At 37.1% G+C, this 55,680-nt stretch overlaps 1 protein-coding gene across 1 annotated transcript; it reads left to right on the forward strand.

Moving 5' to 3' along the window:
* Positions 1-2,415: 2,415 nt before the first annotated feature.
* On the forward strand, positions 2,416-53,289 carry HSD17B4 (hydroxysteroid (17-beta) dehydrogenase 4; the record flags this gene model as incomplete). Its single annotated transcript, XM_009583059.1, has 22 exons — positions 2,416-2,443; positions 2,708-2,761; positions 6,796-6,903; positions 7,432-7,491; positions 8,515-8,536; positions 8,658-8,704; positions 9,487-9,571; positions 11,249-11,436; positions 13,874-13,965; positions 14,575-14,599; positions 16,220-16,348; positions 25,064-25,170; positions 25,851-26,084; positions 27,029-27,080; positions 28,355-28,426; positions 29,937-30,040; positions 33,874-33,939; positions 45,251-45,320; positions 48,174-48,280; positions 48,590-48,676; positions 51,122-51,211; positions 53,151-53,289. Coding segments are annotated over exons 1-22 (1,966 nt in total), but the record flags the coding sequence as incomplete, so codon positions are not given.
* Positions 53,290-55,680: the final 2,391 nt, after the last annotated feature.

Below are 55,680 nucleotides of genomic sequence, written 5' to 3' on the forward strand. Positions count from 1 at the left end.
GGCCCTCGCCCGTCAGGGCCGCCGCAGCAGTGCCAAGGCTGTACAGGGGTTACCGCCGTGTTTCTTGCAGGACTTTGGAGCTACTGCAGTTTGATCTGAGCCCCAGTGCTGCTGAAAATTAGCACGTTAGTACTGCCTCCCAATGCGTTCCACTCTTTAAATACACGGGAGGAGTAACGCTACTTCACACCAGTCAGTAATGGAAGTCCTGCTCCCTGTACTGTTTTGGTATCCGAATTCTTCCCAGTTTTGCCTTGGACGTAGTGATTGACGCTTGTAACCTGTGTGGTCTGACAGAGTGTTTTTCCAGCGGGAGTTTGACGTGTGCCAGCGCTGCTGCAGAAAGCAGCCTCCGACCTGCTGCTGCCTCCCTGACCTCCTCCTGGGTGGCAGTCTGAAGGCACAGGGGAGAGGGCAGCAGAGAGGTGCAAGGGTGGGGAGAGATTTCTTTCAGCAGCAGGGCTGGCCTGTGCTGTTGGTGGGCTGCGGGCCTGGCCTCTCCAGGGGTGGTGGTTCTGCAGTGGAATGCTTGGTTTTGCCAGGAAGTGTTTTTGTATTTGTTATTGTGGTGTGGGATTGGTTGTTGTTAATTTTTTTTCTTTTTTTTTTTCGTTTTTCTTGTTCTTCTGAATGCATACTTTGACCTTTGCCTACTTTGGTAGTTCCAGTGAAAATACGAGCTGTGAGTGTGGATGAGAGAGGCAAAGTTTGTAGTTGCAATGAGCTGCTAAAGGAGCTTGTTCTGCCTTCCCACAGTGAAGTTCTGCTCTTTTTTTGTGGAGTTGCACATAGCCAAAGGAGTCATTTTGGGGACTTAGATTATGTGATGTCTTGTGGAGAGGGACCAAGAATATGAGATTTTGTGGAAAGCACCCATCAATCCACTCACGTCGCCTCAAGGTGATGAGGCCAGATCTTTGTATGGTGCTTTTCAGCTTTTAGCAGACCTATATTTATGTGCTTCTCTTTATGTAACAAGTCTCACTGAAGAACAGGTTAAGACCTTAGGTAATATCAAAACAAAGACACTTTGGCGGTAACAAAGCTTCTAAAAAGCACTGCATGGAGAAAAATTGCTTGTCACAAGTGTGGGTACAGTGATCCTTGTACTTCTAGTATTAGGCTGCTTGAAAATGGTTTGTTAACAGAGAAAACTGTCCTTGGATGTGTTATTTCACCATAATTTTTTGATAAGTGGATGATTAAATTTAAGCCAAGCTGAAGGGAAGCCCTGTTAACTGTAGATTAGTTCTTGTTTTGCTTTTATTTCGTTTACAGCACTGTAGTTAGACTGTACTGCTAATAGCATTGTTTGACGACATTTTTGAATTGGATTCCAGTGAACAGATCAGAGCTGGGAATTTATCTAAAACGTCTGGATCACTAATTTGTTTTAAAGTGAGACCCATTTTCACATACACAAGCATCTAAAAATACAAGTTCCTTTTCACTTTGGGCAAATCCCTTGTGAAGTATTGTTCCTGCCTGTCATGCAGCACTGTCATTGTTTATGCAATTCAAGCTAGTATTTTTTTTTTAAGATTAGTTTTGGTTCTTAAGCATTCAGTTCTTGCCAATTGAGAATACCGGCACATATAACATGGTTTGCGTTTTGTGCACTTCTCAGTTATGTGGCTTTTCAAGACAAAAAAAAGTTTTTTGGACTTAGGTTACATCAGGCAGTGGACGCATATGCACCTCACATGTGGTGCTCTCCATTGCAGAGGCTCATAGGAGTCTTAAGGAAAATCCCGATTTTTTGGTGTGAGGTTACTGTTTTTCAAAACAGTCTAAACAGTTCTGATTTTTTTTTTTTCCGGTTTTTCTTTTTAGAGCTAGCTTTGAACGTTTTGATGAGGGGTAAAGAGATACTGTTGCACTCTGAGGAACTTTTTTCTGATTTGATCATCTTTTGATCATTCAAATCTCAGTTTCTTTTGGAATGAAAAAAAGGATCATTATTATTGATTTCAATAACTTTTGACTGGTACAGTGGATAATATCTCTGTAAATCATTTGTCATAACAAATAACTACTGTATAACACACCTAGAAGCCAAAGTAAAGGTACAAGAGTCTACCTTTTGTATGTGAGGCAAAAATGACAATCTTCTGTTACAATAGGTAAACTATGAGTGCATCTGGTTAACTGTGATATTAAATGTTTTCTTTGTATCCAAATAATTGGACGGGTTTTGTCAGTACATCTTCAGTCACAGTTAAATTTTGTTCAGTTTCTTCTTCAAATCTTAAAGACTAACTTTAACCAGAGAAGTATCTTATTCACTTAGAATGTAATTAATTAACCTGAAACATACCCTCCTTCTTCAAGGTTACATCCAGACATTCAACTTTCTGCCTTACAAATGTATTTTTCTGTCACAAGCACAAACTCAGGAGCAGACAGCTTTCCCTGATGGTTGTGTTGAGTGCAATAACAAAGAGTAAGCGTGGAGATTTTTTTTTTTTTTTTTTTTCCTCTTGACTGGAGCTTTGTCTACAATTTATCTGTTTGTTTACTTTTATGTTTTGAACTTACGTGGAACTTTTAACTTGTAGGGGAAACAGTGTTTTACTTTAAACCTTCAAGGTGTTTGTGTTGATTTGGTGATACTTCTTCATGCAATTCATTTGTGTGTAGCTTTTTGTCTGAACAGTGATCCAGGAGACAAATTGACTCTTTCTTTACTTTTATTTTTTTAAACTAGGTTTGGGCAGAGCGTACGCTCTGGCTTTTGCCGAAAGAGGAGCTTCAGTAGTTGGTAAGTTTTATATTAACTAACTTGATCTAGACAATGACCTTTGCCTTTTCACATGGCTTGCATTCAACTGTCCATGCCCTTTTTGACAGTAACCTTTGTTATTTAATGGTTTTCTCTCTTATCTTTTGCTATTTAAATTTTGCTTACAAGCTTTATTTTCTTATGAAACAAGTTGTCCAAGTTTGACCAAGGGCTATCTTTGCTGGAAAGCCAATTTCAATCAGATCATTTCCTGTACTTGACTTACATCCATGCCTACCAATCTTTACTGTGATTTGTGGCCAGAGGGGGTGTTGTCTTAGGTGAATACTGTTCAGAAACTTTTAATATGACCATTTGAAAATGTGAATATGTATCTTCTAGTACCTTCTCCCAGGAAAGAAGTTATTGGAATGTAACGCAGTATCAGTTGCCCCCAGAAAACACAGAATGTGCTGAAAGTGCACTGCATTGTTTTTCTCTGCAGCGCATCGCACAGGAGAGCCATCTGGTCTCAGTGACATTGCCAAATGGCTCTTAGTAAAGGATTTCTTACAGTTTCATAGTCATTTGGTTGAACCTTCTTCAGGGAATATTTAATTGTATTGCAAAATGCTGTATCACAAGCTAATTCTGAAGGCTAAGTTATATTCTTGAGCACTCTCCCGCAGTTGGCATCGCCATTTGACTGCCTCTGAATGAATTTATACAGGTATGTTGATGAGTTCAAGGTTAAATGTTTAAACAGATTATGGACAAGAACTTGCTCACTGATTTAGTAGCTTTCTAATAAAAATCCCATTCTCAGTTCACAAAATTTCATAAAAATTGTTTGTTTTTACTTTATTGATTAAATGTGACAAGTCTGTGTGTAGACAATTAAAAAAAAAAATCTAGGTTTTTTTTTCTGGTAGTTGCCACCTTTGATACTTACCTTATTTACTAGGAATATGAATACTTCATCTTAAGTTCTTATTTAACAAAAATCATGTCACTAAAGCAGCCCAAATGTTTAATTGTATTGATTCTTTGTAGCTAGTGGTGTTCTGACTATCCAGAATGATGTGAAAAAGAATGTATTATATTGCCTGACCATAGCTAATACTCCTTTATCTCATGGCCTTATTGCACAATAGCTAAATCAGTAAGTTAAGAGCTGACTGTGTGTAAGGGAAACTTCTCGTTTCCCTTTGGAAACTGCACCTCACTTCACCCCTTATAGTAGTGCATTGCAATTATCTCCACATGCTTGTATTTATTTTTCTTACTCTTGTTCTCTTATGATTCTGACTTCAAAGAGTTGAAAAGTTATTTGTGTAAAGATTTGAAAATTTTTAACGAAAGCAGATATGAGACTCATGCCTTGTCTCTTTAAAACAAGTTCCCTTTTTTGAATTATGGAAATAAAGGTATATTGTAAGAACAGTGATCAAATACTCTAGTTGGAGGAATACCGGTGGGTCCCAACATGGGAGTTTTTTCTGTCCAGTCCCACATCTCTCTCTGTGTACAACCTTCTGTTGAGTGAGTTGCTGTCAGTGTGGTAAGGCTGACCAGTGCGACCCAAGTGGAACTCTCCCTTATCACCCAAAGGCTGCCTGCTACCACCTTTTTTGTCATCCTTTGTCTCTTTCATCCTTCTCTTTCAGAAAAAGTTTAAAGCAGGAGGAAGGGAATGCTTTGGTTTTGTCTTGCAGCCTGTATTACGTCCAGACCCTATGTTTCTTCCTTTTCAGTCTACCTGAGGGCTCTTCTGCGTTGCTCTTTTAGTTTAGATTAGAGGCATGCTTTTGAAGCATCTCTCCTGATTTGTATTTGTTTGTGTTTTTGTTTGCATTGTGGGATGGTATTGAAGTGCATGAGTGGAGTTCCTTTGAAAACCAAACTGGAAGATGCAATTTGCAGTGCACCTAAATTGTTCCAAATATTTGGTTTGTGGCCCCAGACTACAGCAAGAAATGAGCTGGTTTATTTTTTAAAAAACATGTACTGTAGGTGTGAGGTCCTCAGCACCAACTGTTTCACTCCACATGTTTACTTCTGCTGCTCTGCACTATGTGCTAATAATACACTCATAGCCTTAGAGAAATTCTTCTCTATGGTTTGGACTATAACTGTGCTCACAACTGCTACAGCCTCTGGCTTTTTTCTACTGGATGTTTTCAAGTGGAAATCATACAATGTAAAGCTTGAGCTTAAAATAATGTTATTTATCTTTTTTTTTTTTTAAATTACTCTATGACACTTGCAGAGTTATTTTATCATTTTCAAAGCCTAGAATAGCTCTGTTCTTTCTTGTGTACTCATTTTTGCTTCAACTCTGTTAGTGCCTGCACTCAGCCTAAGGTGCTTTGCTGCCTCTGGAAATTTTCCCAAATATTTAATTAAGCTTTTGTCAGCAAATTACTATTGAAGTGGAGAATAAACATACATAAGCATGTCTTTGGTAGAGAGTTGTAATGTCTTAACAAGGCCAACTGAATGTTTTTGTGTAAGTATTTACCACAAAATTGTCCACTCTCCTTTCCCAGGACAGATTAGAAATCCTAGTGCTCTTCCTGACTTAGTTTTCTTTAATGTTGTGTTAAAAGACCTTTGATGTTGCAGACTGAGCAGTCTGCCCATGTTGCCTATTCTAATGCTTCACTACACTTGGAAATTTTCCCAAATGCCTCACCTGAATTGTGCTAGCTGCACGTTCGAACTGTTATTGACGTATTTAGCGTGGAGATTTTGTTTCCTTTCTTTTTTGCATGAGTCTGTTAGTGTACTTGAGCATATCATCACGTTCTGTCTTAATTCTTTCTGGTTCAAGTTAGGTGGTTCTTGATTTTGGTTTGTTGTTGGGTTTTTCTTTCCTATTCTTTACATGGCTCACTTCTTCTGGACTGGCGTTTTCATTTACTCATTTGGATTTTCTGCAGTGTTCCCACACTTCTCTTGAAGTGCTGCACACAAAATTGAGTATAGGATTCCAGACGAGATTTCTTGGTCTGAGTAATAGAGAATGATTTTGTCATGTGTCCTGCAAGTTCCTCTTTACATGGAGATTTTTTTTTTTTTTTAAAAAAAAAAGCCACAAAGTGGGTTTATTTTCTTTTGTGATGATACAGCAGACTTATAGTTGCTGTTTATCGTCAAGACCAGCAAGAATATCTTGCATATTTTGTGGATTTCACTATGGCTGGCTTCTTGAGGACTTTGCAAAAGTTAGGAGGCACAAAGCTAAAAGACTGTTTAGCAAAATACCAATGTTGCATGTAAATCCACAGTAAATTCTGTTTTCTTACAATTTCATTTTGCACCCATTTAAACATACTTCTTACCATTTTTTAAAATTCTTTGTCCAAATATAATGTGTGTATGGAAATTTTGGGGTGTTCTTGTCCCCCTGATGAATTCTGTGGAACGTGCAAATACAGCAATGCAGCAAACTGTGGAAATGATACAGTGCATTAATGATGTGTGCCCCAGTACACAAAGCAGCCTGGAAACAAAGCAGCTCTCTGTTTCAGGTGGCCCTCTTATCCCACAGGAGCAGGATCTGAAGCTCCAGAGCAGGCTCTTCTCCCTTTGTTCAGACTGCTTGATCTGTTCTATAGTGAAGTTTACTAGTAACATTTTAGCTACTCTATTAAACAGGAACAAAGTCTTCTCAGTCCTGTTTACGGTTCACGCAGTAGTTATAGTAGTTTGACAAGAGACCAGAATTAATCGCCTGTAATTGGTATGTAATCTTGCTCTTAATCTCTGAACTACAATAACACAATTGGAGAGGTAGCCTGGGCAGGGCAAGCAAGTTGAATGCATGGTGGAGACTGAGAAAAAAAAAGTTCTGTTTCCCATGTTATTTTAAAAAAATGATACTGTATGTTATACTACTTTTTAAAAAAGATTATAATGTACCTACTGTTCTTCTCTAATCATCTGAGATTCTCAGTAGGATCCAGATGCAGCAGGTTTTATTAATACTCCTTACAACTTCCAGCATGATAAGGAGAGACCATGACGTCTGAATGTTAACAATGAAAAATTCATTTTTTTGTGATGCACAGTGAATGATCTTGGAGGTGATTTCAAGGGATATGGCAAGAGCTCCTCAGCTGCTGACAAAGTTGTCAACGAAATCAGAGCGAAAGGAGGGAAAGCAGTACCCAATTATGGTATGTTACTTTTCCAGACTAGTTTAATGCTTTATCTATAGGAATAGTGGACCTGTTGAATGAAAAGTTGATACTGCTTAATAAAGGACTACTGCCAGCTTGCCAATACCATATAAATTAAATAGGTGGAATGTAATGTGGAGTAGGGAGACAGAGACACTGAAAGCAAGTGCATAAAGTGCTTTTTTAATTAATACTCTTCTAATGATGCCCTTTTCTTTCACATGCTTTCTTAACATTTAAATACTAAGAAACTCTTCATCTGCAGTTGTCAGAGGCAAAATAGGAATGAATGATGCTTACTTGTTTTGCTTCTTGTTTTTCTTGCAATGGCAAACATTGTGCCATTTCGACTTACTGTGTGGGATTTGCTTTAGGCCACATGCAAATAGTGGCTGAATTTGAATTTATTTTATATCGGGGTTATACACAATTTATTTTTCTTAGCTTCATGGAATTAGCTGTTAATCCTGGAATTGCAGTGTATCCAGTTCATTTTACTTGAAAATTCATACTTTTTTCTTACAGATTCGGTGGAAGATGGTGAAAAGCTTGTGAAGACAGCACTTGAGGCTTTTGGGAGGATAGGTACAGTTGCTTAATTCTGGTTGTAACTTGTTTGCAAGTGCAGAGCCGTTATAAACAGTGCAACAGACAACAGGCGTATGAAGTACAGTGCGACAACAGTATAACTCACCAACCCTTGATGCCCTTAGTCAGTGAAACCTCAATCAGGGGCTTTTCACTTTAGATCTGAATGGGCAACTTTTCTGTCTTTTTGGTACTTTTTAGCAGAAGTTTAAAGCTCAATATATGATTCTTATTTTCCTGCCCTTCAGAATTTTGATACTTCAGTAATGGTTAGCAATTTCTGTCTCAAAACACAGAATTCATGAAGTAGTATAACCAGCTGCATAAAATTAGGATTCATAATGTGGCTGAAGAGTCAGAGATGCTCTGTCATGTTTTGGAAGCTTGTGAAGATCAAAATGCTTTAACACACACAAGGAAAAAAACCTTGAGGTATTCTGTCTAAAAAGTAATGTTCCTCTTTACCATATGATTGCCACTGTTTATTTGTGATGTTTATGTGATTTTAGCCCAGTTTAAATGGCTAAAAGTACACATAATCAAAGCCAACAGGAATCAGATTAGATATTTGACAAAAAATTGTTATGATCCAGGTTGCTTTAGTTGGTCTGTGACTGTGGTTCTTCCAGTTATCATTTGGGCTTACTGCAACAAAGATGGTGGCACAAACTGCATAATCAGGAGCACTCTGGAATTCAAAGCAAGCTGCAAAACTTGCAGCAATGGGTGCATCCTGCAGGTATTGTGTTCCCAGGTGGCCAGCACTTCTCAGCTATACCTCTCTGTCAGGCTTTGTTCCGTTGGCAGGCCGAGACTTACCTGTAGTGAAGTATTTTGTCTTGTCTTAATTATTGTCCAGTGGTAGAGTTTCACTATTTGGGACAAGGAGCTATAGAACAGTAATAGGATGTAAGTGTGCAGTCTTCTTGTCTCTATATATTTTTAGAAGAGGGAGAAAAATAGAAACAAGCTTGTATTTTATCAGTGCATTCACTTAGTTTGTTTTCTATTTTTTTGCAGATATCGTTATAAACAATGCTGGGTGAGTAAACCTGAAGGTTTTTTTTCTATTTGACTGTGGGCTGTCACTTTTGTGTAAACACCTGTTCATCTTTTGTTTGTTTGTTTTGTTTTCTTTTGTTCTTCCTAATGATGCATTTTAGGATCTTAAGAGACCGTTCATTTGTTCGGATAAGTGACGAAGATTGGGGTGAGTTGATAAACTTTAAAATGTGCTTTCTGTGTGAAAAATGAAAGGTACATCCCTCCCATTGGTACAAGGAAGAAGAGAAGGCAGGGAAGACTGTCTGTGCCAGATCAGAGAATTATCTTTTGCCCTGAAAGCTTACTGGGAAGCTGGTTGTGTTCAGCTGCTTTGTGTTCAGCTTGCAAACCAGATCTGTGCTGCAACGCATGGTAGGTGTACATAGTTCCAAAGGGGAAGAAAGGCTCTAGCTGCCACTCCTAGTTGCTGAGCGGAATACAAAAAAGAGCCGTGTGAAACACACGCAATAGTTTTTGTGAGCAGAACACATTCTTAGCACCAGCACTGACCGGCTGAATACTAAACAGGCTTAAAAGACCCAGCACTAACAAAGGAGGAAAGAAAGCTGATGTGCCAAGGGGCAGAAGAACAGGGGGAGCCTTCAGTAGGATGGTAAGTGGTGGTAAGCCAGTTGAGAAGACTTTTGCAAAGGTGGTCTAGCTTCTGTAGTCTTTGTTTGACTGTGCTTAAGTGCAGAAATTCTGAATGTTTGTGATTTCTATACAGGAGATCCAAGAGGCAGAACAGATGATCAGTGTACGTTCAGGCAAGCCCTTCAAAATGATCTATAAAAAAGGAAAAAAAAAAAAAAAAGCCCACTACTTTTTAGTAACAGTTTGAGAGTGTGAAGAGAGTGCAGTTTTTGTCATGAAGAAGAAACAAATGGTGTATTTCAAGTTGGGAGATGAAATCCTGGAATTATTAAACCGACATTACTTTGTTCCTAGATATAATTCATAGAATTCATTTGAGGGGATCGTTCCTGGTCACCCGAGCTGCATGGAATCATATGAAAAATCAGAAATTTGGCAGGTAAAAATTTGTCCTTTTTTTTTGCTTTTTCAGTAGGGTATAACAGACTGATGTTTGCCCTGACAGTGAAGGAGGAGTTTTGCATCCTCTTCTTTCACTGGGATGAAACAAAATAAGTCCAAATGTGTAAGCCCTTTTCCTTTCAGTTCTTCCCCACTCTCCACCTCCCCAGCCAAGTGTTTAAAGGTTTTTTCCATGTAGGTGCAAATATCCCAGAGAGGAGCTGTAGGGTTATAGAAATACCATTTCTTTTCATGAGGACTGGTTAGAAATGTTTGTTACTTGTATGTTACTGCAAGTTTGAGGGATTCTTTTCTTTCTCGTTCTTATTCAAATGACAGGTACATGCAGTTGTGCTTGTGGGTCTTGTTTTTTTTTTGTTCAGGGCTGGTGTTCCCGTCCCCCGCTCTTTGTACAAATGTACTTGTCTTAGAAGTTGTGGAAATGTTGTTAACTGAAAGAGTGCAGTGAATTCAGACCGTTAAGTTTTTTTCACTTTTGTTGTTTTTCCTTATCAAAATACTGATGTGATTATATTAATCTGAACAACCAAACCCACATGTTGAAAGCTGTATGAGTTTCTTTGTCATTCTGTGACCAAACTGACATTCATTCTCATCCAGGGAACTGAACTGTAAGGATAAGGGAAGAGATCAGCGGGCAGAATACAAGGCTAAAGTCTAGGAGTTGCATCCGTTTAGGAAAACACTTCCCTTGGCTCCTTTTCTGTGTTTGCTCAGATAATGGTAGTGAGTGCTTCTGCGGTTTATGCGTAGATGTGTGCCATCTGCAAAATGCCTGCTTTGTATAGATTTTGTAGCTTTTTTCATCTTGATCATATTGAGCCAGTACTTGTAACACATCTCTTTATTTAAATTAAAAGCAATGGATTATGGTCAGTGAGGCAAATGATAATAAAAATGGAATAAATTTTGATCCCAGCTGTGCAGTGTGTATACAGTAGATTGGAACAGCTTCTTTTAAAAGTGAAGGTATGGACCCTTTTCTTTTGAATTCCAATTTATGAGAAGACATGCAGCACAATGTTTTCTTGCCTCAAATCAGCTATGAGCTGCAGTGGTTTTAGAGCTTTCAGTGAGCAGCTCAGTTGTTTCCACAGCAATAATGTTAGGGGACAGCAAAGGGCAGGACTTTGCTATCTTCTTCCTTCATGTATTTAATGCACATTAGGATTCTTTGAATGTGAATTCTATAAGAATACATCTTTACATATTACCAGGTGGATATGAAGGTGAAGTCATTTTCAATAAAATAATTTTCTTCTGACCGCTGAAGCCATTTGTTAGTTATAAGAATAATGCCACTTGAAGTGCAGTTAGAACTTGAAAAGAAATACTTTTCTCTATACTGTACCCTGTTGTCACAGAACGACTATTCTAGTTTTGCAGTATAACTCAAAAAGGCTCATGACTTTGTTAGTTTTCTGCTACTATGACAACACTTCAAGATTTGTCAGATGTTTGCTATCAATCAAATATAAAAAGCATCTGTTTGTTAGCAAAAACCAACAAATAATGTTTTCTTATTTGCACACTTTTGTCTTGTGGAATATGGAGAATATAATGCCAAAGCTGGAAAATACTGTTGTGTAGAATTAAACAACTTGAAGAAATCATTGAACTTTTTTTTTTTTTCCTTTCCCTCCTCTTCTCTAAGAATAATTATGACTTCCTCAGCTGCTGGAATATATGGTAACTTTGGTCAGGCAAACTACAGTGCTGCAAAACTTGGACTTTTGGGTCTTTCAAACACAATTGCAGTTGAAGGCCGGAAGTATAACATCCACTGCAACACAATTGCTCCTACTGCTGGATCCAGACTGACCCAGACTGTCATGCCACAAGGTGAATTATTTAAGGTCTACATGTACTGATATTTTTCAGTAAATTGAAGCACAGCTAACTTTCTTATCTCTTAGAAAATGCAAATCCTTTACACTTCATACACTGCTAATTCATTATTCTTACTGTCTTTTTGTCTCTGAATTGTCAACTTACTTTGTCTGTTGTAAGGAATTCTTATTTTCTGCCACAAGATAAGAAGCAATTTTTGTAATTCACAAAAGCAATTTCATGTGGCAAGGCTCTTTAATTATAGTCTCTTCCAAGATCCTCCTACGGTAGTGGAAAGGCTTGTTTGTTGCATCAGGTGTGGTATCAGGTTCGTGCATAAGGTGTCTGCACTTGTTATAATATTGCGTAATTGCAAAATACGTTTTTTTGCACAACATGTCATGTATGTACTTCTTCGTTCCATGATCTGCAGGAGATGATAATGAATTGAGTTGCCTAATATATTATGTTTTTCTTTATTGCACAGTTACTAATCTTTGAATGCTTGAATAGGTTTTAACAGAGCACTGCATTGGGAAGTCAGTATAAAGAATGTTGTAGGAGACAGCTGCGTGTAAAGTGTAAATTTAGGATAAATAGAGTGACTAATTACTTTGGCAAATGACCAGAAGAAAGAAAAAGAATTTGGAAAAAAAAAGTCTGTAAAAGGAAATTGCTCTCAAAGTCTTCTAGAATCAGCCTATTTCATTTCCCTCCTGCCTTTCTTTTCCCTAATGATAGGCAGATTTCAAAGCCAGGAGAATCATTACATTTTTCAGACTGATACACAAGATATTGAAGATTAATATATTTTATACAGTTTTGCATGGATTGAATGCATGATTTTGTTTGGCTAATTAAGTTCTGTGTAAAATATTCTGATTTAGGTCTAAATAACCAAGTGATCAGGAAATCTAGCACCTCTATAGGTTGTAGGTTCCAGGGATTTATTGCACTTAATTACAGAAGAGTCAAATACATTAAGCTTGCAGCCATCAGTTCCTGAAGCATAAAGTGGAGTTCAGTAGCTGGAATTTCCTGAAGATATTTACATAGAGTGATAAAACCACCTCCTAATTTTCTTTCTTAGTAATTTTAAGAAGAGTGAGATCCTTTGGTCTCCCTATAAGATAGTTACAGCTCTGATCATTTATTTCTTACCTCACTCCCTCCCTCCCTGTCCAGTTTTTCAAACACTTTTAAAATGTTTGGACACCAGAACTTTAAAAACATTTTTGTATGTCTTATCAAATCATCCTTGTTACCTTAGTCAGTATTTTCCTGTTCATCTTTAGATGTCTGCAAGCACCTATGCTTTAGCATTGCCACAGTTATGTATGTTCAACTTGGCCCACTTATTGTTGTTCTTGCTAGAATTCTAAATATAGTTTGCATCTTTTGTGTGTTTTTTAAAATTTCTACCACCTATTTCTTGATTCATTTAATAGTGGATTAATATCATTTGTGATAACAGTCTAATGCTAATTTTTGAGACTAAATGGTGTGTGGCATAAAATGGAATACTATAGAAAAGCCTAAGGCTCTTGTTATGCACTTACAACATACCATATTAAATGGAGTTCAATTTCCTTTTACCTTTGTGGAACTTCTAAAAATGAACTTTGTTACTTCAGCTTGGCTATTAAAGAAATACCTGTAATGCTAAACTTTCCCAGCTCTTCATCTGTCAGGGTATATTTGGAAACGCTTGCTGAACTTTAGCTGAGGAACAGCTATGTATCTATTGCTGTTGAAAGAATAATATTCTAAAATCTGAAAAAGGAAATTAAACAAAGCTTTTTTTCTTTCAGACAGTGGATAGAACATGTGGTGAAAGCTTCCTAGATAACCACACTCTGCTCCATGATAATATCTCCATTTTCAGATAGTTTTCTCTTGTGCCAGATGACAATGATAATCCCAAAATACAGTTGATACATAAATTTAGCAGGGCTGATAATTCCCGAGATATCATTTGGAAAGATCAGCATTTCCAAATGGGATGTTTCTTAAATATTCAGCAGCTGCAATTCTTTTCATGTTGTCTTTTCTTTATAACTGACTAGCAAGTTAAAAGGGAAATCGCTCAAGTACATCGCCATCAGGATTATATCTAGCTGGCTTATCCTGCCTGTCAGATGGAAATTTAGGAAGGTACCTGGCTTTGCAGTCTGCACGTTACGGTGTTCCCAACGTTTAGACAGTCTTTCATCTCTCTGGCTAGAACCAATGTCATTGGGTTTGGAGGCATACAGGCGTCTCACAAATTGTTCGTATTTAAATGAATCTTCAAATGTTTCATTTCATTTATCCTTTCTTTTCATGGCAGAACACTCTTGGTTAAATTCTCCCTGGCTCTGCTGTTCATCAGAAGGTGTTAGAGTAAGAATAATTTGGTGAAATCATACAGTATTTCTGTTTTATGATTCCCCCCTCCAATTTGCTCTAGATCTGGTCGATGCTTTCAAACCAGAGTATGTTGCTCCCTTAGTTGTTTGGCTTTGCCACGAGAGCTGTGCGGAGAATGGCAGTCTGTTTGAGGTAATTTTTTTATCTTCCCTTTCTTCCCCCTCTTTATCCCCCAAAATCAGTCATATGCTTTAGCCTGTCCAGTCTTAACGTTTTTGCTGAAACTGAATTATCATGTGAGATACTACATACTCAGCATAGACAGAAGAAATGTTGACCCTGTTGTGCTGTATATGAGAAGTACATCAGACAGTAACAATGTTGTCAAATTCTGGTGTGTGCTTAAAATACTACTGATTTGAATTGTTACGATTCTTACTGTACCCTTATAAGTTTGAAAAGGTACCAAAGCAACTACTTCAGAAGAAGTTTTTGTTTTCTAAATCATTCAAACACAGAAAGCAACTTGCAGGAAGGATGAATTACTTAGTTATGGAATACATTATAGGTATTGTCATCAAACTGCTAGCTCATAAATTGGATTGAAGCCGTTATCTTGTTCTTGGAGTTCTACGTTGCTTGCATTCCAGTGCTTAACTAAACTGTTAAATACAACCAGCAGTAGTTCAGAAATTTTTATTATGTTGAGTTTGTTCTGAAGTAATAGTTTTGTTTCCCTACATTACCAGAACTTTCCTTTGTAACATGTGGTAAGCTGATGATTTTCTTTTTTCTTGGCAGGTGGGAGCTGGATGGATTGGAAAATGTAAGTACTTTTGTGTTGCAGGATTGATTTTGTTTTTTGAATTGACAACAAAAGTGTGCAAATAGTCTTTGCAGTTAACCTCTGCTCAAGATATTTTTATTTAGGGAGAGAAGATTAGCAAAAACCTAGGGTTCTGAGGAGACTGCTTATTTTAAGTAAAAGTCACAAATTTCACTTTGCGTGGGGGAAACTGGTAACTTAGGTAGTGGTTTGTTAAGCTTTTGAGCTGACTAACAGTAATTGAAAATCTGCCTAAGTAACCTTAACTCTTGGATCCCGAGGGTATAATCGAAGTCAAGAAGAATCTCTGGTTTTGGCACTGAGTATACCTTGCTGCCTTTTCTTGAAAACTTCTATTTTTCGTGGTGTAAAAGTAGCGCGTGCTGGTAAACAGGCTGCTTTTTAGTTGCTTTCCACCTTTGTTTATACTTCTATAAAAATACTAGTGATATGCATTAACGTGTTGAGGCAATTAGCCTTCTTAATAACCAGTAGCTGTGCTAGCTAAGTATTTTCCTTGAGGGACTCCAGTAACTAGCTTAAATATGAACGTAAAGAAAACTTGCAGACAATACTGAGGGCTTACGAGATGGAAAACTTAATTCAAGTGAAATGTCTTAACTTTTTTCCTAAATATGTTGCGCCTAATACCAGCATTATTTTCCTGAACTGTTTGAGGACTTTTCAGCCTACATGAACATCACTAGTGGGTTGGAAGTAGGGCCATTAATTCAAGAAGTGGTTCCCTCTTCTTCCAAAACATTTTTTTGCCCACTTGAGAAAGATTTTGTATGTTTCTAACTAACTGTAAATATTCTGGTGGCACTGGAATAGCTTTTCCCAGGTGGTGTATTAAACAGATTAAACAAATCGGGGCAGCAGTGTAGAACCTGTTGGTGCCCTCCAAGGAATTGAAAATCTGTGGCTTCTCCCCTCTGGTCAAAAGAAAATACTATTTTTCATCATTATAATGGCTACTGTTAAAGTCTTTAAAATGAAACCAGGTTGTTAATGAGGTGCCTTATTCGTTGTCTGTTGCTAATTAAGAGCAAAACCAACATGACAGATTAAAGATTAGTTGCAATCCAGGAAGTCTTGTTTCCTTCCAGAACTGATTTCACATTAGCCTTTCCAATTTCTCTCAAGTTACAGTATTGAAATACAACTTCAGGGACCATTTGGAAATGCTGGCTATTGGTATTAACATTCTTTCATAGATAACAAGTGGTTTTCACATTTCCCCTATAGTTTTCCAAGGCTTTCAGAAGATTCCTAAGCATTAGTAGCCAAAGTCATGTCAAAAGAGAATGTCTGTAGATACATACTAGCTACAACTTTTCACTAGAGAGAATCTTAAAACTGATGTAATATTTTCAGAGAGCAATCAGTCTGTTGTGGCTTTAATGAAATTTACAACCAGTGCTATTCCTTTTCTAAGTATTAGTTAAAAGCAGTGAGCCCTTTTAGTCCAGCTTGAAGTTATGCTGGTGAGTTAAATTGGAGTACTTGTAACCTCTCCTTTCTTGCACTGTCTTGAAAGTAGCGGCCTAGATGAAAGTGATGTAAAGAAATTAAGTTTCTTTGTTTGTTACTTGAACTCTGACTCATATTTCCCATTAGTGCGCTGGGAGCGATCCTTGGGTGCTATTGTCAGAGGAAAGAATCAGCCAATGACACCTGAAGCAGTGAGAGATAAATGGGAGAAGGTCTGTGACTTTGATAACGCCAGCAAACCCAGAAGTATCCAAGGTAAAGGAGACTTTGATAATGTGGATAGTTTGGGCAAGCAAAGCTTAGAAGAGAATGTTTTCTTGTCAGACGTTTGCTGAAACTTTACTTCAAAAAAATACAGAACCAATGAATTCTTTTGTAAATGTGTACATTAATCATTTACATTAATCTGACCATTTCAGTATGGTCAGATCTTTTTAAGAAAACTTTTGTGTTCTTACCTGTAGAATTAAGAAAGCTTTATCTTTCTTAAGAGTTTCTAGAGAAGCGACATCACTGTCATTTTATGTATTACAGCCAGACTAATGGTTGTGTTTTATTTGATTGCACCTACATACAGGTAGTAGCAGTGTAATAGAGAGATTGTATTTTCTTTTCAGTCCTGGAATCTTGTTTTTTGGTAGACACTTCCATACCAAAAAGCTCTCTGGTTAAGTCATTTGGTATAACACAGCAAAGAAGTTCTTCCTTACTGCCTTGTGTTCCGGGTTAACAGCACCCCCTTGGCTGGTGACCATAATGACTGTCTCTTCCAATGCTTTGTTTTACTTCCTTTGTTCCTTCCCGTTATTTGGATTTTTTTTTTTTTTTTTTTTTTTAGCCAGCATGACTCTGATCTTTCCTGCTGCCATACTTGCTCCTCTTTCATCTTCCAAGCTTTCTCTTTGTTGTCTTATGTCTCTCTGTTGTCTTAATGTCTCTCTTTATTTAGATCCATAGTTGTCATAGTTCATAAATGAACCAAGACTAATTATCCTAGCTGCTTTCCAAGATTTCTCAAGATGCTACCCTTAGTTTGTTAGTGTGAGTTACATGTGCTTAGTATCGCTGGTGGTTGTTTTGTTATTATGGATGTCATTGTTTAAGTCAAAGATTGAGTATTTGTCGAATGAGGAAATGCCATCATTTAAGTGGTTGGGGGAGGAGGGAAGGAGGCATCCTTATGTATAATGCCAGTTGAATTTCAAAGATGCTTAGATACACAATAGATGTTTAAGCTGTTGGTTCTGAAATCCATTAGGGCATTTCGTTAAAACCTTAGGGATATGTTTTTACATGCCTAAACCAGAATAGGAGACACTTTGTCCTTTCCCTCAGATCTTGGTAGAGGAATGTAACCAGCCATACAGTAGTTCTGTATCACCTTACTGACTGTTTTCACTGATCTTTGGCTTACAGATGTCCCATTTCCAAATGTATGTCAGTTTATAAATGTTCTCTGTCCTGCTATGGAATGGTATTTATAACAACATAATTTCAGCTTTATAGCTTCTGATCTGTTCTCCAACCTGTCACATGTACTATGTTATTTTTATGGGTTGCTAGCAGAAAAACGTTGTAGAAAAAAGTTGTAGATGGGAATTTCTTTTGAGAGTTGCTTTGGCATTACATATGATATTCCACATCTGCCTCTTGATGCTATCGGGAGAAAAAATTGGATAAGATTTTGGACTTCTGAAGTGAAGTTCGACTTCTGTTGTATGTGGTTTCTACAGTCAAGAAATTGTAAATACTACATTAGCATGAGTCTCCCATGCAATGTACATACCTTAGCTTCTGTTTTGTTATGAACTTAGCCAAAATACAGCATTGTCCTTTCAGTGACATCAAGCCGTAGATACTGCCAGGCTGAATGAAAACTCTTGCATTAATTTGTTGTATGTGAGAATCAGCAGAAGGATTGAGGAAGAAGTTAGCTGAATAGAATTTTCAGTTCTATGTTAAAAGTTTTTTATACTGCCAAAGTCTCCAATTCATTGCTTGAAGGTATTCAACTGTTCAATGAGGGAAACTAATTAGAGTACTTGCATTAAAAATGAAAAGCTACAATAGCTAATATCTGCAAATTAAAACTCTCCCAGAAGATTTCATTAATTCAAGTAATTTGATACTGTAAAGAGCAATCATGTACTAATCATTATGTATAATTATTAAAAAAATACCAATTAGATAAAGTATTTCCTTGTAATATAGTACAAAATCCCATAATCAGAGATGTTAATCTTGTTTTATAATTTGGGCATACTGATAAGAATGGTTTGATTTTATTTGTTCTACATTACAAAAAAGTAGGAGCGTCATCTGTTGGTTGGTTTTTTTAAAAAGGTAATTTTTCTTACACATGTAACAGTCATACATAACTGAATACTTGGACTCATGTTATACTTTTTTTTTTTCCACTTAGAATTTTCTTTTTTGCAAGCGTAGGGGGAAGTCATTCTCTTAAAAATAAATAGATTAAATGCTCTACATCTAATGTCTGAATGATCATGCATTTAGAGCCCTGCCTAGCAAAGCACTCATTTGATGTTTAACTAGAGCATGTTCATAGTTGTGTATTTTAGCCATGGTCATTCTGCTGGAGATGCTGAACTCTTGAAGACTAAATGGAAGTACCATCTCATCTTTATGTTTTAGTGGTGGTCTTTTAATTCTTAAAACAATCTTAAGTAAAAAGATCTGAATTTTTCTTTCCGTCTTTTTTTGACTTTTTTAAAGCATTTCTTCGGTTTGTAGGCTTAACTGGTTCTTTTGGCACATAAACTGAATCAAGCTAAAAACCTCTTGCTTGTGTACCAGAATATGATTTTTACAGGGTTTGTGCCATTTGAATTAATAGGAAATAGCTAATTGTCACTTGATTTGGCAGTTGGTGTTAATTGTGTCACTCACTGAAGTTTCTCAGATACTATGATAATGTGCTCAGTAAAGCAATCTAAAGCAATCTTTCTTGGTAGTTACCCTACGTCTTACTAGACGAGCAGCTGCTGATTGTGCAGTACAGTGTTCTGCCCAAACTCCTCCCTTTACCCCAAAAGCTATCTGACACAGTCAGTGTAACTGACTATGCCTGCCTTTTCACTTTCCTTTTAATGCCTCAGGTGTCTTTGAATGTTCTCTGTAGTTATTCCCTAAGCTTTAAAGGCTTAGTCCTTGACGTACTTGGAGAAGTTCTGGCAGTTCCTCTGTACTCCCACACAGTTTCAGGTATAGTCCTGTTAACTAGCAAAAGATACGATTACTTGTGCATTCACTACACAATGTCTTTTTAACAACACAAAAATCTGAGAACGGACTTTTTTTTTTAAGAAGCTATGTGAGAATTTAGGCCTTAGGAAGTTGAAGAAGTGGAAGATATAGTTTTGCTGGTATGTATCCTCCTACATTCCCTTTACCAGGAGTGAAAGGTAACCATCTACCTAACGCAACATGAAAATGTCACTGGCTCTGAGGCAGCAGGGAATCTGCAGTGACTTATGTGTTAGAGCTTTTTCCTAATTTGCATGATGATGTTATTTTCTTACTGATGATTAAACTGAAATAATAGTTTTAGCTTACTTTATACCACTTCGGAACAAGCTAGAAATCTTTCAAGAAGATAAGCAGGGATAATCAGAGCCTTAAGGTTAGGACACAGAATCAACTTACAGTGTACATCAGTGAGTCACTGTAACCGGCTCCCTGTATGCCCTTAGGCAGTAGCAATTGCAGAATAATGTGACGTGGCTTAACTAGTACTAGAAAAGAATTGCTCAGGCTCTCATTTGCAGCTGGATCTAGTGATAGATCTTTGTCATAGAAACATGATTCCATGTTTTGAGATACTGAGAGGTCCTGGGCTCCTGTGCCTGCGCATAAGCAGAAAGACTAAATGAAATGTGATACAGAAGCTTCTGAATGTGTGGTGCATATGCAGTAGGTCACAGTTGCACATTGCACTGCATGTTCGCGTGTTGTCTCCTTGTATTCCCTCTCAGACAAACCTAGATCCAGTAGCCCTTGCCTCCACAGTGCAGTACTTGCTCTTGTGTTCTAGTCTGATTCTTCCTGTTATGCAATGGGAGAAATCAATTTCTCCCATTGTGTTGTGAGATAGGTGGAAGACAACCATCCCTGTCTTGCAGATTGTGTACTATATACAGCATTCTGTGGTATATATTGTACAGGTTAGTATGTTTAGTTGTTTTGTTATCTAGGAAGACAGAATTAATTATGTCTGTCACCCATATGAGGCAATCTCTCTTTCTCTGTCTCGATACCCTCCTTGGTTTTGAAGATACGATCCAGTTTCAGCTACATCTAGTATTTTAGAGGTCTGTAATCTGCTCTTAGGTTCACGTACATTTTTAAATTCTCTTAGAAGCTGTCTAGGTACAGAAAACAACTTGAGTATTCTCACTGGCTGACTTTCGGCACATTTCAAAAGCTTCTCTCTGGTATAGAACAAATTGATATAAAACACATAGAAGGTGTGTATGTATGTACGTATACTTTGTGTGTGTATGAAGAAAAATTTTATCTAAGAAGAAAATTATGCCAACTTCAATTTCAGTTTTCTTCATATGTGTTTAAAAAGGGTTTAAACATGGGTACTGTTTCCTCCATAGTTAAGGGGTATGGTTCACATGCAGTGTTCCCTTCTTGGAAAGTGAGAGGAATACTTTTGCAAAGAGACAGGCTTTGCCATGACTATTTTCAACTTTTGCTCTTCAAGTTAGTCTTTCCCTGCTGTCTGCTAATCATTTGCTCTATAATAGCAGACCATGCTGGGGTCGTGGACATTTAAGGTTTTGGAGTTCACTGACAGTATACCAACTTAAAAAAACACCCCAAAACCAATATTAAAAATAATTATATTAATGAAAAGTTTTCCTACTGGGTTTGTTTCTGCCAGAATTATACCCTTCAAGCTATTTCTTGGATCTTAGAAGAACCTTACTCAGCTTGTAGAGTCATGTATTAAAACATACAAATTGTCATAGCTAAATCTACTGCTGGAACATTAATTTCAGACACCCTTGTGTATTTACAAGGTGGAAACCTCATGTACCACTCTGTGCTTCCCTCCCCATCTCTTTTACTTTCAGTACTCAAAATGAATGCAAAATAAAGACTGTTGAAACCATCCTTATCAGTGTCCAAACCTCACTTATCAGTGATTTTGTAATGTTTTATCTTTCTTTTTTGGTAATCTCATATTGCATTGTTAGCTTATAACAATGTATTTGATCACAACCTTTGTACTTCTTAATGCAATAATCTAGTTTACTCTTTCTTTGAAGGTAAACTAGATTCATAGCTGGTCAACTGCTAGAATATTACTGTAAATTTAATGCTATACTAGTCCAGTTTCTTATGCTAGGCAGCAGAAGAGCAGTGAAGACTGAAATAAATTAATGTGTTGAGACATTTCAGTTGCATGCTGCTCTAGCAGTTCCTGGAAGATGAAAGGAATGTGTCAGCATCTGAACTGGAAAAGTTCTGTAACGTGGTAATTCGGGGGGAAAAAAAGAAATTAACATTTTTCCCCCTTTATTAAAAGAAAAAAAGGGGGAAAAAAGCTTTGCTGCCTGTATTTAGTGATATTCTAATAGCTTGCTTAAGCTCTTCAGGCAACCCAAAGGGGCGGCATCTTAAAAGTAGCTTTGATATTAAAGGATGAAAACCACCTTGAAACATAAAGCATAACATACGGTTTGTGCTGATATCTCTCACGAAATTTGGGCCTAGAACCATAGACATATCTCATGCGGTTGATGTCTGTCATAAATATGAAGTAATAAACCCAGGAGTCCTTGAAAGAACATTCCATACTTCAGGACAGCTTTTTCTGCATACATATGCTTTGAAAATCAATAGAAGTGTTACGAAATTATTCTGGTACGATCCAGGTCAAGTGCTATTGCTGATTACAAATATAACAGTAAACTAAAGTTTAAAAAAACAATTTTGGTGAGTCCTTTGACATTAACGGTGAACAACAACACATCTCACATTTTTAAAAGGGTAGAAAGGAGGACCCTGGGAACTACCGACCTGTCAGCCTCACCTCTGTGCCTGGGAAGATCATGGAACAGATCCTCGTAGAAGTTACACTAAGGCATGTGGAGGACAGGGAGGTGATTTGAAGCAGCCAGCATGGCTTCACCAAGGGCAAGTCCTGCCTGACCAACCTCATGCCTGCTATGATGGAGTGACTAGATCAGTGGACATGGGAAGGGCTACAGATGTCATCTATTTGGACTTCTGTAAGGCCTTTAACATGACATCCTGCTCTATAAATTGGAGAGATACGGATTTGATGGGTGGACTGTTTGTTGGATGAGGAATTGGTTGGATGGTCGCATCCAGAGGGTAGTGGTCAACGGCTCAATGTCCAGATGGAGATCAGTGACGAGTGGTGTCCCTCAGGGATCCAAACTGGGACCAGTACTGTTTAATATCTTCATCAATGACATAGACAGTGGGATCAAATGCACCCTCAGCAAGTTTGCAGATGACACTAAGCTAAGTGGTGCGGTCAACACGCCTGAGGGATGGGATGCCATCCAGAGGGACCTGGAGAAGCTCAAGAAGTGGGCCTGTGTGAACCTCATGAGGTTCAACAGGGCCAAGTGCAGGGTCCCGCACCTGGGTCGGGGCAACCCCCGGTATCAATATAGGCTGGGGAATGAAGGGACTGAGAGCAGCCCTGCCGAGAAGGACTTGGGGGGTACTGGTGGATGAAAAGCTGGACATGATCCAGTAATGTGCGCTCGTAGCCCAGAAAGCCAACCATATCCTGGGCTACATCAAAAGAAGTGTGGCCAGCAGGTCGAGGGAGGTGATTCTGCCCCTCTACTCCTCTCTGGTGAGACCCCACCTTGAGTACTGTGTCGAACTCTGGAGTCCTCAGTAAAAGAAGGACATGGACCTGTTGGAGCAGGTCCAGAGGAGGGCCATGAAAATGATGGAACGCCTGTCCTATGAAGAAAGGCTGAGAGAGTTGACGTTATTCATCCTGGAGAAGAGAAGGCTTCGGGGAGACCTTACTGGGGCCTATCAATCAGTACTTCAAGGGGGCCTATAAGAAAGATGGCAGCAAACTTTTTAGCAGGGCCTGTTGTGATAGAACAAGGGGTAATGGTTTTAAACTTTTTAAAAGAGAGTAGATTTAGACTAGGTATAAGGAAGAATTGTTTTACAATGAGGGTGGTGAAACACTGGCACAGGTTGCCCAGAGAGGTGGTAGATGCCCCATCCCTGGAAACCTTCAAGGTCAGGCTGGAAGGGGCTCTGAGCAGCCTGATCTAATTGAAGATGTCCCTGCTTATTGCAGGGGGGGTTGGACTTTTAAAGGTCCCTTCCAATCTAAACCATTCTATGATTTTATGATCTTCTTAGTGTTCAGCCAGACACTAGCCAGCTCACCAATTTGAGAGTCCAGTCATATCATATATTCTAGAAGAAAGACTCCTTGAAAAGAAGATTGTAGTATTCTGCACCATTATTAAATTACAGGTTGCCTTTATACTGTTTGTCATTGCATGTAAAATACATGGTGGTAATCTTCTTTTCAGATTTCACGATGAAGAATGATAGTTATGTTCCTGGATGGAAATGGGTTGTGGACATGAAAAGTTGAAGAAACATTCAGATTTAGTTGGAAGTCAAGTATTTTTGACTTGAATTTATTTTCCCTTGAAGATTTTAAAGCAATGTGAAAGCCTTTCTTTGGTTCATGCAAGAAAGGTAGAAACAGTCTGTTACTTCTTCCAGCAGCTCAGTATTGCTTTTCCTTCATTCATTTAATGAATGAAAAAAGATAAAAGGGATATTACCTTTTAAAGGGTTCTTAGAAATTACAAATCTCGTTTTGCACATTTTCACATCATGTAAATGTCATAATCTCATGTCATGTTACGACAGCACTTGTACCCAAAGATAAATCTTGTCTTTGGCAGAAAAGGTGACAACATTTTTTTGTTTAGTACATGTTTCTTTTTTTTTCATGAGATTCAGGCCACAAATAAAACATTATGATGATTCTGGCAGTGAGACTGGGAAGCAAGACATAGTTTAGGAAATCAAGATTCTGCAAGAGGGTAACTTGCAGGATATTTAGGGAGTGCTGTTCAGTAGAGCAACACAGTGTTAGTGTGAGCAACAGTGCAAGTCAGTATGGGTACAGGGGTTCTGAAGTGGAGGGGAGCAGCTTCAAGGTAAAAGTACTTAAATAATGATCTTGCGCTCCTCTGATTTAAACACTTTTTTATTTTTCTGTGCATGATTCTCACCACTTTTTGTTTGATTCTTTCTAACACACACGTGTTTAATATTGATTTTAGCCATATTGAGCTTCAAGGAGCAAGCTGTTCTTGATGGCCTGCCTTTACCATAACTGAGTTCTGTATTCCAGCCATGCATCATCTCGCTTGTAATCTTGGCATTGTTCGAGTCTCAGACTTTATTTATTTATTTATGTGACTTGGGAAAGAGGGTAACCGCCAGGAGATGAGACCTGTTACTTGTATTGCAAATAATTTTCAAGATAAGAAAAGCAGTACTAATTTGCAGATGTTTACTTCTGAGACAGCTGAAACGTAATGCTCGTTATCTTCTCCTTAACACTGTAGTTCAGGGAATAAAACAAAGTATTTACTGATGTATTGCTTTTGGCTTGAATGGTGGTGTATAGCACCAGTTGTGTTTCAGGCATTTGAATTAGATAGGTGTCATGGTTGACTGCTGGGTGCAGAACTGATAGAACAGGTGTAGAGATCACTTAGCATCAACTGTTGTGTAGATGCCTGTAAAATGCCGCTCAATTTGCAGATGTATATTTATTGTGCTTAAAAATGAATTGAGAAGTACCAGACTATATCTCATTTGATGGCATGTTTGTTGTGTGTCTAACTGGAGTGTCTCATTTATGGCTATTTGTAAGTGATTTTTTTAAATTCCTTTCTCTAGAGTCCATAAGTGTATTGAATGATGTTCTAAGTCAGATAGAGTCTCAAGGGAATGTTTCTATGAATTCAACAAGCTCTGGATCAGTGGTCTCTTCATCTGTTGACACGGTAAGGACCTCTGTCTATCAAATGCACTCAAAGTTAGGTGAAAACCTTGAGCAGAGAGACTTGTGTTGCTGATCAGCTTCTACTCTGGCTTGCTGTCTGCAAAAAGAAAGGTAGGTTTTAAACTGTGAAGTGAGGCAGCAGAATAAGAAACATCTCCAGACTCCACTCTTTGTTTTTCCCATTGATGATTGGAAAACTTAAGGCTAAATAGATTGAATAATGCAGAATGCAAGTGCTTGTAAGTTCTGTAAGCCTCTTTAGTTAGGATATTGTTCAGAAAAGGGGCAGCAGATGGGTCTTGTTGGGCAATGTCATTTTGCTCTGGCTCCTTCTCCATAGATAGATAATTTTTCCTTTTTTCAATCTTATTGTGGTATTAATTATTTCATCTGTGGTTTGTTTTAGAAAAATTCTCATGCATTTCTGGGAGCAGAGCTGTATGAAGTTATACTACTTATTCTTGAAGTAAATTGCAGCAAGATACAATGCATTACATTAGGGTTGCTTGTACTGCAACAAATACATTAATATTTTATGGTGTATTTATTACTTTATGTTACATGTGACTATAAAGAAAATGCTCAAATGTTAATTTTGTTTGATAAGAGAATTACAGAAAGAATGCAAGTGCAATACTTACTATTACGAAGTTTTATTTTGTACTGACTTTTCATTTCCAGGCAAGCATTGTTGGCCGGGAATTGGCTACCAATGTGTATAAATATACTCACTTAGAGCCTATTCTATATGCCCTTGGTGTGGGAATGTCAACTAAGGATCCAGATCACCTGAAATTTCTCTTTGAAGGAAGTGAAGAGTTCTGCTGTTTACCTAGCTTTGGAGTAATTCCTGCTCAGACGTCGATATTTGATGGTGTTCCTTCTCTTCCAGGACTAAATATTGATCTCGCAAAGGTAAGGAAGAGTTAAGTATCTAATTTTGTTTGTGCTTTGTCTAACTGTAAGGTGACTTCAGTTAGTATGCTTGTAATATTAATAAGTTCCGTTTAATCTAGAAGAGGAGAATTCAGTGTTTTGTATTCTTACATCCTAAGAAATTATTAATTTACGTCACTTGTATAACCTCTGTCTTCCTAAGATGGCACGAATGATCAATTTTTTGTTAAATTTTAATTTGTGTTCACTATGCTTTTATTAAACCACAAAAGTTTAAAACTTTCTTTGAAAATATTTTCTGTTGGGGATGAAATTGGAAAAACAAACCAAAAAACCTGCAGGTTTTTTTTTATATGTTTGTTCTGAACACTTTCTAAAATAACTGTATTTCCTTGCAATTGTGATGGGGGAAGCAATACAATGTAGAATCATAGAATCATGGAATAGTTTGGGTTGGAAGGGATCTTTAAAGGTCATCTAGTCCAACCCCCCTGCTGTGGGCAAGGACGTCTTCAACTAGATCAGGTTGCTCAGAGCCTTATCCAGCCTGACCTTGAAGGTTTCCAGGGATGGGGCATCTACCATCTCTCTGAGCAACCTGTGCCAGTGTTTCACCACCCTCATTGTGAGAAATTTCTTCCTCATATCTAGCCTAAATTTACCCTCTTTTAATTTAAAACCATTCCCCCTTGTCCTGTCTCAACAGGCCCTGCTAAAAAGTCTGTCCCAATCTTTCTAATAAGCCCCCTTTAAGTACTGAAAGGCTGCAATAAGGTCTTCCTGAAGCCTTCTCTTCTCCAGGCTGAATAACCTCAACTCTCTCAGCCTTTCTTCATAGGGGAGGCGTTCCATCCTTCTGATCATTTTTGTGGCCCTCCTCTGGACCCACTCCAACAGGTCCATGTCTTTCTTCTTGAATCAATATATTAATTGTTGTTATAGCACTGCCTTTCTTTATATAGATGCTGCATGGTGAGCAATATCTGGAACTCTATAAACCATTACCAACCTCAGGTCAGTCCTTTTGTGTTGCTGATTTGCTTTTCACTATGACAACAGTTCCTGTAGCCATATTATAAACGGAAATAGGGAAGCTCTGTTTCCAACTGGATTTTTTGCATATTCTTTTTACAAGGCGGGGGGGAGAAGAGAGCCAACCTGTTGCATTATTGAAGGAGTTCTGAAACTCTGTGTTCTTGGGATCAGGTGTTGCTTTTCTATAGTATAATTAGTAAACTCATGCCTAATCTTTGATATAATAAGTACAATACATGCTGGTGTATTACTCATATAATTTGATACTAGTAGCCGAACTTTTAATTCTTTCTGTAGGGTTGTATCATAGAACTTTTGGAATGTTTACCTAAAAATTCTTCAACATTGATTGCATCTGTGTGCCCATAAGAGGATAAGATTTAAATTATGTATGTAAAGGAGGAATGGACATCTCAATGAGGAAGCTAAAAAAGCATTACTTTTCTTCCTGTTAAAATTCTCAAGATATTAGTTACTGCAGTAGCAAGCTCTTTTCACAGATGGCTGTGTTTTCCCAGTTTACAACTTGAGAGGTGCTCATTAGACTCATTCAGGATATGCATGCGTCTGGGTTTCTTCATTAGTAGTTTTTAAAAATTAACTTTTCCAGAGTGCAGAAGGAAAAAAAAAATCTTGCAAGCCACAGATAAATTTCTTGTTGAAACAAAAAGGAGGTGTGTGAAAGCTGTATTAACTTCAGAGAAGTCTGATAATTAATAATGGATTGCCCGGACTTCATGAAGCTTTTTCTTTTTCCATTCCATAGGCTGATTATGTAAACATAGATGGTTACATATCTCTCTAGAGTAATAACCTCTTTAGATTTAGAGACAAACTTCATAAACCCACAGGTCCAGGCCCTGAGCTGAGCTTCTCTTCTGTAGAACTGTAGTTGTCTCAGCCCTCTTGAGATTTGTGGACAATCCTTAAGTGATTGGAGCTATCTTTGAAGTTAGCAATGTGTTTGAGTCTGAAATGTGATTTGTGTTTAGCTCTGAATACATAAACTATAGCAAGATTCTATTTAAAAAAAAAACCCCAAACTTAAAAAATTCCTCACATCTGCAAACCAAGATTTGCAAAGATCCCCAGACACTTTCATTATAATCATGATAGTTGTAATTACTATGACTATTACTAGGATTATTATTACCATTATTATTATTGTTAGTAAGGAAGTGTAAAGAGTGATCTGTGGACTTCATTCCTGAAGCAAAACCTTACAACATGTACGTGTTCTTCTTTTCTTACAGGGCAATTAACTTCAGTTTCAACCGTTGCTGATATTCTTGACAAGGGATCAGGAGCAGTGTTGCTTATAGATGGTAAGTGGTTTATAATTTTTGGAGGGGATGCAGTAAAATTTGACAGGCTCAGTTTTTAACTAGCTGTACCAATAACTGCCAGCATTTCCACAGTAAAGACTGTTTGTTTATTAAATCTCAGTGAAAGCTGAGAAATGAGCTAATCGGCAATAGCTGTGTAAATGTATAATGTAATTGTTCTAGGGCAGTCAACGTACTGAAATAAGAACACTCTCTTTGGAAGAAGATTTCAGAGAAGGTTTGGTTTTTTCCTATGTAGGTAGAATAGTGCACTATGCAAACTGAACAAAGTTCTTTAATAATACTTAGTCGTATCTGAAGGCAGCTGTTTTAGATTCTGCCACCATTCAGCAAGGGGGGGTGTGTGCGCATTTGTGTGTGTGTTTTGGGGTGTGGTTTTGCAAAGGTTAGTTATATGTGTATGTTGTGTAGACTCATCTGCAAAGCAGCCATCTTCAAGAGCATGTCCTGCATTCTTTTTTTATGTCTAAATTATTCTTTTCTAACCAAACCAAAACAAAACCCCATTTCCTTCCTCTTATATCCAAGTTAAAGGATCAGAACATCTCTGGAAGTTGATAAGCTGTCATTTTCAGAATTTTGGTATCTTTAGGTGTGGTTATACCAAGGTCCCTTGGGAAGTTAGGCTGCAAGAGTAGGTTAATAGGCAGTGAATCTCTAAACACTCTTGAGCTTTTATTCCTTCAGTGTACAGATAAAATTGTAAAAAGGTCTTTACTGTCCCGTTTTTCCTCCTAGCTGTGTTATGCTTCCATACCAGGCTAACATTAAACCCGACTGTTTCTGCAACGCACAAAAGTTCTTTTTGTGAGCAGAGTCTTAGTGGTTTTCATATTTTTTCCGGAACTGGAAATGAACGTTATTAACAGTACTGTAAATTTCAGTCTAAGGTGTAAGAAGTGAGTGGAATAGGCATGAACTGGAAATAGGAAGCTGAATCTTGATTCAGTGTAAGAAGTTTAACTTCTTCAAAAGAAGGAACAGGTGACCTTAAACTAAAGCTTGCTCTGGAGCTCTTTTCATACAGGGTACTAGTAGCACTTTTTGTACGAGTTGGTAATGTGCTTTACACACTAGGGATTCTTAATAGCTTCTAATACATCATATTTTATGACACAATTCTATCATATTTAAATAAATTGCTAATGCAGTGTGAGATGCTGAAATAAATACTAATTTCAGCACTCTGTTGTCAAATATTTTTAGCACCCTGAATGTCATCAGCATTTTGATAGCTTATTTTTTAATTTTAATGCTTTCATATAGATAAAATTCATGATAATGTTATTTAAAACAGATCATTAGTCTTCACCAGTCAGGAAGTGACTTGCAACAGCGCGACATGAAAGTGTAACCATTGTCCCTTCGATTTTTAAAATAAGCTTTGTCATGTTTGAAGCTGAACTTTTCTCCTGTAAAAACACATGCCAGCTATACGAAAAAGGAGATCGAAGACAATATATGACCTTCCTCTTTTGTTGTCTTTCAGTGAATACCTATTGTGGAAAGGACCTAGTGTGTTATAATCAGTTCTCTTTGTTTTTTATTGGAGCTGGAGGATTTGGTGGAAAACGAACATCAGAAAAGGCCAAGGTAAATTCACGCATATTCATATTTTAAAAAAACACATGAAAACTTCTGTCAGCACTGTAAGAAAAACATCTGCTATATCAACTAGGAAGGATAAACTAGCATTTGAGCAGTGTGGTGGTATAAACTCAAATGGAATTTAAATACTGCTGTTCATTGAAGAGCCTGAGTGAAAAGATACTGTTCCGGGCCTGGGAAACCAATGGTTTTGGTTAGGAGAAAAGTGAATTGCTGAACGTGCAACTGGTGAGATATGCCTACATTCAAATATTTGAAACTACAGATATGGAATATCCTAATGGAAAACAAAATAGGAGATTCTCTGGAAAATGTTTAGAATCCAAATTCTGTGGACTTGGAATTAGGGAGTTATGTCTGAAGTTAAAATAAAATTGAAATTCATTTCAAATGCATGATGATGTGGACAAAACGCTCTTCTAGAGGATTCGTATTAGGTCTTTTAGAAGAGTGTCTTTTGAAGTCAACAGTGTGGCAGGCTGTAATCTGACCCAATTTGACCCAATTAATTCCATAGAAGTGGTAAAATTTGCTGCATATTGTACTTTGGGCTGTGCTAAATTCCTTAAAATTCTACTTCTGTAGGTCAGAAGGAAGATGCTATCAGTTCAACTGTCCAATTTGGCAAGAGTCTCATTGAATCTTGGTTGTATGAAACCCAAATGTAAGCTTTGCAAACAAAAGAAACTTTACCTGTTTTGGTTTTATGTATTGAGTTACTCCCAATCATAGTATCCATAAATGAACAGATGAGGAAGGGTACTGATTTCTTGTTAAAAGCTAGCTTGGGAAAGGTTTTATTTTTTCAATCTACTTTTGATCTGAAAAATTTTTAGAGACCTCTTAGATTAGAACAAGAACAGAGAAGTGGCTTTTATATGTAAGTCTTGGTTTTCTCAAGTAGATTTGGGGAGCTTTACCTCTCTTACATGTAGCTTTAAGAGCAGATTTTTTGGTTGCTCTTGTTTAAGCATGGGCAGCAAGGAGAGTGACAAAAAAGTTGAGATTTTAGATACTTTGTCTAGGGGCCTACTACTGAGCTGTTGGGTTGTGCCAGCTAGACTCGTAACAGAGTCCTGATTTAAACCTGTCTCAGCTCTGCTGTCATGATCACATTTCAATTTCTGCCTCAGTGCTTACATCTCCAGTTGGGAATACGTGATCTGTGTGTTGTCAGTTTAGCATTACAGTGTGTTCTGCTGCTCCACCTCAGAGATTTTCTTTGCTTCTGTTTAAGGGGCTGGGGGGGGGCTATTTATATTTAAAAATAAATTGATACCTAGTGATAATTTCGTGTGTATGTGTATACAGAGGGCGTTCATGTTTACTTCAGTAATTTGTTTTCCATGTGCTAAATTTGTGCTAATAGGTATGATCGTATGTTAATATTGCAAGATGTTGCTCTAGTGAAAAGACTAGTTTAGTAAAAAGCTGAGAAGTACTCAAATGTGTGGTGTTAGGTTTGAACTTGCAATTTCTAGAAGAGATCTCTAGGTGTAGCTCTTTATAAATCTGTGTGTTTGCATGAAGGAGGTTTGGAAAGCATAAAGAGGAGAAGAGAAGCAGCATTATAGTTTCTCACTTCCAGTGGAGTGGAACTTCTGCATTTTGGGAGAGAGTTAGCAAATGACAAACCATGTCACATGAACACATAGTGTGCATGAAGTAGCTGTTCAGGTACCTGACATATAACTATTGTCTTCTTCAATACTATGTTTAAGGGTAGTGCCAGCTATGACTGAATGTTGTTATTGTGAACTAGAGCGTTGAGGCACTACAGTAATAAACAGTCAATTGAATAAAGGCTATTTTAAATTCAGTATTTTTGAAAATTTGTAATGAAATATCTAGGTTTTGTACATCTGGAATACTGTAGGTAATTTTCTTTGGGATTTTTGGATGTAAACTTACAAGTTTTTTGACTTAAATCTATATCAATTATATAGAAGTTTGCCCATATGTAACTTCACAAATCAAATCTTGAAATGCCTGCTGCTTTAAAGAGAAATGGGAAAAGCCTCTGTGTAGTATAAAAAAATTCAGAATATTATTGCAGACAGTGTATAAAGGTCTTTGATGGAACCCTTAATTCTTCTGTAATCAGATTTTATAATAGTGCATGTAAAAAAAATAGTGGTTCAGAGGAAATGTTGCTAATCTATAGTGGTGGCATCAGTGAGTCCAGTGTACTGTCTTGGCACTTTTCAGTTAAATATTGCACTTTAGGCAACTGCAACTTCTTCACTCTATTTAGTGAAGTATGAGAATACTATATAAATGATTTTACATTTTAAAATGTAAAGAATACCTGTTTCAGGCAGCAGCCCTTCTTGTAATAGAAGGAAACAACATGTAGGTCTAGTTAAGACAACACAGTGATAGTAAATTCAACAGAGGCCTCTGCATGCAAGAGGCCAGTTTCAAACGATAAATATTCCTTTGTCTTTGAAAACCTTCCCAATTAAAAAAACTTTCACATCCCTCTGTGCCAAAAAGAAATCCCAAGCTGATCAGGCATCTTTTATAATGTGTCGTTTTATCACTTTACACATTGATTGTATCTGCAAACTAAAGAGAACAAATTTCCAAGTTGAGGTCTATGATGAGGAACATGTGTAAGTCATGTCTCTCGAATTGGGGTTTTCTTGCCCTACTGGCAGAGGGGTTTCCTTAATTATTCATATGTTGGTTAGTTTTAATGTCTTAATGGCTCGGTAGGTCAGGTTGAGTTTCTTTAAACAAACTGGAAATAGATTGGCAAGCAATTCTTGTTTTGAAAGCATGTTAGGTAGTGTCCTTATTATCAAGCTGATTAATGCGTAGGTCTGTTGTCGTTCTCTGAAGCGACAAAAGCAGGAGTGATGTTATCAAGTCTTCCACCCCAGATGTGGCTTTGCTCTGCTGTAAATAAACAGAAAAGAGCCTGTGCCGTTACTAGGTGTGAAACTACACAGCACTCAGTTTCTTTTGATTTCTCTTTTTTTTGGTAAAGAGCTTACACAAACTAAGATTAAGTAGAATTACTACAGGTGAGAGTCAAGTTGCTTCCTTTCATTTTAGAGCTTATGCCCATTTCTCTTTGTTTGGGCTTTTTTTTGTTTTGAAAAACCCAAGAAGGAGAGAGGGAAAAAAGATTTCAGCTACTTTAATAGTTTTAAATTGGTTATGGTGTTCTTTGTGTGTATCATGATCTAGGACATTCTCTTGTCAGTCTGTTGGTAAAGTTTATGTCTTCAAAATTGAACAATGAAGCTGTAGATTGCACAAGGAACAGCTTTTTTACAGTAATGTGGGGCTTAATATGCAGTATGTAACTGCAAAAACAAAAGAAAAAAGCGCAAAACAAAAAAAGAGCTGGAAGCTCTTAAAGGCCAAAAGTGATGTAGTCCATGAGTGAGGTAGTAAATTATTTTGTGCTCCATTGTGCTTTTTAAAGTATTATTTTAAAACCTTTTTTTTCATTTCTGTGTTCCAAAACACTAATGTTCTATGAGACAACTATTTTTTCTGAGTGAATAATTCTTGCTTGAGCTTTTTTGGATAGTTTGAAAGAAATGTAATCAAACTGATCAGTTATAACATGTAACTTAGCCAGATTTGATACCTCAAGGTTGCTATCTTGGTAAAGCTAACCTTGATAAGAGACTTTTTCTGGCATAAATATTTTTTTCTATTTGTCTGTAAATGTAGAAAGAGCAGGAGGAACCTTAACAGCTTTGTAAATACTGTTTCTTTTTATACATACCTGACACATTCTGGCATGGGTACAGGTAAAAGATTTTTGCAGTGAAATACTAATACTACTACTTTTGCTTTAGGTAACAGTGAATCCACCCAAGAGACCTCCTGATGCTGTAATTTCTGATGTCACAACTGCTGATCAGGTAACGTTTTGTATGCTCTAGGTGTGGAAATGTTTGTTTTGTCTGGAGAGAGGAGTCTTATATGATGTTCACTGATAGTTCAAATTTTCTGATATACCTCAGGTATTTATATATGTATATTTTTGTGTGTGTGTGTATATATATGTATGTATAATGTGAAGCTAAAATTTGTGCTAGGTTGAGTTATGACAGTGTGTTCAATGTACTATCTAAAACGTCCTTTTCATAAGGCTGATGCAATTTTATAACCGTTTATTACAAAATTGTACATAGAAGGGAGAAATGAACATTTGTATTCTGCTGTAGCTGAAAAAAAAAGAGGTTCAAAATCTATGAAATTTACAATTTGGTGCCAACAAACACATCATGACAGAAAAAAGTGCTTAAGGTTCACAGTTTTGAAAAAGTTAAATTTCTGTAGTAGTAGTAGTCAGAGAAACCTGAAATACTGACAAATGTCTGTCCAGGTATGTTTCTGTCTGTCCACAGTCCCACTGGTTCACAGGCATCTACTTTCCATAGGCAAAAACCTGAATAAATAAATACATCCTCCTCTAAAGGTAAACATATACAGGTATCAGACAAATAAGACAGGAAAGTGAGGAGCTACCAGTATTAAGACACTGAGTTGTATTTTCAAAAGCAACTTAGTCATGGCAGGAGGCTGTAGCTTTTGGATATGCAATTAAAATGTTAAGCACCAGCTGATTATATATGGAGTAATTAAACAAGTCTCATCCAGCTGATTCGTGAGCTTGAAGTCCAAGTCAGCCGTACCCACTTAAACCAGGAAAGAGAGCTTAGATCAGCATTTCTGTTTCTATCACTGATGTGTTTGTTGCATCCTAAAATTCACAGCATCGGTCTAGGAGGTACAGATGTCTAATTCTGAACAGGCTTCATCAAAAGTTGGCAAGGTGAGCAAGGAGCAGGGAATGGTGAGAGAGTACTTTGTCCCTGGGAGATGTAGTGGAAGGTGCTCTTTAGCAGCTGGCACTTTATTAGACAAGATACAGCAACCCTAATGGCCCAATAATTAAAAGTATTTACTTTGAATGTTGCAACCCTAGTTCAGATTCTCCTCTGCATGATTATATCGGAATCGATTCCAGGTCCCGCAATTTTCAGATGACATTTATGATCCCCCTGTTCATATGGTAATCTTAGTTTCTGAACCTTAAACTCTTACATCTGGAATTGTTACTGTGTATAAAATGCTACATTCATGAGATAAAAGAAGATGGTAGTGACCCTATAATGCAGAAGTTGGGAAACTTTGCTACTGCAAAATTGATTTTTGGAAATAAAGGAGGTGGCACAGAGTAGCCACCACACTTGTTTTATTTTAAGATTTACTCTGACAGGTAGATATATAAAGAGAATTCCTCTCCAATTAGATCTTGCAGGAGCCACAGCCAGCGGACTTGGAGAATTGCAAGAAGGCTTATCTGCCAAATTATTCAGTAGCATCTGTGCTTAAGTGATGATGCTTGTGTGCAGGAGGGGGATTGTGTAGAACTTGGGAACTTCATGGGCAGGAATACAGACTTTCATGTGAAGGACAGCTTGGGGAAATGTTACCAAGATTTTACATTTATGTGTTTGTGGAATGACACATAACTGCCTAAAGTCCTTTTTGAAAATGGAAGCTGGCACACAAATTGCATTGAAGTTTCTGAAATTTTTTTTCATAGTGTTTAAATGAAAAAGGTGTTGGCAGAAATCACTGTTGCCATTCAGCTATTGAATTAGTACAGAGTATGAGACAGACTGAGTCAGTTTGCAGATGGCATTTGAGTTAGCTTGAACTGTATTTATTTCCAGCGATAGTTGTGACATTCACCACAGTTTTTGTTATCACAATTATGTGGCTAAACTGCTCTTCTTAATTAGCATTTTTCCCCCTTAACTTTTCATAGCATGATCATGTAGTAAACTTCCTGATAAGTAGACCATCATGCATATTTTAAAAATGTTTACAGTCATGACTCCTATCTTTCACTGAATGACTGTGATTATCTTGAAAGTTATATTCAGTTCTAACTCAACTTCATTGGGTTAAGTTTTTTGCAAGAGGAAGAATGTTTTTTACATGTTTTCAAACAGGAGGAAGCACTGCTTAGTGAAGAGGATACTGGGAACAAAGGGCTAATAACCATTTTTGCCCTTCACCATGTGTTCAGCAGAATGGAGGGTACAGCCACCTACAATTCCTTGAAAAATGATTCTGTTATGTCAGTGACCATTGACAGAACAAACTAATCCTTTTGATTAGTGGTATCAAAGACTGATAGCAGGTAGTATTGTAGCTGTTTATCCCTTTCAAATCTGTACCCATTCTTGAGAAGTTCTTTAAACACCAACCAGTGATTATGAATGAGTTGCAGTACCATGGTGTAAGCTGCTTAAAGATGAAAAATAGTTAAGAAAAATTTAGAAGAAGTATCTGACCTTCTAAAAGGCTTTAAGGCTTAAAATTTGCATCCTCCTGAAGAAGGACATAAAATATTTCTTCTGTGTGTTCATGAATTTTTCCGCAAAGAACTAGGTGACATTTTTTCCATCTTGCCCTGTAGAGATGTGCATGTGCTGTGGTATTTTTCTAGCTTGTTCTCTCTCTGTAACCTGAGCTATGCTTTACCAGATATACTGCCATAAATCTTTTGAATAAAATAGACCTTTTGACAGAAGATCAAGAAGTCTAGAGGGTGTTTGACTATTAGCCATTTAGCAAGAAACAAATCATTCAATTTCAACCCTGTAGGGAATGTTTAATGTAGTTACAGAGCTTCGGTATCACCAAGCTACTCTTGTCCTGCTGGTTTTCGAACCAGGGCCTTAAATTAATCAATCAAACAGATTTTGCTGAATGGTTCCTAATGCAGTTAGGAATCACAGGCAGTGAATGACTTGTATCTCCGGAGAGTTTTGTCTCAGTAGAGTTTTCTTTTCACTCCCTTCCCAAATGTGTTGATTTCTTGGGAATTCATTTTCTGGTGACACACAAAGTAAGCTGCAGTGGCTATTTAAAGTGGATGATGTCCAGGTGATGCAAGTCATTTTTGAGGAAGAAACAAATACACAGTCTTGAGTTTGTTGGGGCTTTCTTTGGGAGGTTTTTTGTTTTCCTGTGGAAAACCTCACAACATTCTGATATTGTGCACGTTGCCTCCCAAGAAATAAACTGTTCTCTATCTTCGAATATCAGAATTACTCTTCAGAATACAAAAAGTTGTGACAATAAATAAACAGTATAACAGTAGCCCATAAAATGGAATTTTTCAAGAAGTCATTTCAGTTTTACTATTCTGTGCTTCCTTCTGCTTTCTTCTGCAAGCTAGCTGTCCTGTTTGCCTATATGGAAAAACTAAAGCTATAACATGCAGAGTTTGCAGAACTTCCAAGTTTTTGTTAATGTCAGCTCATTTCAGTAAAATGTTTAATAATTTTAAGAAATGGTTGCCAGTTGAAAAATTTTCTTTGCTTGCAACAGTATCATATATTTCACTAAAGCATTCTCCTGCTTTAAATTCTGATTCTGTGTATTTGTTACTTACATTGATAGGGAGAAATAGACATGACAAAAAGATAAAAAAGACCATTCAAATAGATTTTGAAAAACATGGTGTCTTAGCTTACCATGCTTTGGGACCAGCTGTGTACATGGAGCTGTGCCCCCTGTAAGTCTCTGCAAAGCAGAGTCATGTGAGCTATCACATGTGAATTTCTGCCAGAGCTACTTTTCCATGCAATTTGGGTATCTCAAGCACATGATACTTCTGCTGTGTGGTTTCCAGGGTCAGGAAAATTGGCCGTCCTTGGCTTTCAAGGATTTTTAAATCTATTACTGGTCTCTTGGAGGAAAAGCTTTTTGATACCCTGCCGGTTTTAAGTTTCTTCCATTTGGAAAACTATGATAATGTTTTAAATGTTGCAGAGTCTAGAAAAAGATAAAAATTCCAAATAAAGCTTGCTTTGTTTGTAGTCTTAATCCCCTTTGTATGCAGTGCTTTATGATACAGTTTTCAGTCATGAAGGCATAAATGGTGTGTTTGTTCCCTCTCCTTCAAGAACTTCCACAGGCAAAGAGAGGGCTCTAGACATGAGCTGAGATAGCGTAGGAAGTCAGTTTTCCTATGTTATTTGTTGCAAGAAGTTGTGTTCTGAGGAGTAATGAAAGGAAAATGATCTCATGGTTAGTAACTGGTTGGAGCTGCAGTTCTTTGACAATGGATTTTCTTTGCTTTGTCCATAAAATTACTATGGTATGTGGGCAACTGTTACCCAGATATCTCAAAGTACTCAGACATGGGTGCTCCTTAATCAGTGGCTGATAGGAGAGGATGAGATGATGGAATGTGGAAGATGAAATTTGGGAGTCGGACTAGCAGGAGGGTGTCTGAGCATCACAGGCTGAAATTGAAATTCATAGGAGCTCTGTTCTGAACTTGTACAGTGTACATTGAATGATGTGCTTTGAAGAATTAGGCCTTCAAATGTTAAATTGGAGAGCCGGAATTGATTTGTGCTGCTGACAATTACAACCTTTTCTGCTGTTTTATAGTTTCCAGTCTATAAAGTAAAGCATGTTTGTAAATGTTTGAGGCATTTTAGTGGTACAGAGAGTGCTTAAAGGAGTGGCGTATAGCATCCGATGGTGATTTTTGAGAATGTGATACAGTGAGCAGCATTAAAAAAAAAAAAGCCAATTTAGGGAATATAATGATTCTTTACTCATTCAGAGATTTTTAGAGAGATTCAGTAAATTCATGCCTAGACTAATCTGATAGGATTTAAAATACAGAAGCTATGTAAAGCCTTCTGTTCCAGGTATAGATCAAGCATTGACTGACAGGGTGTGAAGAAATTGCCGCTCTTTAGTGGTTTGTTTTTTTTCTAAAATACAGTTCTTTTCCATTTTCTCTGAAAGAGGAGAAAATAATTGGCACCTACCATGTCTCAAGTAGTGTCACCTGCATCCTGTGACTAAGACTGCAGGATTGTCCTTTTCTTCCTGAGTCATTCTCAGTCCTGCAGTCCTGTTGCTCATACTGCTGTCCTCTAGCTACCCGAGTTTAGTTTTTGACTGTGTCAAGCTCTTAATGTAACTGGAAACAATTGTGAAGACAATTGTGCACAAATCTAGTTTGTTGTAAAAGAGTGGACTTTGCAATAAAAACTTACTAAAAAGACATCTTGGAAGGAAAGAGGTGAATAGGAAACATTTAACAGCCTAATGAATTATTAAACTAAAACTTACTGTAAAAAGTTTTCTGCCTGTTGTCAACAGGTTCAGTGCTATGAGTCAGTGCTTTGAGGATGGTGTGATAAGACCCTTACAAGCTTCTGTGTAATTGGGATGTGGATACTTACCTGTGGAAAGTCATCTCTTACTCTACACAGATTTCATTTGTGTTTTCATTCTAAGCATGTGTAAATATTTGTATGTGTTTTTAGAGAACATATGCGTAGATTGAATAAGTAATCATTAACATTATATGGAAGAAAAAAGTTGGTTGTTTCCAGCTTATGTTTGTTTCCTTGGATAGTTTTTATGCTTATTTTAAACAGATTAGAAGAAAAAAGTTATGGGAAGGTGAGTGTTTTGAGTTAAGGTTGTTTTTTGAATGAGTGCAATAAAGTCATGAGAGAGAAGACGATGAAAACATGTGCATGGATGGGGAAAATATGGTTACAGGACGAATGTTTTTCTTTGTGTCCTGCTCTGTAAAGATTGTAGTACAGAGTTGCCTGAAAACATGTAAATTTAAATTCACTTCAGAGAATAGCACAAGAGAGCCTCCTGAGAGCCTCAGGTGATCTTTTTTTTCTGTTTGTAGCATAAATAATTTGTTTCATGATAGAGAAAATGAAGTGCTGCAGTAAGTTCACAGATACGGAGAGCATGCCAGGAAAAAAGTGCTTAACAACAAAGGATGATAAAAGCAAAAGAAAGGGATGTGAAGCCATTGCAAGGATTTTATAATGTTTTCCTATACGTCTAGAGATTTCAGTATGCAGAGAAGATACTCTCAGAACCCTTGAAATTGTATAAGGAGTGAGCATTTGTAATAGTAATTACTTTGAAAGTTTGTTACATGTTACGATGCTAATTTCAAGATTTACACAAACACACACACACTCCCTCATACCCATACCCACACCCTCCCCACTGCCCCCTGGTGTTTATTCCTGTTGGGAAGATCAGAATATAATTTTCTAATCATGGCAATTTTGAAAAATAGTTGAGGGCTTGGATTATACTAGAATTTTGTGTGGTAAAATGATAAAAGAAGAAAAGGTACTAGCCTGGCAGTCATTTCACTTAAACAAGATGCTCTTCATTACCAAGAGTTTGTTTCCTCCCCTTATCTATGCATGTCTTAGTAAAGGATATAAAAATTGTTACTCCATTTGAAGTTCCCCAAACCACAGTGGTTTGTTCTTTTTGATTAAGAGAGGCACTGCTAAAGGAAAGGCTTCTTGTACATTTGCCATGCTACTGAAAAACAGTTAATGTTCTGTGAAGCCTGTGCCAGAATATATAAGTTGATTTTAAATTTGAAGAATATGAAGACATGGGTAGTGCGGGGTGAGGAAGGAGAAAAGATGTAGTGCCGTTTTATACCTATTCCTGTTTGTAGCTGTATATGTGAAAGTGTTTTAATTGACTCCCTTATTCTTGAGGGAGTCAAAGGTATGTAGGGAATAAGGTAGTGTTTGGATAGTCCAGACCACTAAGAACATATAATGGCAAACCAAAGGTAGTCCAGGAAACTATACACTTGTATTTCTTAATTATAGTCTTGTTAAAAAATAGAATCATGTGTGTTCCAGATTTCCACAAAATATATTTAGGCATTGAAAACTGTTTAGAGCGACTTAAACTGTTTATTTTGTTTATTTTCCACATACACCTACTTTAAAAAAAATAGTTGGTTATCTGGAGGAACAAATAAACCCTTTTATCTTTCTACGTGTTGGTTTCTACCAATTGCTCTTTCTTAATATCTCTCCTTACCCTTACAGAGATAATTAATTCAAAAAGAAGGGATGGCAAATGGGCATCTTAGATAGTCAAAGGGTAGCTGCTTCATTTTAAGTACAGTGAATTACTTAAGTACTGTGCTATATTTGAGCCCTTGAAGCATCAGCACTGCCAGTTTAACTGGAAACGTTCATTGTTCTCAATGTAAATCAGAGCTCATTGAAATGTGTAAATGAGATTTGTGGCTGTTTTTTCTTCATGAGATTGCTTGTCTGCTTGCTCTTAAATAAGCCTTTAGGTAAAGTATACATACATACATGTAAACACACATATGTACGTGTATACATATATACATATATACTTGGTAACATAAGCTCTTGGGCAGAGCTCTTTTTCTTCCCAGTTAGAAGGGAAAATATATGGATATTTGGCTTCCTTTTTCGTTAGCTTTACCACTGACCTTTATTGCAGTCTGCAGGCAAGACTAAAAAATTGGCACAGACAGATTGGATATCGCCTTTTCTTTTGTGGTCTGGCAGAACTCCTAAATTGTTAGGAAATGAGACTTGACAGTTTGTATTATTAATTGGAAAACAATCTAACCGTATTATGACTGACTTCAATCTAATGCCCCACATCAATTGACTCTTGTCATCCTCCAAGGATGCATCACTTTTTCTTTTTTTTTTTTTTTTTTTTTTAAATGCTTTCACTCAAGACTTCAGGAAATGTCATTATTTGAGGAATATAGAAAGTAGAGCCAACAAGGCTTTAAAACAATTCTGTTTTCATGTGGAATGCAATTTATGAAATGAAGTAATACCAAAGACGGAAAAGAAGTTTGTTTGCAGACCTGACTTGGCTGCATTGAATTTGAAATAACCTGTTGTATAACTGTTTTATTCAGTTCAGCCTATGTGTTTTCAGCTGTGACCAGTGCCACTCTAGTTGTTGAAAGTACAAAAAGACAAGTATCGTCTCCCATATTCATGCTTCAGACTTTGAGTTAAATACATTGATCACATTTAATTCTCTGAACCGAATTATTTCCTAAATGCTACATTTATTTTGTTAGCGAAGCACAAGTATTTTTTACTACAAAAATTTTGAAAAGTGTTTGGTAGAAGTATTGTCTCCCAAGTAGTGCTTATTATCACCCCAAATAAATGGCTAGTTCTTATTACAGCTTTAGTAAGCAACAGCTACATACCTAGATTTAAGTTGAGATTTGAGCTTAAAACAGAAATTTGTCTTTTTTTACCATACATAAGTAGAATTTTCCAATACTACTACTAAATGTTATTTAGTTTGAATTAAAATTTTTTACACCAGCTCCTTTGTGAACATAGCCTCCTGGCAGCTTTTGTAAAAATTCAAATTAATGGAAGAATGAAAGTGAGACCTTAGAATTTTAATTTGGGTAAAAAGTAATTTAGTTATTTAATTTATTTATTTCACATTTGGCAAATTTTATTTTCTAGTTCTCAAGCATGGCGATTTGCTGTTAGATTTTAGACTCTCTTGAAAGAAAACTTCAGTAGTGAAGGGTCATACTCTACTTTGTAGAATTCTGTCAACTCTAAATTTTCAGGTTTTAATTTCTTGTAAAAAAGGAACTAAGGGTCTGTTCCTCACTAAAAGTCTCTTTCATAGTGTTGTAACTTTGATACTGGTGGCATTAAGGCCTTAGCTCTTAGCAAAGAAGCTAGTGGTACATCAGAGCTGCTCATCTCTACCTTTTGACAGTGAAAACACAGTTTTAATAACTACTTGGGGGAAGAGTAGGAACAAGTGAAGACACAGCAAGTCAGCAGAGCAGCATGTGCATGTTCTCCGAACTCCTGCTGCTGTGGGTTTTCTGTGTGTGTGAGTGGGAGTGTGGTGGCACTCTTAATTCCCCATTTTTCTTCTATTTGTGTGAGAATTCAGGTAAGAGAGAACAAGAAGTGAAGGGATCAGGTGCTCTCCGTGGATGGTAATTGTTAGCCTGTTTCCAGCTGTCTCTTCCCACTCATCACTTCACTCCAGCTGCCTTAGTGGTGTAGTAGAGTGTAGATATTTACATTATCTCAGTTTGCTTTCCTGCTCCACCCTCAACCAGCACTGTCTGTTTCACCACACTCTCCTTGGGTGCCCCCTATAGAATGGCCTTTGTGGCGTAGGATCACTTGGCAGTCCATTTGGCTTGCTCTTTTGGACTTGGTTTGGCTTGTAGATTGCTAGCTGAAGAGTCCTGCCACTGGAGGATGCTGCCTTCAGGAGATCTTGATCTTATTCTTCTCACAAGGTGAGATATCTTAGCTATTTCTACTTCCAGGCGATGCTATAAGATTACTTTCAGGTTATCTGTTCCCTCAGCAAAGTATTTGCCCGCTCCTTTGTCCCTTTTGGAAGGTCAAACTCGGACCCATCTGAACTGTAGTCTTACATTAGTGTGAAATTTCCATTCTTTACTATTTTTCTAAGAATTTATAGGATCAATTAGAAGATAATTACAAAAAAAGTTATAATAAATGTATGTTTTGGGCGAAAATAGAATTACAGTTAGAAATTTCAGATCCAGTGATGCCATCTTACTTATACATCTTTGCTTTCAAAAGCAAAAGCGTTTCAAAAAAAGTAAACAACAATGTAAGCAGCCATGGAGAAGTATTAGCTTAGTACTTGCCTTTCTAAGATTTGAGTGCTTAAGCTATGGTGCATTTTAGGATTTTCTTCTTGCCGTTTTTAATGTGTGTATCCAATTCTCTCACACAAAAGCAGTGATAAGCTCTTCTACATTCCACCATAACTGAGACTCTAAACACTTGCTGTACTGATGAAGGCTACTAGGACAAATAAGAGAGAATTAGAGCTTAGTGTGAAAGCTGTGTATACTTTAAGAAATGGACCTGAATATTAACAGATTAAAAAATAAAACATGCATTATGGATTAAAATGATAATATGAATTCAGAACCTCTTTAGTTACTCTGTCCTTTGCTTCAGATTTGATAGAAGAAGCGGTGTTAGACATATATCAGAAAATACTTCCTTTGGGGAATCTTTTTTTTTCCCCTTCTCTTTGAGAAATCTATTAGCTTCTTTCCTCCAAACAGAATTTAGTGCAGTTTACCCTCATTTGGATAAACACATACCATTTTTTATGATCCCAGTCCAAAATACTGGGAGAAAATGTTTAGTGATAAGGGGTTCCAAATGCTGATAATGTGCTCGATTAAAATAAAATTTGTTTTCAGTTTAAAAGCTCTTTTCAATTAAATTCATGTTCAATTTGTATATGCCTCATAAAAAACTACTGAATTGTTGGAATCTTCACTAGCGTTAGTTAATGTGATGTACTGATTTTTCTCTGTACTTCTGGGAATGTGGTACTAGAGAGTACTCCACAATCATATAGTCACTGGATTTCACTGGAATTGGATGACCAGGGAACAAGTTCAGAAAGATGCAGGTTGGCTTGTCACGCCTCTTGTGTTACGGACTGCTGGCCACTGTGCACATACAGCATATATAAGATTTGATAATGAAAATGCTAAGGCCACACAGAGACAGAAAACTGAAGTACAGTAGCCGTATTCTTCATCATTTCTGAGGTTTATTCACACTCACAGTATATACAATACACTAAATCTGTATTTCTCTACTTTTTACTAGTGAAAAAGAATATTTAACATGAAGCAGAAGTCTTCTAGAAAGCTTGGCATGTTACTTTGGGGTTTTGTTTGTTTGTTTTTAATATCGGGACCAGCTATCCATGAATCTGCTAAGAGAGAAGTGTATAACAATTAGTCAATCATGTTACTCTTAAAAGAGAAAGATAAGAATATTTCTGATCTCTGTAAGATGAATCAAATGTTGAGAAAAAGCATGGTAGTTTGTGTGTTTGAAAAAAAAAAAAGATTTTCGTATGTAATTTCCTTTTAAATTGTGGATGAATCTGTCATAGGAGAAGACTCTTTAAAATTACACTTCAAGCTAAAGAACCTATGGACAAATTCTAGAAAATGCATTGCTTCACAGTTGCCAAAATTTAGTGAAGCTGGATCTGTATGTCAGCAGAGTAGGTTGGTTTTTACTCTCATTAAGCAGTTGTATTGTTTTCTTATGTACCAAGACCACATGCAGTTCTTGGCACATTTCCCTGGAGCTTTGGAAGTTTGTCTGCACAATAACCTTTAATTTGTATTTTAGCTGCTTTGTTGTAGAGTATGTTATCTAAGTACTAGTAAAATAGGTTTGTTGATCTGTCATAAGTTTTTGAGTGACTGCCGCCCATTTCTGCCAAGCACAGCTAGCCTCCAGTTTTTCTTTGTTTCTGCAGGCTGCCTTGTATCGGCTGAGTGGGGATTGGAATCCTTTACATGTTGATCCAAGTTTTGCTGCTCTTGGAGGTGAGCTGAGGGATACCATTGTATTAGTATTTGGACAAAGGATGATGTAAATGTATTTTTAATCTTTTTTTCACTTAGTCTGTACATCTTTAACAAGCTGGAAAAAACAGTGCTTTCTACTGTAAAGGTATTTTTCAGAGTTCTTTTCAGGCCTTGCTAGTAATATAGTGTGATTACTCCTGGCAGACAGCAATTCGATTTAAGTAAGAAATTTTCCTGAATATGTATGCTGTCATCATAAACTTTACATGAAAATACTGGTCTGTAATAATTGGTCTGCAGTTTTCTGGTGACTTCTTTTTAATATAGAAGTATCATTGTATGGTGTTCTTACCAAGATACGAAGAGCAGAGCTATGCTTCCTTGTTCAGATTGCACTTAACATACTTCCACAAATCGTCTCCTTTCATAAATGCATACTAATTGTTTGGTTAACTCTGTTTTGTATAATTCTATGTAAATTTGTGTTAATAAATAATGATAATCAAATACCAGAGTCTATAGAGAGTTTTCCCCGGTTTATTAAACGATTCTGTTTGTTCAGCTGATGATTTTGGATAAATATTTGGATGGAATCACCCAATTACTCTTGAAGATGCTGGAGGAGAAAAATACATGTTTATAATTGAAACCCCAGTGTTTAAAATAATTATGATAATCCTATGAAAACCTAACAAAAGAAGAGGAGTAGAAATCTTTTAACTGCTGACACAAAGAGCACTGGCACTTAGACACAGTGAAAAATGAAATTAACTCTGTAGATGAGGTAGTCTCTCTGCACAGAAAACTGCCGCACTGGATTTTGGAACTGTGGCAGTCTCTTACTCAAATACCTATACTAAATGTAGGTTCAGACAAAGAAGAAAATGACTGTAAAGATACTCCACAAATATTTTTTTCTAGTTATACAAAAGATTTTTTGTTTGGGCATATTCACACATCTTCTTGTCTTTAATCTCTGTGAATGTTCTCTTTGACTGGCTCTCACCAGCGTGCACATTCAGCATAATGCACTTAGGTTGTTCCAGGATTATTATTAAGCCTTCCTGTGGGTAATGTTTCAGAGGAGATATACTACATGAAAACACCTCTTTATATTCTTGTGCCTTTATTTCTGTAACTTGTAAGCGTTTCCGAGATACTAGAAAGTGAAAGCAACATTTACTTTGTTTTCATTTTAGTCTAGATAAAAAGTAACTTGATTGCCTTATGGATTTTTCTTTGAGTATGCTTTAGTTTTATAAAGAAAATACTGGGGAGAATAGTACCGTATGTATTTGTCTGTTTCTGAGTTCTGAAAATACTGGTGGGTTTAGGTTCTTGCATGGTGGATTGAGCTAAGCTTTTAAAGAGTTAAATGTCACTATAACATTCTGTATGAGAGAGACTGAATACTGATATTGTTACAATGATGCCAGTAATCTGTTTTAAAATTGACTGCACAGTATCTTTGTGCTTTCAGAAATACTCTGTGCAAAGTGTACAAAAAAGAAAGTGCTATTAGAAGTGTGCATATTCAAATATTTTACGGGAAAGAAATGGCAGAATGATCAGAGTGGAATACTTACAGCGAGAAAACAGACTCATGTTCCTTTTAGCCTGTCCTTCATCTCCTCTCCTAACCTAACGAGTCAAAATTTCTGTTTCTCATCCTTACTCCTGCTAGTCTTGTTTTCCCTTTGGGCCGCGTCTCAGAATTGCCATCTTTCCCAGCATTGAGTCCTAGTGGCTTTTTGGCTCTGTCTTGAAGGTGGTTTCTTCTTCTTCTACATCTTCTGATTCTCTGCAGGCTAGACTTTATCCTGTCTACTGTTTTTGGTTTGTTTGGTTTTGGTTTTGCTTTTGCTTTTTTGTCCCAGCTGTTGTCCCTTGGGACAACTTTTCATGCTGTGTAGATGCTATGAGGAGTTGTTTAGAGCTCAGGAAAAACAGTCTCTCGCAGCTGAGACTGGCAGATGAGTTCCAGGCAAAGCAACTGGTTTCAGAGCTAAAGCTGGACAGACCTGTCTCGAATCCATGGGCTGTTGCAAGTGTGATTAATTACTGTCCATGTGCCCTGTCAGGTCAGAGCACCCTGTTAAGGGACCAGAACACACTCAGTACAAGCAGCATCTTTAAAACTTAACCGTTGCACTTTAGCAAATCTCAGGCCAGTTTTCAAAGGTTTATTTTGTTAGACTTTGACAGGACTGGAAAGAGATTCAGCGCCAATACAGATTATCTTCTGCCAAGGTTCAGGTCTTGCTCCAAAGCATAGAAGTACAGGGAAACATGACCAAAAATGTCAGTATAAACAAAACACTCCAAATTTTTTTTTTGTCTTGTTAGATGTGTTCAAAACGCTTGAAATCTTTTCAGGGTTTTTTCCACTTCTAAATAAAGAAGTGTGCACTATATTTGAAGGCTTTTGGCAATCATGAATAGGAATTAAAAATGGGAAGCATCAAATAATCTTAGTATCACCACTTTTTAATCATTACAATCCCTCTTACCCTTGATACGTGTACTTCCATGTAACTGTATCTGGTGTGCCTATGCATGTATACTAACACAGCCAATCTCCTTATTTTCCATTTTGTCACCTCTACAGACAGGGACTAATTCTACTTGTGAGTCTTACATAGCATAGGCAGAGTTGGAGTGCCAGTCCTCAGTGAGCACTTTCCTTTGCCTCAAAGTAGAGGAAACAATAAATGGTAACAGATGCTTTTTCAGTGAGATAAATCAGGTTAAAAAGAAAAAGGATTAAGAACATCATTGGAGGAAAATACTATGAATAAAATACAGATATTTGTAGAAGCAACATGCAAACTCCTAATATTACAAATACTAAAATGTTACTTTTCAAAATAGGATTTAAGAAGCCTATACTTCATGGACTATGCTCCTTTGGGTTTGCTGCTAGAAACGTTTTGAAGCAGTTTGCAAATAATGATGTGAACAGATTCAAGGCGATCAAGGTCTGTGTGTTCATTCTTTTCAGTTAATTTTTTTGATTTTTCTGGTTTTAGTGCCAAAAAAAATTCTTTAGGGTGGGAAAAGGCTTTTGCACTGCCTCAACTGCCACAATTGTTTTTACTTATTGCTGCGTGCATTTTAATGCCTGTATCTGGTATGTTTACTTAAATATTAGGCTTTCTACATTGCTAGTTGACTGATTTTTCTCTTTTCTTTTTCTCATTTCAGTGGAGCCTATGCTTTTAAGCTTTGCATGTACGTATGACAGATCTATTCACACCCTCACTTTTTTTTTCTTTTTTTTTTTTTAGGTTCGCTTTGCGAAACCAGTCTTTCCGGGGCAGACTTTGCAAACAGAAATGTGGAAGGAAGGAAACAGAATCCATTTTCAGACCAAGGTCAGAACACATTCACCATTGTGGGCTTTAGAGAAAGATGTGTTGGTTAAAAGACTGGGGTATGAGGAGAAGCAAAAAAAGTGGCTCATCAAGCACAACATTGAAGAAGGTTTTGTAAAGCAATTAAGTGAATAGAATGAAATATTCTTACTTATTTTATGGTGTCACTAAGATTCCAATAAAAATACCATTATACTTATAGGACTTAATACACTCCTTATATTAAATAATATGAGAACTCATTTCATTGTATTGCATTCTCTGTGTTTGTCCACTGTGGAAGAGCAAAAAGCAGTCATTCTCAGGTCAGCGTAGTTTGTACTTGTTTTCCGCAGTTCATCATAACCTTGTGTATGCATCTTTTTTTAACATTTGTTTATCTTAAATTAACTCCTGACAGTTAGTTTACACAGGTAAGCTTCTACAAATTTAGTTTAAGTTGAGTTGAACTTAAGCTGCATCTACACAGAACAACTTACTTAAAAATGGAAGTTTCATAGCAGTTGGACATAGTAACTACAATAATTACACTTTTATAAATTCAGTTTCTGCATCATTCTCTTTTCTTTAGCATTGCTGTTAGCATTTTATGTGAGTATCCTGTAATCCTTCCTACACTTGGTAGGATACTTACTGGAAGCTAAGGATAAAATACTCCATGTAGAGGCGAAAAGTAAATTCTCATCGCTTCTGTTGTAGCATCCTATGACACTGTCACTTTCTTAAACTATGATTTGCTGCTGGTATTTGTCAATATGTGTTATGCAGCTGCAATTTACATTGCTTTGCCTGGCCAAAGTTTTGCAACCCCATCTCTGTAAAAATGTAGCCAGCTGTTGATTAGTGAGTACAGCAGCAGGGATAGTTGCAGCTGCAGGGAGGATTGGGCAGGCAAAATCAAATGAGGAGAGTCATCGTGAGAACATAGGGTTGCTGTTTCCACAGGAGTACAGCTTTCTGGAATAAATGTTGACTGAAGGAGGTAAATTTTGTTTGCAGACCTTATGAGTGTTAGCAGCTGTAGAATTTCAGAATGATAACAACATGGAGGCTACTATATACAAACTCTCCATCTCTGGTTACTAGTAGTAAATAAGACAGTTCCGTGCCTTTGGAGATTACTGTATTGGAGGTAGTGTAGCTATATTTAAAAGGTACTACCACCCAGTCCTGACAGAATTTCTAGACTTCAGGTATTTACTTTTGAGGGTTTGCATGTACAGTGTAAATTAACAGAATTAATTATATGCTTCTAAGCCCTTTTGGTATCTGTAAACAGAGTGGGATGTTTTGTTGTGTTTAAAGGCTGCATTTGTTATTATGCTTCGTTTAGTCATTGCTAATATAGAGAGTTTTGGGGGATTTTGCTACAGGTTTTTTTTTTTTTCACAAGTGTGGAGTAACTTATTTTGGAGAGAAATTACAATAAGAGGATTATAGAAAACCACCTTGTTTCAACAGTTATGAATTGTGCAGAATTTTGTTTCTTATTGCATGTTGGATTACTCTGACGTAAAGCCATCTTTGTACTTGTAATCAACTCTGGTTAAATCAAACTAAAAGTAGACAAATAACTTCGATATGATGGTTTAAATCCATTTTCAGCATTGTCTGAAGTGCAGTGGCAGTGGGTGACAAGCTGTTAGGCATGATTTGAATAATTGTTATTAGGTAGTCTTTCTGTATTAATTTCACCTGTGCAATAAGCTAGGCTGTGATACTTGGTATTCCTCCTTTTTGGCTGTTTATCGTATAACTCTCTATACTAACGCATTGTTAGTGAATCATTTTGCCATCTTCTGTTTGCTGCCATAAGTCAGAATGGTTTGTCAGACCCCTTAAAGACACAATGCCAAAATGAAACCCATTTTCTTCTCTGACTGAATTATTTCAAAAAATTAAAACAGAAGATAATTCAGGTATTTTTCATCTTTCTTCTTGTAATCTTTCTGGTTTTACAATGCTTAAAAAACTGTTTCTAGTGCAACTTGCAGTGTAAGGCACTTGGAGATAATGAAACTGTCTGGATGAATTCTTGACAACTGAGTATCTACGTCAAGGAAAAACATTTTAGAACAATGTCTTTCTCAGAGCTATTTATGAAGTAACATTGACAGTAACTTAGAACACTAGAGGTACATTTTCAGATAAATAAGGTTTTCCTACCATTTTGTGAACAGAAAAACAGCAATATATTTTGGTATAATTTCTCAAGAAGCAAATAATTATTTTGCTTGAATAGCTGTTTGCAAAGCATAGTATACTAACTTGTCTCAAGACTACAATGCATTTATGGGGTGGCTTTTTTTTCACTCTGGAACTTTTATGTTTTCTCTTTTCTTCATCTCTGATTTTAAAATCTAAGGAACACTCCTTGGTTGCCCTTCTGTCGTGACTTTTTGCGAATACGTTACCTCTTTAACGTAATTTTTTCCCCCACCACAGGTCAAAGAGACTGGAGAAGTTGCTATTGCAGGGGCCTATGTCGATATAGTACCAGCCTTGGATAAGCCTTCTGCTCGGGAGCCTCTGAAGGTAGGGGGAAGCAATAGAAGTCTTAACTTGCAAAGCAGCATAGTTAGGCTTTCTTTTTGTGAAAACACAGGAAAAATACTTAGATCACTTACCAGTCTTATTTGCAGTACTTAGATGAGTATATGGGTTCAGAGATGTGAACACACACGTCGTTTAAGATACAGAGGTTCATGGATCTATTTGACAGGAAAAATACGGACATTTTAAGTTACACAGGATGGCTGATGAAGTTTGAAGTGCTTGATGCTAATTGAACTGTTAGGATAAGCATCGTTACAAAACAAGTGAGGCATGCACCAGTGAGGGCCACAGGTTTTGAGCACTTGCATAACTTAAGATTGAAATTAGTCGCTATAATTTGGGGCTGTACCTGTAAAACAAGCATTTTGTTTTTATTTTGTAGATGTTGAAGATCAAACTCGATGTAAGTTGTAAAAGTGTGTGACCTTTCTTTCTCAATTTTTTCGGATAGACATGGGGAGAGTGGCAGGAGGGCATTAGAAGAACAGAACAAGTGAAAATGAGATAATGTACTCATAGAAAAGAACAGTTTTGTCATTGAATCATTTTGAAAGAAGGCTCTGATAGCTGTTTGTGCGTGTGGTTAGGCCTAACACACAATATGCACTTTATACTATACATATTTTAAAAAATCCTCTGCATGCATGCAGAGGTACTGGACTTACCACAAAAGACAGAATTGTACATGCAATGCTGAGGATGTCTTGGGTTCTTAATGTGGTCTAAAAGACATGGGTGCACAGTGCATTGCCTTAATAAACTGTATCTTTTTTTTCCCCATTGATTCCTGCCTGCAAAGGATGAAACTGTAATGCATTGAAGTTTATGAAGATAGTGACATTCACATAAAGCTTGTGATGTATTCCTGGAACTTGTTTCTTTTTGCTGGTTGTGTTTAGTCACCTGACATTCTGAACTGTTGCCAAGTCAGCATTTGAAGTTCAAACATAAAAGCATTAGAACTTTTCAGTGAAATCATTATAGAGATTTTTTTTTAACATGGGCAGAACAGTTTTTTTTTCTTTAAGCTTACTCTGAGAAATTAAGGTGCTTTGGCAGAATTTTGCTGACAGAGGTAGATATCCACTAGGGGAAACTAGCCTGAGTGAGTGAAGATTGGCAAATTTAGATGTCATCGGGAACTCTATTAAATAATGGAAAATGTTAGGCTTAACCAAAGAGGTGACAAGATAGCAGCGTGAGGAGTATTGCATTCTGGTGTACGGGTCGGTACAGCAGAACAACTAAAGGTATGAGAGCTGCTTTGCTCCAATTCCGGTTAGATGAAAAATGTCACTGGAGGAGCTTCTTGTAGCGTAGCATTTTATCCAGTACAAATATTTGTTAAAGAAAGACAGTGAAAGGTTTGCAAATTAATATGTGTTTGGAAAAGTTGAAAATGTAAATGTAGTTAGTCCCACTCTTAAATGATAAACACATTGTGTCTACACTGGAGTTCTGACTGTGTTCATAGTGCAGTATGTTTTGAACATCTTCCATGTCAAGTTAAAGTAATGTACTGCTAAAAACATTTTTGTCTTCTAAAATCTAACACACCATTCAGCATGGAAAAAGTGGCAATGGTTATCCTCCAAAGGGAATAAAGGGCAATTTAGAAGCCCTTAGAGCCCTAATTATAAAACATACTAAATTGTACTGATAAATGACGACAACTGCGAAAGCTAGATTTGAAATAATTCTCAAGGAAGAGTCCATGAAGCATTTTCTGCTTGAATGTACTCTTTAATGCTGAGAGTTGCTAGAGGTGAGTATTTGTGGTGGAAGAAATCTCAATTGCATTTAATAATTCTGCAATGGAGACTTTCCTGGACACAGTGCTTGAACTAATAGACATATTTAGTACTTTATTAACAGCATTTCAATTTTAAATTCTTCATATTCACTCTCTTTTTTTAAGACTGCAGGGCTGCAGAGTGACCTTGTGTTTGAAGAAATCGGTCGTCGTGTCAAAGAGATTGGAAATGAATTGGTAAAGAAAGTAAATGCGGTATTCCAATGGGACATTACTAAAGATGGAAAAACAGCAATGCAGTGGAGTAAGTTGTAGCTTTTATATAATGCCCTGATGCATTTTTTTTAATGAAGTGAGATTAATTATACTCATTCTAATTAAACTGGAAAATAAGTATAAGGTGGTAGATGAATATTCACTGGGACCTAAAAATCTGAATGCATACTGTGCACAAATGACAGGGAGGTCAGATAAAGTTCCATAATAGCAGTTACCAATCCTTCTAGGAACGTACTTCTGTAACTTGCTTATTTAGATGTAGGCATAGGCAAACCATCCGCCAGAACTTCAGTGCATTTCTACTTACATTTTCCAGAATGGATCACCACTGCACTTAGAAAAGCAGGCTAAATTAATCTACTAGGAGCTCTGTGTTATAGTAATTAGTCTGCTGGTGATGTACACGCTAGCTAATCTAAAACAAATAAGTATTTATTTCTACTGCATTGTTCTTGTCACTTCAGTGAAAATATAGCCCGGTTTGTTTCCATTCAGGTTTTCTGAGATCAAAGTTTAATGACAGTGTAATGATGCTTACCCATCCTTTAAGCGTGGGGCTGCTTAAAGGCTAAAGCTTGTAATAGCAATGGGTCAGAGGGGAAGTGTTTCCTAGTAAAAGTGTATTATACAAGCATGTGAAATGGTCTGATGGGGGCAAAACTATTTCCTCAAAAAACTTCTCTTTTAAATTCGCTTATGCTCAGTTTCTAAGGACATGTATTTTTGCAAAAAGCAGTCTAATTTTAGTAATTGGGTATATTGCATTGTCTTTGGAATTATTCAGGTTTTTTTGCTGAGGTGTCCTAAATGGTCTGTTAGTAGAATGTAAAGTTTTTCCAAAGGGGTAAATCATAGTCAGATTGTAACTTCTGGAGAAGTTAGCGGAGAAATGCAAGTCTTGGGGTCAAACCTGTCACTTAGACTGCTACATTTTGATAGGTCTCAATGGTTGGTTCCAGTCAGAACAGTTTTGGGGGAGATACAGATGAGTTGGGCAGACTGACATGTTGGTAGGTCAAATCAGGTCTGCGTGCTTTGTCCTACATGGACTGTGACTTTTTTAAACTGTTGTTAAGTCTTTGCAATGTCTGTACTCAAGAAATGATTATTGTGTTTAAGAAACTGCTCTTCCTTTTGCAGAGCAGTTTAGAAACCTATAATTTCACGTTCTCTTTTCCTAATGTTAACCAGCAGAGAATCTGAGTAGCAAGACTGCTGTTAAGTTTTCAGGAAAAATATTGTATGTGGATTGATCAAGATAGTTCTGTTCTACCTGTATTGCCTTTTAAGCAATTTTTGAGGGATAAGGGGTAATGTCCACTTGGATAGCAGTTAATCAATATATTGAATATACCTGTGTAGATTATGCAGGCTGAGTGCCTATACATCAAAATGAGAGGGGGGTAAATATTGCATGATTCAACTCAGATGATCTGTCTTAAAACTCATTACTGCTCTTCATCATTCCTACCATCTGCAGTTTTCCACTTTTACACTCAGTAACTTAAATGATGGGCATGCTTAGAACGTGGACAGAAGGCATATGAACTCTTTCCTGTGTTCTTGCTTACATTTTTAGAAAATATATTAGAAGCTCATAGATTAAATTCCAAAACACTTAAAGTGTTTTGGAATTAAAGATACTTGTGTTTGTACACTTGTCCTGGTTTCGGTTGGGATACAGTTAAATTTCTTCCTAGTGCTGTGTTTTGGATTTAGTATGAGAAGAATGTTGATAACACACTGATGTTTTTAATTGTTGCTAAGTACCCTGCTAGTCGAGGACATTGAGCTTCCATGCTCTACCAAGCGCACAAGAGACTGGGAGGGAGTGTAGCCGGGACAGCTGGCCCAGCTGGCCAACGGGGTATTGCATACCATGTGATGTCATGCTCAGTATATGAATGGTAGGCATGTTCCAGGAAGTAGCTATCTCTACTTGGTTATTGGTCAGCATGGCTAGTGAGCAATTGCATTGTGCATCACTCATTTTGTATATTCTAGTATTAGTGTTAGTATTTTCCCTTCCTTTTCTGTTCTATTAAACTGTCTTTATCTCATCCTACAAGTTTTTCTCACTCTTACCCTTCCGATTCTCTCCCCATCCCACTGCAGGGGCGGGGGAGTGAGCGAGCGGCTGTGTGGTGTTTGGCTGCCTGACGGGTTAAACCACAACAGTCCTTTTTGGCGCCCAACGTGGGGCTCGAAGGGTTGAGATAACGACAGATCTGACCAAAGCGTGTTAAGGCAAAATTGGTTATAAGCATTCATTATATTGATTTAATAGTCGCTGGTCAAATGTTGATTTATTGGCTCTCAAAGTTGTGGGGCTGGCTCTCAATGTTGCGTTATGTAATACCTTGCTTGCAGTTCACTGTTGTGCTGTATATCACTGTTCAGAACTGGGTCAAGGTTA

Source organism: Fulmarus glacialis, unplaced genomic scaffold (genome assembly GCF_000690835.1).
Source record: "Fulmarus glacialis isolate BGI_N327 unplaced genomic scaffold, ASM69083v1 scaffold42498, whole genome shotgun sequence".
Taxonomy (NCBI): domain Eukaryota; kingdom Metazoa; phylum Chordata; class Aves; order Procellariiformes; family Procellariidae; genus Fulmarus; species Fulmarus glacialis.